This window comes from Ursus maritimus, unplaced genomic scaffold, assembly GCF_017311325.1.
Source record: "Ursus maritimus isolate PB19 unplaced genomic scaffold, ASM1731132v1 scaffold_19, whole genome shotgun sequence".
Lineage (NCBI taxonomy): Eukaryota > Metazoa > Chordata > Mammalia > Carnivora > Ursidae > Ursus > Ursus maritimus.
In genome coordinates, this window is record NW_024424341.1 from 27,100,434 (window position 1) to 27,172,086 (window position 71,653).

General features: G+C 41.5%; 2 protein-coding genes, 1 non-coding gene and 1 pseudogene across 10 annotated transcripts; 2 read left to right on the plus strand and 2 right to left on the minus strand.

Annotated features, from left to right (window-relative positions):
* Positions 1-6,839: 6,839 nt before the first annotated feature.
* LOC121103367 lies at positions 6,840-7,168 on the minus strand (annotated as a pseudogene).
* An 18,682-nt stretch (positions 7,169-25,850) lies between these two features.
* On the plus strand, positions 25,851-57,550 carry ZNF19 (zinc finger protein 19). Of its 8 annotated transcripts, none has more exons than XM_040633551.1 (9): positions 25,851-27,459; positions 27,942-28,055; positions 30,753-30,817; positions 34,451-34,564; positions 45,889-46,443; positions 48,334-48,398; positions 51,680-51,806; positions 52,335-52,448; positions 56,109-57,550. In XM_040633551.1, the coding sequence occupies exons 6-9, from the start codon at positions 48,366-48,368 to the stop codon at positions 57,212-57,214; spliced, it is 1,380 nt and encodes a 459-aa protein (XP_040489485.1). In that variant the 5' UTR covers positions 25,851-27,459; positions 27,942-28,055; positions 30,753-30,817; positions 34,451-34,564; positions 45,889-46,443; positions 48,334-48,365; the 3' UTR covers positions 57,215-57,550. The 8 variants fall into 8 exon arrangements, with proteins under 8 accessions (XP_040489485.1, XP_008700600.1, XP_008700594.2 ...); XM_008702378.2 differs by having other exon boundaries at positions 45,889-46,059; positions 51,579-51,806; XM_008702372.2 differs by having other exon boundaries at positions 45,889-46,059.
* Positions 39,244-40,190, plus strand: LOC121103435 (zinc finger protein 19-like). Its single transcript, XM_040633557.1, has one exon. The coding sequence runs from the start codon at positions 39,466-39,468 to the stop codon at positions 39,778-39,780; it is 315 nt and encodes a 104-aa protein (XP_040489491.1). The 5' UTR covers positions 39,244-39,465; the 3' UTR covers positions 39,781-40,190.
* On the minus strand, positions 40,616-40,687 carry TRNAR-CCU. The gene has a single exon. It is a non-coding gene; the product is annotated as a tRNA-Arg (tRNA).
* Positions 57,551-71,653: the final 14,103 nt, after the last annotated feature.

The following is a 71,653-nucleotide window of genomic DNA, read 5'->3' on the forward strand; positions in this document are numbered from 1 at the left end:
ATACACTTTGAGGAGTAGAGTGTAAGTCAATATGACTCAGTCTACATATCCTTCCTATTATCTTAAGTAGATAATAAATCATTGTAATTACTGACATTTCTTAATAATGTCAAGAAACTGGCACTCCTTTAAAAAGATAATACTATTTGGATTAACATTTAAAAAAAAAAGAGAATTTCAACTAGGGGTCTGCAGAGGAAAATATACCTAGTAGCCTAGTCATGTATGGGGGTGGGAAGGTGAGAATATCATTCTTTTATTTTAATTCTGGTATTGTTAACATACAGTGTTACATCAGTTTCAAATGTGCAATATAGTAATTCAACAATTCTATACATTACTCAGTGCTCATCACGATAAACTCACTCTTAATCCCCTTCACCTATTTCACCCATCCCCCCCCACCTCCCCTCTGGTAACCATCGGTTTGTTCTCTGTAGTTTGTTAATAGCCCATTTTTTGTTTGTTTGTTTCTTTCTTTTTTCTTTGTTCATTTGTTTGTTTCTTAAATTCCACATATGAGTGAAATCATGGTGTTTGTCTTTTTCTGACTTATTTCACTTCACATTATACCCTCTAGATCCAACCCTGTTGTTGCAAGTGGCAAATTTCATTTTTTTTATGGATGAGTAATATTTGTGTGTGTGTGACCTCTTCTTTACCCATTCACCTATCAATGGACACTGGGCTTGCTTCCATAATTTGGCTATTGTAAAAACGCTGCAATAAACAAGTTCGTGTCTTCATGTTCTTTGGATAAATAGGAAGTTTTTGAAATAAAATAAAATAGAATTGAAATTAAAGTTTATTCAGTAGAACTGAAATTTAAAAATTCAGGAGAACTGAAATTTAAAAACAGTAGAATTACTGGGTCATATGGTAGCTCTGTTTTTAATTTTTTGAGGAACCTCCGTACACTTTTGCACAGTGGCCGCGCCAGTTTGAATTTCCACCAACAGTCCTCGAGGGTTCCTTTTCCTCCATATCCTCACCCACACTTGTTTCTTGTATTTTTTATTGTAGCCAAAGAATATCGTTTTTGTGAAAGGTCAGCAATCGCCTGGTATGGCATGTTTTGGGGACTTAGAAAGTAATTTTACCAAAGAAGAAAGATTCTGCAGAGAAATAGTAAACAAGACTGGGAGTAACTAATATAATGTTAGATGTCAATTATGATGTACGTTTTTTATAAAAGGCTGGAAGTGGCAGGACAGAATGGATTCCAATTGTGGAAGTCCTTGAATATAAGGTTAGGAACATTTTAACATTATCCCTTACTCAGGAGAGGATAGTTAAGCAGCTCTTAAGCAAAGGAGCTACATAATGAAGGGTTGGGTCAATCTTAACTGCTAGATCCTAGCAGTATTGTGTGTGATGGTTTTCACAGGAACACATGTAATAGTCATATTAGATTTTTTATGATTTATGCTCGATGGAAATGACCAAGGAATTATTTTGAAATCATAAGATATGCTATTCTCTTCCTGATAGTCATTTAGCCTGTTGTCCGTTAGGACTCCATGAATTACTATTTTGCCCCCTCTGGCTATTGCGCTGTCTCATTTTCCTCTATCCTTCTTTTAATACACTCCCCTGTCTCTGCTTGTCCAGTTCTATAAAAAATTGTTACAGCCAGGGATAAACTTTTCTAAGCGCCTTTTCCAAGGACACATCTCACCTGAGTTTTAGTAGTATTTGCCTTTTGAGTGGGAGGGTGTCATTGTGTTCTTGAAAAATGTTTCCTAACCCACTAATTGTATTTGCTACATGGGTGTCACTATTTCTTTCTTTCTTTTTTTTTTTTTAAAGATTTATTTATTTATTTATTTGACAGAGAGAGAGACAGCCAGCGAGAGAGGGAACACAAGCAGGGGGAGTGGGAGAGGAAGAAGCAGGCTCATAGTGGAGGAGCCTGACGTGGGGCTCGATCCCATAACGCCGGGATCACGCCCTGAGCCGAAGGCAGACGCTTAACCGCTGTGCCACCCAGGCACCCCGACACTATTTCTTTTTATCCAAGTGGAACTTAGGAAGGTAAATATCTTACCCAAAATCTTCTGTCATGTTAGTGATAGAAGCATGTCTTTTCAGACTCCATTCCTTTACACCTGTTTTGTTGGGGTTTTTTTAAGGATGTTCTCCTCTCCACCTTACTCCCAATTTCACCTTACAAACTCCCATTGAGTTTTCTAAACCCTGTTCAGAAATGCCTTATCTGTGCAACCTTTCCTTATCCCCATGCCCAGTTCTGTCTCCTCTCATCCCCCACCTTCCCCGACAGAAATGATCATTCTGTGGGTTGTACGAACGTCTCTCATTATGCATATTCCTTTATGTGTCTCTTCCCTGTTGGACTGTAGGAGCCTTGAGGTTTCTTCCTTTTGTGTCCCCAGCACCAGGCTGGGTACACAGTGGAGTTCCGTTAATGTTGAGAATCCAAAAGGAGAGAATCAAAAAGCAAAAAGGAAAATTCTAATCTCCTAATAATCTAAGCAGAAGATTAAGGGACAACACCAAAAAACATCTCCACTGAGATTCATGTTTTTCTTCTTTAAAATGTTTGGGAATGGAGGTTTCCCAGCCTTCCTATAGCCATCAAGGAAAGGTCAATGCTGCCCCTCGGGTTCCCCCGTGGACTCCTGCACTTGTGTGCTGAGCTCTTTCCATGACACCTTGACCCCTTCCAAGGTCCCCGCCAGGTGTGGTTACTTTTTCTGCCTCGCTGAGTTTTCAGTGTGGATGCTCACTCTGCCCACTTTGTGCTGGTTTTCTCACGTTTTCTCCACCAAGAACTTTGTTTTCTTCCTCTTGAGGAGATCCGTCCCCACCACATCCTCCTCCACCCACTGGAGAGCAGGCAGGAGGAGGCATTGTCTGGGCCCCCTTGTGTGTTTTTTTACTTAATGTACATTCCTTCCAGTTTTAAAAATCTGTAATCAGATAGGCATGAAGTGTAATCAGTAGGCAGCGAGGACTGAATGAACATGAGCACAATTTATTTAGGGGGCAAGAAAGAAGCCTACATGGGCAGACCAGCTCTTCCAGCTTCTTCTAGCTTCCTACAGTTACAGCCACTGGTACCACTGGCTTAGGGTTGAATCTGGCACGTGGGTCTGGGGAAAGCCAAGTCACAAAGCTTCACACACAGCCCTGTTCTCAGGGTGCCAAAAGAACCAGGGAAGGAGCAAGCAAGTTTCAAGGGCAGGGTGGGGGACCAGTTAGGAGAGGTTGAGGGTGGACAGTTGGGACAAAATTGTGCTGTTAACCCCTTTCAATTCCTCAAATGTATAACAAAGAACGGCCCAGGTGACCTCAAAAAAGACCTAGCTTTAGGGTCTTTATCCAAGTATTTTTCCCCAGTGACACTGTCAGGTCATTGCTCAACCATGCGCCCCCCCCCCCACCCCCAACCCCTGCATTTCTTTGAGGGAAAAATTCAGGTTAGAGTCAACCCAGGCTAGAAATTGTTGGAAATAGAGAGTTTGGCCTATGAGAAGAGAATGGAGCAAGGTTGACCAGTCCCTTGTGGAGAGGAAGTAGCAAAGAGATAGGAAGCATGAATGGTGTTTTTTGCTTGTATTTTTCTCTAGCAAATCTCCACAAGTAGGAAATTTTAAGCTAGTATAGTGACAGTTTTCCTAAACACATAATATAATCACATAAAACAATTATAATATCATCTTCATGGTGTCTTGAAATTAACAAACATTTTTTTTAATGCAAATATCTTAGACCTGAAATGTTGACAATGGTTGTAACAGTCAAGGCTGCCATAAGAGGCAGCAGGCAGTTTAGCAGGGAATTTCTTCTAAAGGGTCAACTTGTAGAAGTGTAAGCAGCATTAAGGGAATCAACAAGAAAATGTAAAGTACCCAGAGTCTGGCAAAAGCAGGAAGCCCTTAGTACCTACAGACCTGAAGGAGGAAAGGGAGCTCTGTGAAAGCTGAAGGTGTGGGAGAGGGGCCCCTGGACGGGAGCTGTTTCTGTGGCAGAAGCAGCCACTGCCTGAACTTAGGTGATGAGAAGGGAGGGAGTGGGAAAGAAACACCCATCCTCTGGTTTCCTGCAGGTGCTTCCCATTGGCTGAACCCAGCTGGAAGCCAGAAGGCAAAGAAGACCATTGGTGCCACCCTCAGGGATCAGCCTTCCAGGGCCCAGAGAAAGGCAGAGGAAGGCGGAGAATGGATCTGGGGGAGAGGGGACATGCAGGGAATGACCAAGCCCAGTCAGTGCCAGATGACGGTAAGGAGAGGGAGACTGAGCAAGGCAAGTGCAGGGTGGGATCCTGCCTTTATTAAAATTTAGGTATTGTGTCATTCTGGATTTTTTGCAATAATTCTGTTTTTTAAAAACTATTACATTAAAAATATCATTTATCTTGATTACTGAATTTTTTTAGCATTGCCCGCCCTCCACACTCCCTTAAATTTTGTACCATTGACCTCACTCTAATCCTGGCCCTAAAGGGATTCTCTCTGGATAGGGGAATTGTGGGTAGTTTTTATTTTCTCATTTTTGCTTACCTGTATGTTCTAATTTTTCAAGTGAGTGTGTATTCCTTATATAATAAGAACAAATGCAAAATTTTCTTCTTTGAAAGTAGGGATCCTGGGGCGCCTGGGTAGCTCAGTCGGTTAAGCGGTTAAGCTTCTGCCTTCAACTCAGGTCCTGATCCTGGGAGTCCGCTTGCCCCACTCCTTCTGCCCCTCCCCCCCCCCCAGCTCATGATCTCTCTCTCTCTGAAATAAATAAATAAAATCTTTAAAAAAAAAAACCTTAAAGACAAAAATAGGGACTCTTATTCGTGCAACATGGAGCAGACTCAACAAGAAAATCAAATGTTTGTTGAATGAGTGAATTAAAAAACGTGTGTATCAACTCTATTTCCAAATCCTACCTCTTCTCAGGTTCTAATTCAAATGCCACTTTCTCATGAAACATTTCCTTATATCCCCAATCACATTGGCCTACAAAGGCCTATGCAATGTGTGCACGGGCCACCCCTGTCTCTTTGTGGCCCCCCCTTCCCTCCTGCCAGCTGCCCTCTCCCTCACTTGGTTCCTCTACATCAGCCCCCTCCTGGCTATCGCTCCTGGCACATGGGGAGCAATTGATTAGTATTTGGTAAGTGAATGAACAAATGAATGAATGTAGCCTCTCCCTTTTTTTTGTATCATTCTTGACATAATCTGTTTTGTTCTATATAGGTGTGTATTTATCTTACCTCCACTATTCTTAAGCAACGCAGGCCATCATCCTACTCACTTTGATGTGATCCTTGGTGCCTGGCACATTGCTTGGAACGTAGTTAATGACAACTATTAACAACAATAGTAGGGAGAGTAATTTTTTGAGTGACTACTATGAGCCAAGCCCTGTGTTAAACATTTATAGGTGTCCTTCCCCTCACTTACATATCTAAATGTACTTTACAGCTAAGGAAGGTGAGGCGTAGAGAAGTTGAGTCACATTCCAGAGATCACATTGCTTAATAAGTGGCATGACAGGAAAGTGCAGTCCCAAATTATACCAGATCAGTAGTTCTTAACGTGTAGTCCAGGAAACACTGGGGTTCCCAAGGCCTTTCAATGGGTCCGTATGCTGAAAACCACTCTTATGTGCCTACAGTGATTTTCTCAAGGCTACATACCATGTGCTATCAAACACCTTAAATGCAGAAGTAGGGATAAGAATTCCACTGTCATCTGTTAAGCCAAACACTAAAGAGATTTTCAAAAATGTAAAAGAGTGCCGATTTTTTCACTTCATTTTTTTATGTTTTTTAAAATATGGTTGTTTTTCATAAAACATGTTACTTATGTTAACATGTCATGTGTTTATTATTGTTATTGTAAAATAAATTAACAAATATTTAAAAATTTTATTAGTGCTAATTTCTAATATGGTAAACCTCAATAGATATGGCCCACATTTTTTTTTTTTAAAGATTTTACCTATTCATTTGACAGAGAGAGAGGCAGCCAGTGAGAGAGGGAACACAAGCAGGGGGAGTGGGAGAGGAAGAAGCAGGCTCCCAGCAGAGGAGTCCGATGTGGGGCTCGATCCCAGGACTCTGGGATCACGCCCCGAGCCGAAGGCAGACGTTTAACGACTGAGCCACCCAGGCGCCCCTATATGGCCCACATTTAAACAAAAACTCTTTGGGATCCTCGATGTCTTCAAGAGTATTATGGAGCCCAGGGACCAAATCACTTGAGAATTAGATGTATTAGGTAATATTTAAGTTTCTTCTCAGCTCTAAAATTTTAGGGTTCTCCACTCATGAAGCAGCTTAGGTCAGACATAACTTTTGGAAGACAGGGGCAGGGGCAGGGGCTCCAGGTCATGAGGCAGTCTCCGGGGCAGCTCAGAGAAGAGGGGCCATCTTTGACTGGATTCTGTGTCTAGGTTCCACTTTGTTTCGCTGGTCTTGGGCACCTGGATTTATTCTGCTCTTAACTGCTCTGTGGACTCCTGGAAACTCCTGTTCCCATTTTGGACTCACCCATAACTCCAAGTTCTGATACAGTTTTCCCAGACTTACTATTTTACTCTTTATCCCTCATCTTCTTTTGTGCTTATATGATGTGTGTCAGTGTTTACCTTGACCCTTGACTAGACCCTGCTGCCAACTTTTATTTTATCCTCCAACCAGATTTATTGAACATACCAAAATTCTGTGTACAAAGTGACGTGGACCTGCTGCTTCAAAGCATGATCCTTTCTTACTAATAGTTTGATAAGTCAGTCCATCGAGTGTCCAAAAGGAGCTTACTCTAAAATTAATAGAAAAATGCCCAATGCACACTGAAAAAATGGCCTCACTATTGGAACTTCAATAGTTCTACAAGATCATTGAGCGCCTATGACAGGCTGCTGGAGAACTGATATGAGATGTCAAGAGGTCATTTTGTGCACTGTCCCTGTGATGCCATCATGTTCCTGGATCATGATGTTCCCATTATCTGATTCTAGACACACCACAGGAATATCAGGTCTGAGGTTAGCTTAGCTGCTTGCTGGGCTAGAACAGCTATCACCCCAGCATGCTCATCTGACAGCGTCCCACGGTAGCCCAGATTAAGTCCTTGTGAATCTGTGCCTAGGACTCCAACAATGGCTGGATTCTTCATTGTGTCCTCCAAGTGCCCTCCAAGGTCGTCTCCATCCTGCCTGCTGTCCATCTAGTCCCTGCCCTGCTGCCAACTTTCTATACTTAGTCTTCCATTAACGAAGGTCTTACAATGTCCAAACACTTCCTGGACGATGGATTAGCCCCAAATATCTTATTTCATGTTGCCGGAGGCACGTACAGGGTTACAACAGATTTCATGATTTAAATTCTTTCTCATTGATTACCTCTGGGGAGGTAAAGAGGTGGAAGGGAAATTTACTCTTTAGTAATATAGCCAAAAAATAAACTAAAACTTTGTTTCAAATGAAGCAAAAGAATAATAATCTATCCTGAAATAACTTCCTTGTTTGGCTGACATCATTTTACCCTGGGAAGGATCATTTTGCAGGGTGGTTACGGAAGTCAAAGTGCATCACAGATCACTGGACAGTGAAGAATGAATGTGCATTTTGGAATGGAAACTGCTTTGGGGAGCTTTATGTTTTTGGTTTTTTTTTTTTTTCTTTTCTTCAGTTAACTGAGTCACAGTTTGATGGAGCAGCCTAAGAATATTCATTGGCCTCTGTTACCTTATGAAAATGATATTTTAAAAAAATCCAGATGCACTATAAACTTAGATGTACTATATATTGTATATAGTGTACATTCTGGATATGCTTCATACTTTATGTTAATCTGCTGGTTTTGATGTAAATGGTGATTTTTTTCCTGCTTTGCTGATGTGGGAGAAAGAAGGTGCTCTTCCCAACAAAGCCATTTATTTGCTGTGAGATCTTTGGCCAAGTCTTGCCCTGGATCTCCATGACCCACATCTATCACATAAGGGGAAGACTTGCCTTTGAGGGACAGTTGGGAGGAAAACATAAGATCCAGACAACAAAGTCTTTTGGAAAGTTAAAAGTACTATTAGAAACCAAGTAGTAATAGTAACTATTTCTCATGCTTAATTCTCAGAACACTATGGAAGGAAACCGGAAACTAGACATTGGTTCAACCTGCCAAATTAGAACAAGAAGGCGAAAGAATGTTCCCTGAATTCCAAAGCAAGTCAGTGGTGGAGCCTGCCATATCTGCCTTTTCCCAGCCCAAGGAAATATCCTCAAAGCTGGAGGTCAGTGGTCAGTGGTCTTCAAAGTGTGAATAGCAACATCTATTTCCAGATCCTCAGCTTCGTGTGGAAGCAGGGCTGCTTGCACACTTGGGTTCTCCTTCCCAAAACCGTTTTCCTAATCTGCCCTTCTGCTTTATAAAAAGAATGCATACTCTTAACCTGCCCTGAACTGCCCTAGGGAGTTGAAACTTCTGGGGCACCAAACAAAGAGACACTTTGAAATACAGATTTCTGAAAAGGCTCCTTTAATAATTAATCAAAGGGAAAAAAAACCGCCTAGCTTTTGTCTTCCATTGTCTTGTACATTTTTTTACTGGGGGGGAATTGGCCTGCATTATGACAGTCTGAATTCAGATATTGTGTACTGGCATAGTGGGGTGCAGATGACTTCATCTCCTCCATCTCCAGTTTATTGTTGAAAAAAACTTTGCTCCTAGCAACAACCCCGTGAAATCAAAGCAAACATCAAATCCTCAAAACACCTGCACCCCCCACCCCCCATTTAAGATAAACCGTTCCATTCAGTACATTTCATTCAGTTCTCACCCCAGGACGTCTTTTGTAGAAAGAAAAGGTACCTCTAAAGGGGTACAAGTTAATAATGCTGATTCCTTTCAAGGAAACTTCATTTGGGACTATCAAATTATTCAAGATACACTCGATAAATTTGCCAACAAAAGTTTCATGTGATTTCTTTCAGATTTTCTGTGCATTAATTAATATGGTAGTTAATAAGGTAGTTTTATCAAAACATATCCTGAAATTTTCATTCCAATAGTGGTCAATCCTCATATTATTTTGCTTATAAAATGTTTAATGATGCAAGTGTTGGGCTAATTCTTGCAATATGCCTTTCTCTTTCATTGGAAAGTTCAATCATGATGTCAAGCAAAAGTAGTAAAGTTAATTCTGATTTTTTTTTAAAGATTTTATTTATTTATTTGACAGAGAGAGAGACAGCCAGCGAGAGAGGGAACACAAGCATGGGGAGTGGGAGAGGAAGAAGCAGGCTCCCAGCAGAGGAGCCTGATGTGGGGCTCAATCCCAGAACGCCGGGATCACGCCCTGAGCTGAAGGCAGACGCCCAACGACTGAGCCACCCAGGCGCCCCTAATTCTGATTTTTATACATCATTTTATTTTCAAAAGCTGAACACCTGATATTTATATATACACATGCACACATCAAAGAACTATATCTTCCTCATATTTCTTGCTTTGTAAATAACAATGTTAGTTGAATATTATATTGGAACATTATAATTAAGTGAGGGCAAATAGCATAATTATCTTATTTTTATAAATTATTCTAAATGTGAATAAATTAATTATACAAGAGCTGCATTATTTGAATCTTATCTGCTTTTAGTCATGTGTTTTACAAGATGTGTTCCATAACTTATTCCTCAGTATTTGTTATAATATTCCTCAAAAATGCCTATTAACACATTTACTTGAATTTTAAAAGTCAGGCAGAAATTAACTCTTATTTAGTTTATTGGTTTGAAAATGAGGATCAGAGTTGACAATTCAGTAATATGGTGAATGTTTTTCATAATTGGAATGAGGCATATCTCCAAGACTTTTTTTAAAAAGTGTATTTGAAATGTGGGATGAGGAAATTATTTTTATTGAAAAAATATTGAATTGGCTATGGTGCATTAGAATTAATATTTTGTTTTTTCCAATATTTTCTGAGTATATAGATTAAACAAGGTGTCTCTTACATGAAAGAGTAACAAGCAGGGGCACCTGGGTGGCTTAGTCGGTTGAGCGTCCAACTCTTGGTTTCAGCTCAGGGCCTGATCTTGTGGGTCATGGGGTCGAGCCCACCTCAGGCTCTGCACTCAGTGGGGGAGTCTGTTTGAAGATTATCTCCCTCCACCCATCCCCCAACCCCCACACACACCCTCTCTCTCTCTCTAATAAATAAATCTTGAAAAGAGTAACAGGTAAAACTATAATTATATAATTCTCAATATTAATAATTATGAAATCTGATAATTCTTGAAGTTATTTGAGTATACTACTTTTCAGAAATTAAGAAAGTTAATGACTCTAATTAGAGGACAATTTTTTTTCCGGTTTCCAATTATTTATTTTCATTAAAATTGGAGGAAGAACATGTAAAGAAATGATGGATCTAAGCAGTGATCATTAATGGCTGCTAAACCATCAGATGAAAAACTGTTGGGGACTTTGGAAATGGATGGATACAGCTAATAACACTGAACCTACTGATACAGCCTATCACACACACACACACACACACACACACACAAAGACACCGACTTTAGGTACCTCCAATGAAATAAAAAGTACACACACACCAGCTATGAAGAATTCTTGCCGAAGTATCAAATCTGAATCTAATCAGTTCTCGAGATCTAAATATCAATTTTCAGGAAATACAGAAGCTAAGGAGATGTAATCAGCAAAATCCAGAACATGGAAAACATAGCTACAGGACAAAGGACCCAATTTTTCAACAAATCAATTGCAAGGCGAAAGAAAAACAAGGAGAAAGAATCTATTGATTAAAAAAAAAAAAAAGACTTAAGGGCACCTTGGTGGCTTAGTCAGTTAAGCGTCTGCCTTCAGCTGGCGTCCTGGTCTCCGGGTCCTAGGATGAAGCCCCACGTTGGGCTCCCTGCTTAGTGAAGAGTCTACTTCTCCCTCTCCCTATGCCCCTCCCCCTCACTTGTGCTCTCTATGTCTCTCTCAAATAAATAAATAAAATGTTTTTAAAAATTAGGGGTGCCTGGGTGGCTCAGTCGTTAAGCGGCTGCCTTTGGCTCAGGGCTCAGAGTCCTGGGATCGAGCCCCGCATCGGGCTCCTCCGCTGGGACCCTGCTTCTTCCTTTCCCACTCCCCCTGCTTGTGTTCCCTCTCTCGCTGGCTGTCTCTCCGGGGATGTACTGTATGGTGACTAACATAATATAATAAAAAATCATTAAAAAGAAAAAAAAGAGGGGCGTCTGGGTGGCTCAGTCGGCTAAGCAACCGACTCTTGACTCTTGATCTCAGCTCAGGTCTTGATCTCAGGGTTGTGAGTTCAAGCCCCATGTTGGGCTCCATGCTGGGCGTGGAGCCTACTTAAAAAAAAAAAAAAAGACAAGAGAAATATCAGCCAAATGTAATTTGTGGGCATTGTTAGAATCTTGAGTTGAAAAACCAACACTAAAATCCAAACCAAATCAAAACAAAAGCATGTATGATATAATTCAGGGAAATTTAGACAATGGCTGGATATCGGATGATTTACATTTCTTAGGTGTACTGGTTTGTCTTAAAAGTTTCCTTATTTTTAAGAGATATTTATAGAGGTATTCTCTCTGTTCTCATCCTAAGAATCATCTTCAAAGTGATCCAACAGTAGTGAAGGGGTGGGAGTGGAGGACACACAGTGGGAAAGGATTCAAATGAAAGAAGATTGGCTATGGGTTGGTGAAATTATCAAAGCTGGATGGTGGTCACACGGAGATTCATTTTATTATTTTTCTACATTTGGACAATTTGAACTTTTCAATAATAAACATTAAAAGAGGGGCACCTGGGTGGCTCATTCATTAAGCTTCTGCCTTCGGCTTGGGTCATGATCCTGGGGTCCTGGGATCGAGCCCCCCGTCAAGCTCCTTGTTCAGCAGGAAGCCTGCTTCACCCTCTCCCACTCCCCCTGCTTGTGTTCCGTCTCTCTCTCTGTCACATAAATAAATAAAATCTTTTTTAAAAAAAGAACGATGTAACAGTTTTATTTTGAAATGTTATTTATAATATACTGGGGAGCCGCCCTCTGCACACCCAGCAGTGCATCAATATCATATGATGTACTGGAAATTACATCCTTTGCAATTCTTTATGCTTATGTCCAAAAATGTTAAATATTAACTAAAAATACACAAGGAGACTATTTGTTTTTTTTCTTTTATGGATTTTTTATTGAGTAAAATTCATGTAACATAAAATTAACCATTAACCTTAAAGCATACAATTCCGTAGCATGTGGTATATATAATAACTGCAACCGCCACCTCTATTTCGAGACATTTGCATCATCTCAAAAGGAAACCCTGTACTCATTAAGCAATAACTCCCATCCCTCCCTGCCTGTTTCCTGGCAACCACTAATCTGTTTTCTGTCTCTATGGATTTACCTATTCTGATGTTTTCTATAAATGGAGTCATGCAATATTTGACCTTTTGTGTCTGGTTTCTTTTACTTAGCATAATGTTTTTGAGGTGTATCCAAGTTGTAGCATGTACCAGCACTTCATTCCCTTTTATGGCTGAAAAATATTCCGTTGTCTGTATGTACCCCATTGTGCTTATTTGTTCATCAGCTGATGGACATTTGTCTCATTCCCACCTTTTGGCTAATATGAATTGCGTTGCTACAAACATGAGTGTACAAATATTTGTTTGAATATTTGTTTCCAATTCTTTTGGGTCTCTACCTAGGAGCAAAATTGCTGATAAGTCTGTTTAGCTTTTTGAGGAACTGCCAAACTTCCACAGCCACTGTGCAATGTATTTCCAGCAACCTTGGGTTCCAATTTCTCTGCCTCTCTGATAACTCTTATTATTTTCCATTTATTTATTTATTTATTTGTTTGTTTGTTTATTTATTTATTTATTTATTTATGATTTTATTTATTTGACAGAGCACAAGTAGGCAGAGTGGCAGGCAGAGAGGGAGAGGCAGGCTCCCCGCAGAGCAGGAAGCCCGATGTGGGACTCAATCCCAGGACCCTGGAATCATGACCTGAGCCAAAGGCAGATGCTTAACCGACTGAGCCACCCAGGCAGCCTGTTATTTTCCATTTAAAGAACTGTGACTAACCTAGTAGGTATAGAGTGGTATCTCACTGTGGTTTTGATTTGCATTTCCCTAATGATGTTGAGCATCTATTCATGTTCTTGTTGGCCATTACTACCTAGTTTTTACAAAGTTATTTTAGGGGATGTGCAAACAAAAATGTTACGGTGCACAGCTGTAAACGACGTAAGCCACTGTGTTTCTGAAGATCTTGTCTAGTACCCTTCTGTTCCCCGGCAGCATCATGCTATCGCCTCAAGGCTTTGTGACAGTTTGTTTGAGTGACCCGTCTCCCATCTAGAGGTGCAGAACTAAAAACAAAAAAACAAAAAAACCAATCTTCCTTCTCAGTGGGATGGCTTGAGAGTCTGCAGACTGAAACCACAATTTATAATACCAAATCTTCTTTCTCTGCTACCTGCTAAACAAGCCCTCCTATGTTTTGAAGACATTCAATTTGAATGCCAAAGTTAGCTGGCCCCTTGCACATTGTGAGCTTTTTACATGCTTATTTGTTGGTTTGACATGAAGTCAGAAGGAACCTTTGGTTGTGCAAACTGAGAAGGAGTGCTCTGGGAAGGACATTTCTTTGTCAGGCTGGAGGAGAGTGAGGAAATGAGGGCACATCTGCACAAAGTTGTGCCTGGGTAGGGGGCTATGAAAGTAACAGGAGAGTCTTGGGACCTGCATGGCTGCCCCAGGACAGCAGGGAGTTTTATGACTGGCAGTCTCCTCTGGATACATTGCTAGTTCATTGAGGACAAGAACAGCATCTTATTCCTATATCTGTATATGTTCCTAACCCAGAACCTGGAGTACAGTAGGTACATACAGGATGTTTACTGGGTTGGGTTGTGCACTGGCGATACTCTGTCCCCCGATGACTGTCGAGCCCCCTTGCCTTCCTGATAAGAATTAGGAAGAAGACATCCTGGTTGCTGCTCCTGATTCTCACTCATTCTGGTCCATCTCAGATTGACATTCTCCAACAGCTCCCCATTACCCCCACATCTTAGGATTCCCAGTTTTAACATAAAATATCCCCTATATCCTTGATCATTATTTCTAGAGGATTCCCTCTGCTTCCATTTTATTTCAATTACATTCAAGCTACCCATAGGCATGGCCATGTTTGGGACCTTAGATTCACATCCAATCTTTTAGGGTAACGAAAAATTCAAGGGACTTCCAAATTTTTTGTTGATATACTCTGAGATGTCTGTTGATTGGGATTATTTATTGCTGATTGTCTCTAAAGAATGCTATCCTAGGCTCCAGTGCAAAGTATATAAACCTGGTTGCCAGTGTTTGAGAGCCAGGTGGGAGAATGGGGCAGGGGGCAGTGTTGAGGCATTGTGGTGTTTCTCTGTTGAGTATGCAGACTTTATTCATTTCCTTGTTTTAAATCCACTGCTTTAATCTAACCCTTTGCTTCCCCCCCCCGCCCCAGAGAATAAGCATATTGTTGTAGGGTTTGGGAGGAGTCTCTGGGCTGTGTACATGGAGGCAGAACCTGCAGGTCCAATTTTTCCTTGTACATCTGTCCAGTGGTTCATCTCCATCTTGCAAAGTATCTGACACCTGACACCTGATTCGTGAGCCTTTGCATGGGGGGGAATCAGCTTGCCCCGTGGGATTACCCACGTGTCCTAGCCACCCTCCTCCCCACTCCGTTGCATGCAAGCCTTCCAGTTTTCTCTGGTTACCACTTCTCTCTCCCTTTCCATCTTCCCAGACTGTGTTGGCATCTCTCATCTGTTTTCATCTCCTGTCTCATTCTCGTGTCCTTGTAGATTCCCATCCTTTTTGTACTTTTAGGGTCATGTTATGGGGTTCAGGAAATGCCTGTGTTCAGTCTGCCTGTGTCTATTCTTTATGGTCATCAGTTCCACGCAGTGTAATACTCTGCAGCTCTTAAATGGAATAATGTATCTATACGTCTGGACAGGTGGAATGGACAATATAGAAAGTTAAATGAAAAACAAGTTGCATGTTTGGTCTATATAATATGAAACTTGTTTCATTTAAAACATTTTTGTGTTATATATATACACACCTACAAATATACACATATTCTGTGTATATATGTATGTGTGTATGTATATATGTATATATTATATATGTATATATATAATATAATACAATATATTCTCCTTAGCATTATCTGAGAAAATATAAATATCAGAATAAATACATGGAGCTAGTTGGATATTTTCATTTGACACAAATATTTAAAAGCGTCTGATTTAACGGTCTAGGCAATCTGGTGAGTGTAAAAGTTTCCTTTGGGGACCTTGGAGCCAGGGAGCACCATTCACTCTGTGTTCTATGTGTACAGCGCCTCCTGGAGTTGCACAACCGTGGTGGCACTTCTTGGATGCTCCCCGCAAGAAGCTGCTGTCATCCTCCAGAGAGCAGCAGCTCACAAAGCTTGCAAAGGAGTGACCTCTCCCATGTGTAACTCCTACTGGCCTGTTCCCAGGATGTGATTGTTTGGCCGTAGTTAATGATCCTCCTGAGCTATACCAGAGAGGCCAACTCCCAAGTGAGGTGAATAATAAGCAGCAAAATTTGCAATGTCCATTCCAGCGTGTTGTGGGAAACCTGCAATTCCTCACAAAAGCAACTAACTCTTCCTCCTTCCATCCACCTTCAGCCCCCAACTCACAATCAAATGGGAAGATATGGAAACTTTCCAGTTAATATTCAGTGATAAAGAGTTGAAAGGAATTTAACCACATATTCAAATATTGTCTGGCAACAGGTCTCCAGACTTTTCCCGTCAAACTTTGATGCATATTAGAATCACCTGGGAAGATTTTAAAACTCCCATGCCCAGGCAGAACCTATTACCTAGACAGTTGAATCTTTAACAAGGTTTCTCAGCATTGGCCCTACTGACATTTGGAGCCGGGTAATTTTTTGCTTTGGGAGGCTTTCCTGTGCATTGTGGGATGTTTAGCACCATCCCTGGGCTCTATGCACTAAAAGCCTACGGACCCTCCCCCATTGTAACAACAAAAAGACATTTGCAAATGACCCAGTTGAGAATCACTGCTGTAGGGGGTGGGACCCAAGCATCCTATTTTTTTTTTTAAGATTTTATTTCTTTATTTCAGAGAGAGAGCATGAGTCGGGGGAGAGGTAGAGAGAAGCAGACTTCCCACTGAGCAGGAAGCCCGACATGGGGCTCAATCCCAGGACCCCAGGATCATGACCTGAACCAAGGCAGTTGCCTAACTGACTGTGCCACCTGGTCACCCCCAGCATCCTATTTTTAAAAATCTTCCCAGGTGATTCCAGTGTACAGCCAAGTTTGAGAACCAGTGCTCTGATGGAGTTTCCTTTGGGAAGTGTACTCTGGTGGAAAGTCCTGGGACTTTTGAAATAGGTTTTTATAAACTGTTATTTAATACCGATGAAATAAGAGTGGGTATATTCCAAGCGAGATGAGCAGTTCCACTCCTCCTCTGTAGTAAGCACCTGTTTCTTTCTATCAAGAGAACTTTGGAAAACAAAGAGTCTGTGAACATCTCAAGAGGCTCACAAAGCCAGCTGAACCCGTAACTTACAGAGAATCTCTACAGAGTGCTAATGAAAGGGACCTGACCTAATGAAAGGTCTAAGCAATACTCGAGGACCCACAGCGTGTACCTTCCTGGTGCCAAGATAATATCTACCATTGATTGGAGGTCCCCTATGGGCCATGGTCTTGTGCTAGGGGATCTATTTACATGTCATCAAATAAAAAGACATCTAGGTTACTGTAATAGTACTACTAATAAATAGGGCTGGCTTAAGGAATAGGCATGTCAAATACTTCCAAAACATGTTTTAAACCTGAGTGGTGTACATAATATTTGCACATTGTGAGTGGTGTACATAATATTTGCACATTGTGAATATGCTCCTCAGTCCCATGTGGCAAGAACTGTGGATTGGCTCACACAACATCCTTTCCATCCTCTTTCTACCATGGAAGCCAGAAAGCAAAAAAACTTCTAGATTCTCTGCTGTTTGGAGTAGCTATGTGATATAATTTTGGCCACTAAGAATGTAAGCTCAATGAGAACAGGGATTTTTGTCTATTTTGTTCTCTACTGGTCAAAACTCACCAAATTGTATACTCTAAAAATATCCAAAAAATAAAAAAATAAATATCCAGTTTGGGTGGGGGATTAGGAACATTGTGGGAGTGGGAGGACATGACTTACTAGAACTCAACATAGACCATGGCATGGCCACTGAAATGGGTTATTCATGCATTACATGGCCACCCAACTACCATGAGTCACACTGTGCCGAAATCAAGGACGAATAATGACCAGTCCTGGTGTTTGAAGAGGTCAGACTTCAAAACAAAACAGAACGTCTAAAGAAATTCTTTAAAGAGGATAAGATAAGATGTTGCTCATGGGTACAAACTTGCAACCAGTAGTAAATAAGTCCTAGAGACCTAATGTACAATATAGTGAATAGAAACAACAATATTGTATTATAATCATCAAACTTCCTAAGAGACCAGAACTTCATTATTCTAACCCCTAAAAATAAATTATAATTATGTAACATGATAGAGGTGCTGGTTGTCACTATAATGGCAATCATATTACAATATGTAAATGTATAAAATTAACATGTTGTACACCTTAAATTTACACGATGTTGTATGTTAAATATATTTCAATTTAAAAAACATCCAGGGATGCCTGGGTGGCTCAGTCGGTTAAGCGTCCGACTCTTGATTTCAGCTCAGGTAATGATCTCAGGGCTGTGAAATCAATCCCCATCTCAGTGTGGAGACTACTTAACATTCTCTCTCTCTCTCTGTGCCCCTTCTCTGCTCCCATGCGCTCTCTTTCTCTCTCAAAAAAAAAAAAAGCCATCCAGTTTGTTGTATAATTTTATTTCACTAATGTGAAAAATAAGGGAGATTGTTAAGAAAATTAAAAGGCAAGTTAAAAACTGGGTTAAAAAAAAACAATAACAAATTTCCTGGCCCTTCAGGAATCCTGAGAGAAAGGGAGGAACCAAGAAATCTATTTCTCTAATCTCAAGTAAATTGCAGAGCTAGCCGATATTTATCCAACCAACACTAGATGTCACCATCGTGCTGTGCAGATGTAGCTGGCCCTCAGGAGTGCTATTTAATAGGACAGGGTCAGGCTTTTCAAGTGTTTGAAGGTTGTTCATTTTTTCACCCCCATTTGATGCCAGAATATGATTACTATGGTTTTCCGGAAACTCCCTGAACCTTGATCTTCTCTTGTTTATGACTCATTCTACGTTTCTTGTGCTTGGTACTGCTTGGGGCCACCTTCTAAGGAACACACCAAAGTGGGGGTACCGGCCTCAGTGCTTCCTGGGAAGGACGGCCATGTGCAGGTATCCTGTGTGTCTCTGCCTTGGACCTGTGCTTGCTTCTCCCCAGAGGCCTCACAGGTGCAAACTCCACTACTAGAGCTGGAAAGAGAGTGACCCAGGGATGGGGAGCACGAGGGGAGTGTGTGCAGGTGGCACTGCCCAGGCGTGAGAAAGGGAGAGACAAGGACCCCACCTCCTCAGGGGCTAGACACACATTTAACATGGGGAGACTTCCTGGTCCTGGGAAACTGAACAGCCTCCTGGGTTCTGTCACCAAAGGCTAGAGCTTTAACTAAGGCTGTTGTAGTACCCAGTTGTTTGGGAGCATCCAAAACTACCAGTTTGGTACAAGAAATCATATGTAACACACAGAACTTATTGTCCCCAGTCTTTAATGATTCCTGGACTTTGGCAAGAAAGAGCAANAAAGAGTGTATTGTACATGAACTATAAGAGGGTGATTAGTGAGAAGAGAGCTCACTTACTTAATTTGTTGCATTAGTTGTTAGTAATTTAGGAAATTCTTCATGGGCACATGGGATCTTGTCCTGAGTGAAAAGAGGAAGGGCTCTCCAGATATTAGAAACACAAGGTTTCCCATTTGTGAGGCTATCTAGGTAAAGGCAATCACCCTATTCACAGGCTTATTTACCTTCGTACTTACAGAAAATAACCCAGTCACCTAACCAGAGTATGTCTCATCCATTTGCTGTATTGATGCTTTTAAGAATATTTTAACCTATTTACATTCATTGGGATAAAATTTGGTCTGACGTCTGTCATCTTAAATGCTTTTAATTTTTGATGATTATTTCTGTCCTATTTAGTCCCTTTTGCTATGTGGACTTGCCTTTCTTTGCTCTTTTATCATCCTTTGCTGTTCTGGAAGATATTTCTCCTGTTTTATTCTACTAGTGGTACTGTTGAGATTTTAAAACATTCTTAGAAATATTTTAGGTGTAAAAAAAAAAGAGTATAATAAACTTCTATGTACCTCCCCTTAGCTTTATCATATGTGAACATTTTGTTATGGCTGTTTCGCATGTTTCTAAGAACTAAAGCAGCACAGATGTAGTTGAAGTCCCCTGTATTAAATTGCATTTCCCTCTGTGGCTCCAGAGGCAGTTTACCATCTGAATATGGTGTTAGTTGTGCCCATCGATGCTTTTAAACTTGTTATATAAGGTTATTTCCATAAACAACATAACATTATTTTGCATATTTTGAATCACATAAATGGTATATCTTTCTGCAGCTTACTTTTTATTTTTTTATTTATTTTTTATTTTTAAAGATTTTATTTATTTATTTGACAGAGAGAGACAGCCAGCGAGAGAGGGAACACAAGCAGGGGGAGTGGGAGAGAAAGAAGCAGGCTCCTGGTGGAGAAGCCTGATGTGGGGCTCAATTCCAGAATGCTGGGATCACGTCTGGGATCCTGCCCTGAGCCGAAGGCAGCCGCTTAATGACTGTGCCACCCAGGCGCCCCCTGCAGCTTACTTTTTAAATTCAACATTGTGTGATTGAGATTTTTTTTAAAGATTTTATTTATTTGATATATATATATAGAGAGAGAGAGCATAAGCAGGGGGAGGGGCACGGGGAGAGAGAGAATCTCAAGCAGGTTCTGTGCCCAGTGCAGAGCCTAACAAGGGGCCCGACGCAAGGCTGATCCCACAACCCTGATATCATGACTTGAACCGAAATCAAGAGTCAGACGCTCATGCAACTGAGCCACCCAGGTGCCCCTCAGGAGCAATTCTTTTTTTTTTAATAATATTTTTGTATTATATTATGTTAGTCACCATACATACATCCCTGGTTTTTGATGTAAAGTTCCATGATTCATTAGTTGCGTAAAACACCCAGTGCACTATGCAATACGTGCCCTCCTTACTACCCATCACGAGCCTATCCCATTCCCCCACCCCCCTCCCCTCTGAAGCCCTCAGTTTGTTTCTCAGAGTCCATAGTCTCTCATGCTTCATTCCCCCTTCTGATTACCCCCCCTTTATTTATCCCTTTCTTCTACCGATCTTCCTAGTTCTTATGTTCCATAGATGAGAGAAACCATATGATAATTGTCTTTCTCTGCTTGACTTATTTCACTTAGCATTATCTCCTCCAGTGCCGTCCATGTTGCAGCAAATGTTGAGAACTCATTCTTTCTGATAGCTGAGTAATATTCCATTGTATATATGGACCACATCTTCTTAACCCAGTCATCTGTTGAAGGGCATCTTGGCTCCTTCCACGATTTAGCTATTGTGGACAATGCTGCTATGAACATTGGGGTGCATACGCCCTTCTCTTCACTACATCTGTATCTTTGGGGTATATACCCAGTAGTGCAATTGCTGGATCATAGGGTAGCTCAATTTTTAACATTTTAAGGGACCTCCACACTGTTTTCCAGAGTGGCTGTACCAACTTGCATTCCCACCAACAATGTAGGAGGGATCCCCTTTCTCTGCATCCTCTCCAACAATTGCTGTTTCCTGCCTTGTTAATTTTTGCCATTCTAACTGGCGTAAGGTGGTATCTCAGTGTGGTTTTGATTTGAATTTCCCTGATGGCTAATGATTTTGAACATTTTTTCATGTGTCTGTTAGCCATTTGTATGTCTTCATTGGAAAAGTGTCTATTCATATCTTCTGTCCATTTTATGATTTGTTTGTTTCTTGTGTATTGAGTTTGAGAAGTTCTTTGTAGATCTTGGATACCAGTCTTTTATATGTAGCATCATTTGAAAATATATTCTCCCATTCCGTGGGCTGCCTCTTAGTTTTTTTGACTGTTTCCTTGGCTGTGCAGAAGCTTTTTTATCTTGATGAAGTCCCACAAGTTCGTTTTATCTTTTGTTTCTCTTGCCTTTGCAGATGTGTCATGAAAGGTTGCTTTGGCCGATGTCGTAGAGGTTGCTGCCTATGTTCTCCTCTAGGATTTTGATGGATTCCTGTCTCACATCGAGGTCTTTCATCCATTTGGAGTTTATCTTTGTGTATGGTGTGAGAGAGTGGTCAAGTTTCATTCTTTTGCATGTGGCTGTCCAATTTTCCCAGCACCATTTATTGAAGAGACTGTCTTTTTTCCACCGGATGTTTTTTTCCTGCTTTATCAAAGATTAGTTGCCCAAAGAGCCGAGGGTCCATTTCTGGGTTCTCTATTCTGTTCCATTGGTCTATGTGTCTGTTTTTGTGCCAGTAGCATGCTTTCTTTGTGATCACAGCTTTGTAGTACAGCTTGAAATCCGTCATTGTCATGCCCCCAGCTTTATTTTTCCTTTTCAACAATTCCTTGGCGATTCAGGGCCTTTTCTGGTTCCACACAAATTTAAGGGCTGTTTGTTCCAGTTCTTTGAAAAATGTCATTGGTATTTTGATCAGGATAGCATTGAAAGTGTAGATTGCTCTGGGTAGCATGGACATTTTAACTATGTTAATTCTTCCGATCCATGAGCATGGAATATTTTTCCATCTTTTTGTGTCTTCTTCAACGTCTTTCAAGAGTAATTTGTAGTTTCTAGAATATAGATCCTTTACGTCTCCCCTCAGGAGCAATTCTTAAGTGTAATATTGTTTTTTCATTTCTAAATATAGATGATATAACCAAGACTGCAAATGAATTCATAACAACAAAAGATAGAGCAAAGGAGGAGATTGTGCTCTCTAGTAAACTCCAGAGAAACCTTTTCCAAGGAACTACCTTTCTAGAAGACTATGAACTGAAGAGACAATAGGAAATATCCATGGTGGGGGAAGACGAGGGGAATAGAAGTTTTTTTTCCAGCAGGAGTGGAGAGGATTAGAGTCTCCACTGGAGAGATTATTTTAATCAGTGTACAGACAGTTTATCAGTTTCAAAGCATTCCCAATAGGGAATGTGGAATGTCGGGTATGTGGGAAAGATATCAGCTTTAATTCAAAACTGATCCAGCACTGAAGAATCTACATGGGGATGAGACCCTTCAAATATATAGAATGTAAGAAAACCTTCAGGTGTAACTCTCAACTTAGCATTAGAAAAGTCCACAGAAGAGTTTTCAAACTATCTCAATGTAAGGAATGTGGGAAAACCTTCATTAGGAGTGCAAAACTAACTTGACATTAAGCCACACTGTGGAGAAACCCTTCAAATATATAGAACGTGGAAAAGATTTCAAGTATAGTTGTTACTATAGTAGACATCAAAGAATCGAACTGTAGAGAAGCCTTATGAATGTAATGAATGTGGGGAAAGCTTTCAATGTCAATGCAAATCCAATCAGACATCAAAGAAATCATAATGAGGATAAACCTTATTTGTGTATGCAAGATGGGGATGGTTTCAGCCGCAATTCTATCTTCAACATCAAGAGAATCCACCTTGGGAAGAGACTATGAGTATAATGAGTGTGGGAGAGCCTTCAGATGTAGCTCCTAAAGTAGAAAGCATCAGCTTATTCATACTGGAGAGAAGCTCTTTCAATGTAAAGAGTGTGGAAAAGGCTTCAGCAGAAAACTAATTCAGCATCAAAAAATCCACAGCGGGGAGAAGCCATGGATATATTAGGTGTGAGAAAGCTCTTAAACGCATAACTTCAGACTTTGTTGGCATCAGAAAATCCACACTGGGGAGACACCTTATGAGTGAAGTGATTGCAGGAAAGCCTTCAGGTGTATCTCCCAAGTGAGTTAATATCAGAATACTTACTTTAGAGAAGAGCCCCCACATTGTTAATGCAAAATTAATTGGGCATTCAGGCCTGCCGTGGGAAGAAACTAAACAAATGCATGTTGTGTGAGAAGGGCTTTAACTGTGGTTCTGAAAGTACCTCCCAATTTGATATGCATCAGAGTATCTACACTGGAGAAAAACTCTAGCAGTGTAAGTACTATGGGAAAGTTTTTCATATTGTTAAAGCAAAATTAAGTGGGCATGATGATAGGAAGAAACTTTGTATGTATGAAGTGTGAGAAAGCTTTCAGCTATAGTTCTAATGGTATTATGTATTACAGAGTTGAGAAATCCAGGGACTGTAAAGCAGGAGTTACTCCCAATTTAGACAGCCTAGGGTCTACCCTGTGGAAACAAGTTCTAATAACACATCTGGAAGGCTTCAGTGTTAAAACAGAACTAATATATCACCTGACAGTCCATTCCAGGGTAAAAGTCTAATAATATAATGAATGTGATAAAAGCATAATTTTCTACTTTTAAATCTTTATTTTTAATGTGAAGTAACTGATATAGAAAAGTATAAAAGTAATCAATTCTCATGTACCCCCCATCTAGGTTAAGCAAATACTGGGATTTTGCCAACGTTTCAAAAATATTTCACAGCTAAAGTCCTGCTTCCCCTATCCCTCCTCCTTGTATCTCCTTGCCTTCCTCCTCCTGCCAGTGTAAACACCTATGCTGGGGTTACTGTGTATCATTGAATTATGCATGTTTTTCTTTTTGGGCTTTTACTCTATGTGTAAGTTCTAGAAATTATCCATAAATATTATATATATTTATAATTTACATATATTTTAAATGTAAAAACATTTTGCATTGTGTCCTTTTGTCACAGGCATTTTTTTAAAAAACTCAGCATGATTTTTATGAGATTTACGTGTTGAAGCTTGTAGCTCTAGTTCGTTTTAACTAATAAATAGAATTCTCTACAGCCTATTTATCTACTCTTAATATTTCAAGGAGTGCCATAGTGAATATCCTCGTATGTATTAAAGAAACAAACTCAAAGAGGTCTATAGGGAGAAAGCCAAAGCAAAGGGGTCTTCATGTTTAATAGTTGGTAAGTTCATGCTACTTACATAGTAAGGGTTACAGAGTGAAGGTAATGACTCACAGATATTAAGAAATCAGTAGGGGTAATATGCTCATTACATATTAAGTGAATAAGCTCAATTTCCTACAACAAGCATATACTAAACAGTGTTTTTTTTTTCACCAAGTAGAGCATGCCAAAACAATTTCCCAAAATAAATATGTAAAAAAGTTTGCAGTAATCATAATCTTGCCATTTAGAGTACGTCCCCTAGGAGGCAAATATAAAACTTTTGTAGTCAGTGATAGTGTTTTCTCTTTTTTAATGGATGCATTAGACAGAAACTCAAATTCATTATTATAAGACACATTGTGTATTTGTCAGAGTTTAGTTTAAATAAACCAGATTTTATTACAAGGTTTTAGAAATTTATAAAATCGGGGCACCTGGGTGGCTCAGTTGGTTGAGCCTCTGCTTGCGGCTCAGGTCATGATCTCAGGTCATGATCTCAGATTGACCCCTGAGTTGGGCTCCCTGCTCAGCAGGGAGTCTGCTTCTCCCTACTCCTCTTCCCCTGCCCCTCCCCCCTGCTCAAGCTCACGCTCTGTGTCTCTGTCTCAAATAAATAAATAAATCTTTAATTTATAAAATCAATGGGAAGGTTGAAGATGCAGATTCTGGCTAAATTTCTGGGAATGACTCCCACAGCAACCCTGCAGGCCTGTACGATCAAAGGGATTCTAATTCACGCAATAGATTTGAAACTGCCTTCTAGATTACAGCTGGGGAGCTTCTGAACAATGCTGCCTCTTTGGTGAGCTGTGCCACTTGAATCACATAAGTTAGTCTTGCCATGAATATATCTATCCGTGGAGCCCACTCAGAAGCCCACCCACAGGGAATATGGGACATTTGGTGTTTAGCTTTCCATCTTGCAGTACAGAAAGGCACACCGGAAGAAGGCTGGAAAAGATGTTGAGTGAGCCACTCCACAGTATCTAGTACCTGGAGTATGCATTGATTGGACACAAGACTAGTCTGGTGTCCCATCTGGCTTATGCTCCTCTTTTTAATGACTTTAGGTAACTGGTATGTAATATTTTAAAATACTTCTTTAAAGGTATTGATTTCTTAAAAGCATGTATAAGAATATTCATCCCTTTCAAAAATACCATTGTTACTTGTGACTTATGGTATTAAAAAAGTTTTAGGGCTTATAATTTTTTTTATTTATACAAAATGACTCCCTGTGCATGTATGCAAGAGTTTTTTAGGTTCTAGGAATATAACCTATAGGGTCATAGTGCATATGGTTTTTCAATTTTATATTGCCCAGTTGCGCTCCAAAGCATCTGTATATTCACATTCTCAAGAACAAAATATGAGTACCCATTTCCCTGTATCTTTTTTTTTTTAAGATTTTATTTATTTATGTGACAGAGAGACAGCCAGTGAGAGAGGGAACACAGCAGGGGGAGTGGGAGAGGAAGAAGCAGGCTCATAGCGGAGGAGCCCGATGTGGGACTCGATGTGGGACTCGATGTGGGACTCGATGTGGGACTCGATGTGGGACTCGATCCCGGTACGTCGGGATCACGCTCTGAGCCGAAGGCAGACGCTTTAATGACTGCGCTACCCAGGCGCCCCAACCCATTTCCCTATATCTTTATCACTTGTTCTCATACTTGCTATTCTCTTCCTTTGGATCTTTATTAGCTGTATAATAGATATTCTCATTTTATTCTTCATATTTTTTAACCTCTTTTGTATTTTCCACCTCCATCAAACTGTGCTATAGTGTCTGTATTGTTTCACTAAGTTTCATCAACTCCATCTCCTGAGCCTCTAAGAACATGAGTAGTTATCCCCAAATACTAGAATCCCCAAATACTAGAACATGAGCAGCCGAAGTGCCACAACCCCTGTCCAGCCAGAAGCACCGCCCCCTCCCCTCAAGAAGAGACTGTCTGGTTGTATCAGAACAATAGGCTAGGCAGAAGAATTCTGCCTAGAGTTGAAGTTCCCTTTGTATTATTCCTACCTAGGTGAATTTGAACTGAATTACAGTCCAACCTCATCAGGACCTGCTATTTATCTGTCTATGGAGATGTAGGACTGGAAGTGTTTGCAGATCCCCAAGTGATGATCAGGCCCTCAGTGAGTTGAGGCAATGAGAACAGAGATAAAAGCCAGGGTCATAATGCAAAGATGGCCAAGAAGCCTCCTACATACTGTGAGAGCTCTGATGTTTCATCTTTCTAGGATTCAGTTCCGTCAATGGAATAATAGATCTTGAGGTGAAGAAGGCGCATCTCCAACATTGTGCTGTCAAGCCAAAGGCACTGAAGACAGACTAAACGGTGATTTCGGAGCAGTTTGGATGCTGATTATGTATAATGGGTAAGTAAGAATACTTAAAGATTAATTTCTAGAGAGGTACCATCCGGAAGGCTGAATAAATGTGTACATATAAATATGCTTGTGTGTATCTATAGTTACAGCTGATTCCCGTTATAGAATAGCTTGTGAGAGATGCTAATGGTAAAGAGTTCTAAATAGTACTGCCACCATCCAGCTCTTAATTGTTGTGACGGGGACTTTTAATAGCCTTCTAACTGTTCTCTTGACTTAAATGCATTTTTCACACTGCAGTTACAACTCATAAATCTACAACGAAATCAGTCCAATGAACAGAACCAGCCTGAGTACAGCCACGTAAGACAATCCCCAAATACTAGCGCTCATTCGGGATAGCCTTTGGCTTCCTCTGTCCCTTGCGAAGGTTTAAAGTCTGTGCCACCGCAAGCCCTTCGGAGAGAAGGTCGCCTCCTCCCCGCAGGGGCCGGCCCGCGCGGAGAAGCCCGGAAAAATCCGAGGAAGACCCAGCATCCTAAAGCCGAGGAAGCGCGAGTCTGGGAGACGCGCCGGCGGTAACGCACTTCCGGCGCGCCTCCTGCCGTCCACCCGCAGCCCACCGCCCGCCGCTCACGGCCGGAGGTGAGTGTGGTCTGAGAGGCTTCCGTCAGGGGTCCCAGCCTGGCGGTTCCGTGATTCCCGAGGCCTCTGGGAGGCTGACCCGGCAGGGAGTCGGGCGACGGCTTCGCTACCGAGGAGAGCTTCCCCCGCACTCCTTCACTCGTCGCAGCGGCCGCTTCGGGAAATGGGGGCTGAGGGTGTGGGCTGCCGGTGGAAGATATGACTGACGCGCCGCAGTTCAGTCCGTTACCCTACTGAGCGCATATTAAGTGCAGCGTAGTTCCGGTTCCGGCGATGCACCAATGAGTAAGACAGCCATAGGGAACTTTCAGGCTAACGGAGAAGTGGATATAAATTCTGGTCATACCTCTGCCCCTGGTCATAATAACCCCATTGATTTTAGGCAGAAGAACCTTCTGAATGTTCACGGGCCCCGCTTGGCCTGGTGTCTCTCAGCTTCCTCCTCGTCTTGCAGCACACTCCCGTTGCCCCTGCTACAGGCTTCTTGGCCTTGTTAAAACATGCCCCCTTTGGCCTAGTTAAGTCCACTTCTCAAGTCTTCTAAGAGTAGGACAATACCCCTGCTTTCATTGGCACTGTTGACCTCATCATGGGTTTTCAGACCACCACATACCTAGCACATAACAAAGTTATAACCTCACACTTAAATTTTAGTGCAAGTTACACGAGAACAAGTTGTTGGAATCCCTAGTGCCAACCATATCGCGGTGCACAGAGTATACCTCAATAAATACTGACTAAAAGGGCAGATATATTTGTCGTTGCAGTGTAAGATGCTTGATATAAGAAAAGAATACATGCCCAGCAGATCTGGCTTAGTTTGGATCTTCGAGGATATAACTTTCAAATTGAGGCCTGAAGCTCTGAAAAGAAGTTAACAGGTGAAAAGGGGGGCAAATTGGGAAAGGCTATTAGAGGCCGGGGGAAATAGCAGTTGCTGGGACCGAGTTGGGATCCAGTCAAACATGTAATACTTGAGCTATGACATTTCCTTTAATTCGAAAAGTAGTCTATTTCTAGTAAGAAAATTGGGGAAATAATTGAAATGGCACAAAGAAAAAAAATAAGACTACCATTCAGGGATACTGTTTTAAAATTTATATCCATTGAGTGGTTTTGTAGATATTTGTAAGTACATACGATTTACACCATTGAAGGTTGAAATATGAAAATTTCTCATGGCATTTGAATATTTTCCCATGTTGTGAAATATCCTACAGCATGATGGCTGTAATGGCTACTCTTTTTTTTCTGATTTGTACCAAATTGTTGGATATTTAATTCTGCATATTTTTCATGTTAGAAATAACTGTGATGAATGTTTATGAGCAGACACATCTTTGGACACATCTCAGATAAATTCCTCAAATTGGAATTTTTAAAAATTGGTTTTAAAATTTAACTACCTAAGCAAATTTAAACAGTACTACATGCATGTGGTAAGAAAAAGTATTACTTAAGGTTGTATGGGGAAAAAAGAAATCTCCCTCGCAGGTCCATTTTCCAGAGGTAACCACTACTAACAATTTTCTAAATGTGAGCAAATCACACACAACTGAATTTGACATTTTATACTTAACAGTATAGATAGGAATACTTAACAGTATAGATACTTAACAGTATAGATAGGAATATTCTTAAGTAGGTATTTGTCTTGAGAAAAAGATGTAACAATTTACATTCCTACCAGCAGATACTGGTTTCCTGTATTTTCTCCAGTATAAAGCATTATCTTCTTTTTTTTTTTTTTGAAGTTCCCAATTGGATAGATAGAAAAATTACATTTTATTGTTTTAATTTGCTGTCTTTATACAGTAGAGGGTAAACAGCTTTTTGCCTGTTTACTGGCCACTTATAGGTGAATTGCCTGTTCATGATATTTTCTAGGATGTTTGACTTTTGCTTATTGGTTTTGTAAGAACCTGCAGTATTAATATTTTTTGCATATGTCGTAGAGTTAGTTTCCTAGTTTGCTTTTGAGTTTTCCTTAGTCATTTAGCCAGAAGTTTTAAAGTAGTTTAATTTGTCATTTTAAGAGTTTTCTCTTTGTTTCTTTGTCATTTGGCTCGTGACCCTACCACTGTGCTGGAACTGCTCATGCTAGATATCTCTGCGCCCTGGGATATAGACTTACCTTTATTTTCTTTTACTGTTTCTTTGGTTTTGTTTTTCACACTCAAAATTTTAGTGTGTATGTAATTTAGTTCAGTGTATGGTAAAAGATAATTTAATTACACATTTTTTCTAAAGTAGTTAACCAGTTTTCCCAGTGTTGTTCACTGAATAATCCATCCCTTTTCCCCCACTGATTTGGAATGCCATCTTTCTGATTTACTTTTATGCTTTAGTCTTTCCTGGGTCTTAGATTCCGTCTTACTGTTCCAGCAGTATGTTCTTGTACCAGCCTACCTTACTTGTTACACATTTAGCACCTGGTATTGCACGTTTTTTCTTTCCTATTTTCCCTTTTTATTTAAATTTTAGTGGCTATTTTGACTGTTCTTCTGCATCAACCTTGGAATCACTTTATCAGATTTCTAAATAAATTCTGTTCATAATTTGCTTGAAAGTAATATTGGTTAGCTGCTTACAAGTATGGCTCTTGGAATCTGGCAAACTTGGCATGAAATCCAAGTTTGTCTTAAAATCCAGGTTTGACCATCTGTTCTTTGTGTGAACTTGGTGAAGTCTCTTAATCTCTTAGCTTCTGTTTATTCATCTGTTTGGGAGGGGGAACCCAAAACCTAAATCTTTTTTAAAGGAATGTTGTGAGGAGTAAATGAGAAGATGTGTATAAAGCATTTCAGCATGGTGCTGAGCGTGAACAAGCTCTTCATAAAAGGAAGTTATTACTAAATTTAGAGATTAGTTTGGAGAAAAGTCAGCATTTATAGTAAGTTTAATATTGATTGTTTCAATCCAGGAAAATGTTTGCTTTTTCATTTATGTTTGTCAATAATGTTTTATGTAATTTTCTTTACATAAATTTGTTATGTTTCTTATTAAGCTTATTTCCGGGTTCCTTTTTTTTTTTTTTAGACTTTTAAACAAGCTGTTATATTTAAAAATGTATTAAGGTACATGCTAAAAATTTGAACAGTTCAAAAGGCATGGAGTGAAAAGAAAGTCTGTCTTCTGTCCTGGATTCCAATTTCCCACTCTTCCTGCACCAAAAGCATCTTCTGTTACCGGTTTCTCATATAGGTTCCCTGGGCTCTTTTTTTAATGTTTGGTTTGTTTTGCTTTTGTTTATTTATATTTTTGCCCTGCTGTATTGTTTTTACCTAGGAGAGATAGCACTACCTAGTGGTTATGAATATAGCTCTTGTGGCCTAAAATAATTACTTAAACTTTCTAAATCTCGTTTCCTTGTTTCGGTAAAATGAGGACAATAGTTTTACATATCTGTAAATACATAGTATTATAATGAATGTAGAGTGCTGAGTTCTGTAGCTGGCACATTGCAAGCCTAGAGTGAATGTCAGTTGTTATTAGCAGCTAATACAGGTATGCATGTTTAAGGGTAAGTCACTGACTGGGCCAGGCTCACTCTTGGTTCTCTTTGCTTCTTCCCTCAGCCCCTGCCCTTCACTGAGAGGGAGCCCAGGTGATGGCAGCCATGCCCCTGAACGCCTGGCACCAGGTGAGCTGTGACTCCCTCAGATCCTTCAAGAAATCTTATTTGAAGGAAATGGGAAATAAGAGCAGTGATTCAGGCAAAAGTGTTAGAGCCAAAGCAGCAGGAGGGCCCCACTTCATCCCCACAGTGGGACTGGATGATGGGAGAGAGCCGACGATGACACTGAGCAGCCAGAGACTCCAGGGCCCAGGAAGCAATGGCTGGAGACGGCTGGAGAGAGTGAGGAATCAGATGTATAGCCTCCTGCACCCTGAGGATCTCTGCTGAGCTGGAGAGCTCCCAGGTTCAGTAGGGACCCCCACAGAGGGATCCATGAGATAAGGGACTCATGCTGGTGGTGGAGGTATCCAGTGTTCGGTAGGAGTGTTCCAGATCAACAAGGTGACGAGACTCTTGGGAGGTGGGAACAGAGGGATGGTAGGAGGAAGAAGAGAAAAAGGGGGCCTTTACCATTTGTCCTCCAGAAAGAGCAAAGTTGGGGATTCAGGATCAGTGAGGAAAAAATTGGTTCAGGAATGGTGCATGAATGTCTGTCTTGAGAATCAGTACTTCTGGTTGAGGGAAGCAGCATGCTGCAATATGAAACATAGTAGATGACAGGAAATTTAATTTCACAGGAGATCCCCATCAGCCCTCAGGGGCATTGATGGGGCACCTCTTTGAGCTAGTCACCTAACCTCTTTGTGCTTCAGCTGACCTCATCTGTCAGATGGCAACAATGCTGCTCATTCCAGGTTAGGAGAAAGATTCTGCCAGGTGCCTTTCAGCTCTGCAGTGTGCTAGATTGTTGTGTGCTGCTCGATGGGCTCAGTCTTCTTCAGGCTTCGTTATGTCGCATCTCATCATCCATGATCTTATCCCAAGTACCAGTCCCAGATCTTCCATTGTCTGGGTTCCTTTCCATTAGTATGGCCTTGCCTGGAAGCCTAATCTCGACACATCAGAGACACAGTTCATTGTACCCCTTGCACCTCCCACTCATCTTGCACTTCCTGCTAATTGCTAGTATCTCCATGCCACCATCCCTGGTCACTGTTTTCAGATTTTTAGTCATTATTGACTCTTCACTCTCCTTTGTCACCTTGTTTATTCAATCCAAGTTCTGTTGTTCTTGTCTCAGCAGCCATTTGTCCCTTCTTTATATGGCTTTCCTGGTTTTTTTCCCTAAATTTTATTTATTTATTTGAGCGAGAGAGAGAGAAAGCGTGAGTGGGGGGAGGGGCAGAAAGAGAGAGAGAGAGGAATAAACAGACTACCTGCTGAGTGGGGAGCCCAACGCAGGGGTCTGTCCCAGAACCCTGAGATCATGACCTGAGCTGAAGTCCAATGCTTAACTGATTGAACCACCCAGGATCCCCTAGCTTTCCTGATTTTATCATACCTTTCCTGGATATTGTTAGCAGAACCTCTCAACAATTTCCTTTGTCTCCAGTCTTGGGCCATCCTGTCATCTAACATTTATTGCCTATGGAACTCAGGCCCAGGTTCTTGAATTTGAGTTTGTTTTTGTATGGTGATCCATCTAAGTGCATTAGCTCTCAGAGTTGAGGTCAGATTGGCATTTTATAAGGATCTTTCTATGTGCTGGACAGAGGTGGACTTGGAGGATAAGCCTGAAATTAGGGACCGTTGCCATGGTCCAAAGGACAGTTGCTGAGGACTTGAGTTATATGGTGACTAATGATGTTGCATAAGAGTCAGATCCAAGAAATATTTAGGAGATAGAATTGGCAGGATTTGATTGCTGACTGCTTGCCAGAACTAAGCAGTGACTAGGGGGATAGTTGAGAATGATTCTCAGGTTCCCATCCAAGGAGACCAGGCTGAGAGTGGTGCTACTGGCTGAGACAGGGAATCAAAACAATGACCAGCATCTGATGTGAGCACTTAACCATTTGTTTCTCCTTGTACTGAGCAGGATTAGAAGCATTTAAGGGAGGGTGACGGGTTCAGAATTGGACATGTCAGAAACATAACTGGTGTGTGGGTCACTGGGCATCTGAGCCAGGCATGTGACTGACACCAGGACCACATGAGGCCTTGGAGTGAGGATCATGTCCACACGGGGAAGTCACCAAGAAGACAAGAAGGACCACATCATTATGCTGTCTGGGAAGGAAGAGTTTGGGCAGGCAGGCGGTTTCTTGGCAGAGGACAGCTTATCTGAGAGGTATAAAGAGAGACAGCCAGAGAGCCACATAGCAGCAATTAGAATCAGGAAACACTTTATCCTAGGAAGACTGCCTGGAGTTGGAGTTGAGGCTCTTCCAACACAGAGTGCTTTCTGTTGGAGGGGCTCAAGCAGAGGCAGCATCGCCCCCTTTTGTTGAGGGTGGAGGGGTGGGTGGCACAGCAGGGTTCTGTGAGGGCTTCAGGGAATGGGGCCCGTTTGGACAAACCATGACTGTTCTCAGTAGGTGGCTGTGAGAATTGGGATAGGGCAGGCAGATGTGGACAGAGAACAGGGCTCAGTGTAAGTGCAGGGAACAGGATGGATAGGCTGGACTCTGATCAGTAAAGTGGGGCAGGAGGGACATCCCTGGGATGTCACCTGTGAGATGTACAGTCGGAGGCCAATTGTCAGTTTATACAGTGTCTGAAAGACCAGAAGGGCATGTGTAAAAATGAAGAGGGTTTACTTCAGGGAGGCAGATTTGTGAAGATTTTCTCAGTTCCAGTTTTCTATAATGTGACATTGCCTCTTGTAGTAAGTCTCATGTGCAATTAGAAGCTGCTCTGACGGTAAAGGGAGCCTCAGAGCTGCTGGTTGTAGGTGTGGTCGTTCATTAGCACTCAGGGCCATGTCCTTTTACTCTTCATTTCCCATCCATCATGAGACTGTCCCTCAGAACCTCACACTGTCCCCTGTGTTCCACACTCTGGCTCTGAGCCAGAGGATTGGCTGTGGGGCAGCAGGAACCTCTTGTTTTAGGAGGTGGTGACCTTCGAGGATTTGGCTGTCTACTTCACCTGGACAGAATGGGCTGGCCTTTCTCCTTCACAGAGAGCCCTGTGCAGGGAGGTGATGCTGACAAATTACGGGAACTTGACTTCCCTGGGTAAAGCCACTTTGCCTTTGGGACTCAGATTCATAGGACAAGGGTAGGGTGGATTGTGGTGTGAATCTCATAACCTTTTACGTATTTACAGGGGCAAAAACTCCTAAACCCTCACTCAGCCCCAGAAGACGTCAGGCAGGGATGGAGGGAGAAGTCTGAGGTCAGTTTGGGTCTAATGTGGGTTTGACCATTCTCTGGTGAGAACATTTCCCACCATAGGAGTTCTGTGCAGGGCACTATGGGAAAGAAGTATCTTCTGTTGAAGGTAGTGCCTTCAGCTCTCCCAGTGGTCTAAGGAAGACTTCCTTCAGTGCTTTTCTGTGCTTGCATGTGTCTCACAGGATTTCACTGACAAACTCTAAGTGATTTTTTTACGAAGAGGTCACAGATGCTCAGTTTCCTCTTGATCAAAAATCTCCTTGGTCTTCCCCACTTTCCAGCCCACTTCTGTGGGCCTTATCCTTACTGAGCCGCTTTGGGGTTTCCTCATCTGACTGCAGACACAGGGTAATGTGGTACCTCAAGAACACTAACACGAGAGACTCCCCCGCAGTGCCATTTTCTGCCTCCTTTTCAGGGTACCCAGTTTGCAGACTTGCCCTGATCTCACTTCTGGAAGGAGGGGATTTGCCTTGAGGCCTGGTGCCACAGGCCAATCCACCTGCAGAGAGTACCAGTGATGTTTCTAAAGGTAGGTGAGGCAGGTTTGGAACCATCAACCAGAGTCCTTTGTTAGATGCATGTTTTGCCAGTGTTTGAGCGCTTGCTGTGTGCCAAAATGGCACTTCTTTGAGAAGTTCTGGAGGATACTAATTATGGAGACAGAGAGCTAAAAAAGAGAGAATGTGTTAAGTGCTGTTGGTATATTGTTAGTATATACGCAGCAGCCTGTGGGTCACAGCAGGAGGAATTACAGAAATTCAGGTGACACTCTGTCAGTGGCAGGTCACATGTTCTGCATTCAGCAGGTAAGAACGCATTGCAGATGGGGTTGGTGGGGGAAGATAATCTGGCTGGAGGAAAGGAATAATAAAAGATCTAATATAATTCCTGGCATAATATAATATCTGGAAAAGGACTAGTATCTGGAATATATAAACGACTCTTAAAACTCAGGAACAAAAACAAATAAACAACCCAGTTAGGAAATGTGTGAAAGGTGTGAACAGACATTTCACCAAAGGGAACACACAAATGAAAAAGATGCCTGACATCATTACCCGTTAGGGAAATGCAATTTAAAACCACAATGATATGTTACTATACCTTGATCATGTATGTCACCATATAATTGTGAAGAGCTTCATGGTTTGATGAACAGGAGAATTACCTGGGGAGTGTATTTTAAAATGGACATTTCTGGGGCCCACCTGTGAGCATTCATTGTTCTGTCTTTTTAAGTAAACATTCAGGAACATAGGCTTAGGACTGAAAGCCTAAGCAGGACTTCCTTTTGTCTACTTTTGTGCTGTTAATATGGTGGCCAGTAGCTGTGTGTGCTTATTAAACTCTTGCACTTGAAGGGGGGCTAATTCCTTTTTTTTTTTTTTTAAGATTTTTTATTTATTCATTTGACAGAGAGAGAGACAGCCAGCGAGAGAGGAAACATAAGCAGGGGGAGTGGGAGAGGAAGAAGCAGGCTCCCAGCAGAAGAGCCTGATGTGGGGCTTGATCCCAGAACACTGGGATCACGCCCTGAGCCGAAGGCAGACACTTAACGACTGAGCCACCCAGGCACCCCATGAAGGGGGGCTAATTCAAATTGAAATGTCCTATAAGTATAAAATACCAGATTTTGAAGACTTATTTAAAAAATAGTGTAAATGATCTCATTTGTAATTTTTATGTTGACTTCATGTTGAAATGATAATATTTTAGATTTGCTGGGTTAAATAAAATATAAAAATTAATTTTACCATTTTTCTTTTTATTTTTTTTAATGTGGCTTCCATAAAAAAATTACATATGTAGCTTGTGTTTATGGCGTATATTATATTTTTTTTGAACAGCCCTGCTCTACTACAGAGCATATCCTTAAGCCCTCTTATTTAGCCAACCATGCATAAACATCGTTGGTGTGTATAGAAAACCTAGAACACAGAGATTAAGGCAGACCTGAAGATTTCTGTCCTAGGGAACTTACTGCATGGGAATAGGAAATGAAAAAGCTGGCAAAACAACATGGAGCAGGAGTGGGGACCCCTGCCACAGTGACCTTGCCACTAGTGGCATACAACATAAGCCCATGATTGCCATGTTTTAAAAATATTAACTGGACATCATATGTAATTTGATTGGACTGTGGGGGAAATTAGGGCGTAAAACCTTCCTACATTTTTACTATATTGCAGTCAATAACTTTGGAGGCCTGCACAAGGATAGGGACAAGGTTGTGCAGAGATAGAAAGGATTATAGAAGGGTAGCACTGATAAAGCTTAGCAGTAAATATAATGAGTCATGATATAAAAATAGCTTTTATGGTGACTTATCCCATGAAGTTTGAGTTTCTCTGGAACATACAGCTCCCTGGGTGTAGCAGGCTCTTGAGAATGCAACTCTGTGATGTTGACACAAGGTCAAGGCTGGGATTATACACGGTGTCAAAGTCTGGAAACCTAGGCAGGCATATGTAATGGTGTCAAAGACATCTTCAGTCTATTAAAAAATGTATGTGCTTCCAGACTTTATGATCACCCTCTATATGTGGGAGTCTGGCATGTCAGTGGTTCTCACCAGGGGCCAGCCACTTTTGTTCCCCCAGGGGACATTTGGTAATGTCTGGAGACATTTGTGTTTGTGCAGACTGGGGAAGGGGCTAAACATTCTCCACTGTACAGGACAACCCTGCACAACAGAATTATCTGGCTGCAAATGTCAGTAGTGCTGAGATTGAGACACCTTGCTCTGTATAAAGGACACCATGTAGCTGAAATGTCCCTAAATAAAGAAGGGGGTGGGGAGAATCTTAAAGATTTTTGGGGGTTGAAGAGAGAGGGAGGAGGAAGTAGAGATAAAGACTAGAAGGATCATGAAGAGAGAAGAGTGAAATTGAAGCTAAGGGTGGGAGGATTTCCAAGGAAGCTGGTGGGCAATGGAGTAGAAGCCCATGGAGAGGTAAGTGCCATGTGAACATGTTGAGGAAACACTTACCATCTTTCATGAGGTTTTGGAATGAAAGGAAGACTGTAAATAGTAGCTTTAAGGCAATGTTTTGCATTTTTTTTACTGTGACCTACGGTAAGAAATACAACTTAAGTCACAACCCAGTATATACGCTTCTACAAATAACTGAAGCCAAAGTTTCTGATTCACAGCTTACCTTTCCTGTCTGCTCTGACACCTGGTATTCTCTATTAATTCTCTATTCAAATCTAGTCTGATGTCTTTCACGTCTTAAAAAGTTTCTGCCTGCAATTTGCTACATTTATTTCATGATCTACTAGTGGTTCTCAAACAGTTGGGAAAAAAAAAAAACTAGTCTAGGAAAGATGATTACCCTCAAGTGCACCTGAATAGCTAAAGTCAGAAAAGGTGAAAGGGGAGCAGGGAGAGAATGTATATGATGAGCTTCGTTGAGGAGAGGGGGAGCTCTAAAGGGAAGGTGGGAGATGGGCGCCACCCTGTGGGGGTGGACAGTGAGGGGTTTGAGGAGCACCTTTGAGGCAGTCTTGGTTTTCCCACCGGGAAGAGGTGATACTGACGGGAGAGTTAAGTGAGGGGCCAGTTGGAGGTTTAGGGAAAGTGGTGATTGCTTGGAAGAACCACTGCCACTGTGGGGAAGCTGATCAGTCCAAATGGTAGGGTTCTAAGGTATCAGGGAAGGAGGGGGTTTCTCTGTCATCTGTTATTCTAGTCTGGATTGTGTGACACTTACTTTCTGTCAAACAGCAAGGGAAAAGACATATGAGATTGACTTCCAGGCTCCACATTATTCTGGTCACTGTTTTTCAGATTATTTCCCTGTTTGTTCAGAGTTTCAGCTGTTTCCTTGCTCCTGTTTCCCAGCACGTCCCTTCTGAAGAAGCCCCCTTCTCCAAATTCACATGCACATAGGCATGTGTTGAGAACTGGATAGATAACCCCCACTCCCTACTAAAATAGAACTTATCAGCCATTATGTTACAACATGGATCCAGTTATTTTCAAGCCATAATAATTTTATTATTGTAGTACATAGTTGTATGCCTTTTTTTTTTTTTTGAGAGAGAGAGAATGGGCGAGTGGGGGTGGGAGTGGGGGAGGCACAGAGGGGCAGAGAGAGAGGGAGAGAGAGGATCTTAAGCAGGCTCTACGTCCAGTGTGGAGCCTGACTCAGGGCTCCATCTCACGACCCTGAGTTCATGACCTCAGCAAAAATCAAGAGTGGGATGCTTAACTGACTGAGCCACCCAGGCACCCCTGTTTGCCTATTTATACAGATAACAAATAATTAATCGTTTATTTTATCACATTTATTTAGTATCTACTTTGTGTCAAGAATTGCTCAAGACACCTAGGATACAGCAAGAAAGAAAACAAAGCCCTTGCTTTTGTGGAGCTTATGTTCTAGTGGTTTAAGATCGGGGGCAGCTAATTTGTTTTAAAAAAAAACCCAAAAGATAAACAGACATTCTGCACATAGTTTTATTTTGCAAATGGCATAAAAAATGCTAATATATGCTTTTAGCTACAAATGTTTAACAAGAATACAAATTGATAAAGATCAACACTTGAGTGTGAAATTTAACTCAAAGTTTTAGAAAAAATGGATTGAATTTCAACAAACTTAATGAAAATGTCCTCCGATCTTTGGAAATACAGATGCCACTAGACAGCCTGTTTCTGTTGTCTGTTTCTCACCTGAGGCTTTCCTGTTCCTCAGTATACAAAGGGGGGCACTGTGCAGTCTCCTGGCCTCAAAGCAAAGTATGTTCTCCCCTTTATAAGTAGTTGAGAAGACACGTTTTGAGTCCCAAACAGCACATACTCAGCCATTTCTAACAGTTAGATGGCATACGCTCAACTCTTGTAGCCCACCAGGTGTTGCCTCTTGCTTTTAGATTCTGTCCTTCCTCCTCCATGAGCATTTTCAAGCATTTAAGTACTATGAAGTCACAAGTTATTGGGGACATACAGGTCCGGAGAAGCTTAGGAAGCAGTCTTTTGTGTTAGAAAGTGTAGTGACCTGGGTTCAAAATCTCATTTCCTATTCCACAGCTACTACCTTCTGCCTCTGTCATATTTGGCTCTTCTGGTTTAATAGGTTTATATTTCTGGCAGGCTACATGGAGGTTGGAATAGTAATTTTCACAGGCTCTATAATTTCAGTGCTCTGTTGTTTCCAGTATAATTCTCAGGTGGCATGTGTCTTCCATTTTTCATGTCAGATGCTGAGACCAACATTGACAGTGAGTCCACATCAACTCAGGAAATTTCTGAAGAGATGTGATAATATCACATGGGTTGCCACAGAATGTTTCTTAGGAAAGTGACTTTCCAGAAACATGTGAACTGGAGAACCACCAGGAAATCCCCACAGTGAAAAATACTAAAAGAAAGGATGAGAGAATCCTCTGTGCAAGAAAACCCTTCAGATGTGAGGAGTGTGGGAGATGCTTCAGCTTTTTTCTTACTATGTTAGACACCAGAGAATCCACACTGGGAAGAAACCCTATCAGTGTGAGGAATGTGGGGGAGCCTTTAATAATAGTGCAAATCTGATCAGGCATCAGAGAATCCACGGTGGGGACAGGCCTTATGTCTACAAGGAGTGTGGAAATGGCTTCCCCAGTAGTTCTGAGTTGGTGATACACCAGAGAATCCACACTGGGGAGAAACCTTATGAGTGTAATGAGTGTGGAAAAGCTTTTGCTGTTAAGCCAACATTAAGTCGGCATCAGAGAATCCACAGTGGAGAGAAACTATGAGTGTTTTCAAATGTGGGAAAACCTTTAGGACTTCCTCCCAGCTACATCATCATGCTATGCTCACCCTAGAGAGAGGCCTGTCCTGGACCTTGGTTCCTTTGGCCTCCCAGCATTTTTTACCCCCTTTTCATGGCAATTACTGCCCTGCTTTTTTTGGAAAGCCACTCAGCCCTCAACAGTTGATGTGGTATATAGGTGGGGCTCTCTTCCTCACGGCAAGGGTGGAACTTGGGGTCTAGTCTAGCCCATCTATACTGTTCCTTCCCCCTGCCACAGTGATGGGTTCAGGTGACCAGGTTCATCCAATCAGGTGCAGAACCTACCAGGAAGCAGCATATTATTCTGCTGGGCTCAGATGTTAGCCTTGATCTGTCAGGAAGGGTGAAAAGAGGCCAGCCCTGCAGATAAGAGAGAAATGGAGAGAACCAAATCTACCGCTGAGTTTTTCAGTGACATGAATCAATAAATTTCAGTGTTTGCATAAGTAGTTTTGAGTTGGGTTTTCTTTCCTTGCTGATACTGAGCCATCTCTATGTCTTACATATTTCAGAACCTTCGGAGTTAACATAAACTTGATTTGGCATCCCTGAGTCCATGGTATGAATAAACCTTTCATATGTGTGATATGTTGGAAATGCTATAGGTGTGATTCTGATGGTTTGTGCAGAGGCAAACAAGTAATATGAATGTGGGAAAGCCATTAACCCTCAGTTAAGCCAGGTTAACATTCGGGTATCCCAAAGGGATGGAAGTTGCAGCAATTTAAGCGCTGTAATGAAAATTTCAAGTTACTATAGGTACTTTGCTTTGTTTGCTTTATTTTTAATAGGCTCCGTGCCTAACGTGGGACTCAAACTCACGACCTGAGATCAGGAGTCACATGTTCTACCAACTGAGCCAGCCAGGCGTTCCCTCAAGTTACTATAAAACTAAATCTCTGTCAACGAATATTCTGTAGGGAAGATGCATGTATTAAATGGAAAGCCTTGTTTACTTCCTGCTCAGTTTCTGACAGAAGTGGATGCTGAATTTTTAATCTTCTTTTAAATCTTAAAGGATGTTTCCTTTTGACCTATATATAGTTAATTATACTAATGTTTTCCTAATATTTAGTCATATTCTCATAATCTTAGTTGGATATGGTAGTACACATTTCTTTAGATCTTGGTGGGTAGTATTTGTTAATATATTTAGGATACTGTCATCTATATTCGTATGTGTGTTTGTCCTGTAATTTTTTTCCATCTCTGTCAAGATTTGGGAATTAAGTTATATGAGATTGCTAAAAATATCTAGAAGGCTGTTCCTTTTCTGTACTTCAGAACAATTTCAAAAGCGTAGAAGCTATCTGTTCCTTGGAAATTTGGGGAAAAGTCCACTTATTAAAGCTGGCTGGGCCAGTTGCTTTTGTTGGGGGTAGTGAGGAGGAAAAGAGATCTTTGATTACTTTGTCAGTTCCTTCTATGGCATTGATCGAATTACACTATTTCTTCTTGAACCAATGTTGGTAATTTAAAATTTCTTACTGATATTTACAAATCATTAACCCAGACTATGTATCCTATTTAAAAAAATACTTTCAATATATGTTCCTTGGCATTCCTAAATTTGTTGGTCGACAAAATCTATATGAAGAGTTTCTATTACTCATATATTTGGATGCAAAGGCTTGACATTCATCCTTATAGTGCCTAAAATAGCATGGCTGCCATGACCTTTGATTTGGTTAGGGGACTCTTAATAACCAAGGAAATGGCCTTGGTTATCCATCTAAAGCAGGGTTTCTCAAACTTGACACTGTCCACATTTGGGAACTGATAATTTTTTGTTGGTGCTGTCCTCTGCATTATAGGATGTTTAGCTTACCCACTGACCTCTACCCTCTAGATACTATTTTTAACACTCTGCCTGACTCCAGTCATGAAAATCAAAATTGTCTCCACTGATCTAGAGAGATCCTAAAGGTGTGTTTTTTTAAAAAATAAGGAGCAAATCCTCCTCTTTGCATGCATGTCAGTCTGTGCCTTGTTATGTCCCATGCCTCCTTGTACTGTCATCTACTTCTCTCAATTCCTGTCTGAAATCTTGCCCTGAGAAGACAGCTTTACCATCTCCTTATTGGACAGCAACCTGCCCAGTAGGAAAGACACTGGAAGGTCATCTTTTAGTAATAGACTTAAAATTGTGCGGACATACCAAAGTGATTCAGGCAAAGAAATGATTGAAGTCACTCGAGTCAAGGTTGGTTTGTTTCAGTTGTTGCCTCCCCAACAGAATATTAGCCTTTTATTTGTGATAGCTGTTCTTAACACTAATAACCAGTAATGTTATGTGTGCTTTCCTATGCTAGGTAATCCCCCTTACCTGGATCCTCCCAGCAGCCTCTGAAGTAGATACTTTTATCTTGTTCCAGTTAGGAAATTGAAGAACAGAGAGGTTAAGTAGGTTTCCCAAAGATACAGCTAATAGGTGCAAGAGCAGAGACTCAAACCGCAGGTGGTCTGAGTTCAGAGCCCTTGCGCTAACCATTGCACAGTATTGCCCCCCTGTCTCCAGTGTTGTTGTTTTTTTTAGCTTTATTGTATGATTGACATACGATTGAATCATTTTGTTGACATCTACAAAAGGTCTTGCTGGGATTTTGATTGGATTGCTTTGAATGTATAACTCAGTTGGGGAAAATTGACAACAATATTTCAGTCAATGAACACCATCTCTCTCTGTTTATTAGGTATTCTTTCATTTGTCCTTATTTTGTAGTTTTCAGCATGCATATCTTGGAGGTATTTTGTTAGAGTTATACCTAAATATTTTATAATTTTTTGTGCTATTATTAAATACTATTTTGAAAATTTATTAAAATTGTATTGTATCATAGGAAATTTTATTATCAGAAATTTCAGTTTCCAACAATTGATTTTTTTCTTTTTTGTACCATGACTTTAGTTCCATGACCTTGCTAAACTAACTTGTAGGTTCTAGGAGATTTTGTAGATTCTTTGGGATTTTCTTTTCTTTCTTTTTAAAAAAATTTTATTTATTTATTTGACAAAAAGAGAGAGAGAGAGAGCACAAGCAGGGGGAGCTGCAGGCAGAGGGAGAGGGAGAAGCAGGCTTCCTGCTGAGCAGGGAGCCCCACATGGGGCTCGATCCCAGGATGCTGGGATCATGACCTGAGCCAAAGGCAGACGCTTAACCGACTGAACCAACCAGGCGCCCTGGGATTTTCTATGTAGATAGTTATGTCCTCTTGCAAATAGTAACGGTTTTATTCTTCCTTTCCAATCTGTATGCTCTTTATTTCTTTTTCTGGCCTTCTTGTACTTGTTAGGACTCCCAGTACGGTGTTGAATAGTAGTGTAAGAACAGACATACCTGCCTTGTACCCAATATTGGAAGGAAGGCATTCTTTCTGTCACTATTCAGTATCTTTCCAGCTGCAAGGAAACAATCCACATCAAATCCTATGTCATTGTAGCCACTGCAGCAAAACATTGAGTTTAACTCTACCTTTTTGGGCAGCCAGGTTTTGTGCGTGAAACTCAAGTTCCACTATAACTTCAGTCCATTTGTGGCTAGGCTTTTCAGAGAGCTGGGAGAGAAGTTGATATTTTCCCCCACCACTTTAAAGTCAGGAATAACAGCAAATGGGCCATGATCATATGCTATCTTCTGGGTCCCCCGACTTAAAGTGCTCTTAGTCTAAATTAAAGATAGACAACATAGAAGTTAGAGGGAGAGCCGGGTATTCAGGCCGTGAGGCGACCAGGAGAGAAGGTGGCTCCCAGTGGAATCTGAGGAGTGGCGGAGGTTTTAAGATAATTATGTTTGATGGTAGATACCACAGTAGACCTGGGTATGAGTATACATTTTCTTGTAAGTAATACAATGGAACAGCACCAATTAGCTACTTATTAATCCGGAAGACTCACTGGAATATTGTGTGGACAACTGGGAGTGGAAATTACTCACCATTTAAGCAAAAAGGATTTCAGGATGGCTAGCTTTTCCCCATTCTAAAGGTCCTAAGGACATTGGATTAGAGTCTCGGTCAGGGAAACCCAGATAGCAGAATCCTACTGAATTTCTCTCTAAATATGAAGGGTAGTATGCACTCTGATTCATAAAATGTGACTATGCAGGAAATAAGTAACACTGTTTAACTTCTAATTCTTCCCTATGAGTCAGTTGTAACAGTAATTGTTCACCCACCATTCACCTGTGACAATAATCTTGCTATATTTGCTAAATGATTTGAAGGGAAAAAAAAGACTTTATAAAAATCAATAAAATATCATGGAGAAACAGGGCACCTAAAAGTTCAAGCCTTGGTAGGGAGCACTTGCTAATGCTCATGGCCGGGGTTGAAAGGTGGCACAGTATGTAGTTTGTCTAAAGCATTTCAAAATACAACTCAAATCACACTGCTTCTCTGCTGGGAGTGGTCATTTACCACCGATAGTTGAAACATTTCTCCTCATTGGGGTAGTCTTTATTTTTGTTGAGGGTTTGTGCAGGTTAAAAGTATAGCAACCCCCTTCCCCAAGCAAAAAATCAAGCTCTTCCCAAAGTCTTGGCCACTGAACAAACACATAAGTTTCCATTATTCTAAAGACTAATAAAATTACCAAGAATAAGGACTTTTTGTTTCATGTCCAGATTTAATGGATATTATATGATGTAAATGCCCAGAATAGGCAAGTCTGTACAGTCAGAAAGTAGATCAGTAGTTGTCTGGGAATGAAGGAAAGCTTCACATGGAGGTTGTATTAATTTTCTGTTCCTGCTGTAACAAATTACCACAAACAGTGACCTAACACACATTTATTCTATTTATTTATTATCTTACAGTTCTAGAAGTCAGAAGTCCAGAATGGGTTTCACTGGGCTAAATTCAAAGTGTTGGCTAACGAGAGACTTTATTTTCTTGCCTTTTCCATTTTCTAGAGACCACTTTTCTTGATTCGTGGCTCTTTTCCTTCAGCTTCAAAGCCAGCAATGTTGGGACAAGTTTCGCTCAATCTGTCACCTCTGTGGTTCTCTCTTCCAGTGAACTCTTCCACTTTTAAGGACTCTTATGATTACATTGGTCCCATCTAGATAATCCAGGATAATCTTATTTTCAAATTAGCTGATAAGCAACTTAATTCCAGCTGCAACCTTAATGTTTCTTTGTTATGTAACCTAACATACAAGTTCCAGACATCTTTGAGGGAAACATTATTCTGCCTATCATGGGGAAGATGGAAAGTGAGTGGTAGTGCTGATAGTTAGGGGGTTTCTTCTTAGAAATGATGAAATGTTCTAAAATAGATTGTGGTGATGGTTGTGCAATTGTGTGAATATAGCAAAAACTACTAAGTTATGTACTTTAGATGGATGAATTGTATGGGATGTGAATTACATTTTAATAAAGTGTGTCCGTATTCAGTATTTCTAAAACCAAATTCTGTAATCTTCCTGCCTGAAACCAGCTCCTCTTCCTGAGTTTCTTAATTAACTGAATCTTAGTTAATGACACCTTCATCTATCAGGTCACCCAAACTTTATGGCTAGAATAGATTGCTCCCTCTCCTCATATCTGTTATTAAGTCTTTTAAAAAATCTCCACTGTTTTCACTTCCTACATAGTTCTAAAATAGTATCCCTTCACAATCCTGGTCTTTCTGAATGTGACTGGATCTTTACCCCTAAGGAGGACAGGTTTTTTTTGTTGTTTTTTTTTTTTTTGCCTAACTAGCTTTTTGGCATTGTGATGACATCTGTGGACCACTCTGAAACTGGTTCTATTAGAGTTAAATGGTTTAAAAAATAGATCCGTGATACATTAATATTAGTGTGTCTTTACCACTGTGGTGAAATGAAATGACAAGATCTAACGGTGAGCCCTGATAACGATGATTATTTCAAATTAGGGATGAGAATAGCTTGTATTTTGAGATACCTGCATCAGCTGTGATGTGATATGAAAATGTGTTTTCTATTGGTGACAAAATCACAGGTACTGCTGATAGTACTGTGGCTTGTTGCCAACACATAATTGAAGGAAATGCTAAATTTCAGTTAGAGATCAGCGAAAACAGCAGTCAACTTTTTCTGCCATTCAAGGTCTCCGAGGACCTCAGGTTAAGAAGCCCCGCCCGCCCACCTGGGGCAAGAAGCCAGGGACCACCGAGCTGCGCGCTCTGACGTCCTAGAGAGGAAGCACGTGAGGCTTGGGCGACGCGGCCCGCGCGGTGACGCGCTTCCGGTCCCGCTGCTCATTGCTCCTTTTCTGAGGTGAGTGGTGGGCTTTGTGGCCGGGTTGTCTCCGCTAGAGGTGCACCCTTCGCCTGTGGAGGACGCCGCTCTCTGCGTCCCTGAAGCGGCGGTGGAGGGAGGCGGAGGCTGCCTGCCGGCCAGTCCCGTCCTCCCTCGGGTGCCTTCGCTCGTCCCAGCCCGCGGCGGCCGCTTTGGGGCAAGGAGGCTGTGGACGGAAAGGAGACGCCCTGTGTGCCCGACACAGCTGCAGAGCCCTGCCGGTTGGGCCAGCCACTACTTACGGCCGCTGAACGGCACCTGCTGCTCCAAGTTCCCGGGATGCGGCTGTGAAGGAGCCGAGAGTGGGCCCCGCCCTCAGGGAGCTTTCAGTTTACTGGGAAAGTCTCGTAGTAGTCAAACCTGGTGGGTTCACTCGACCTGTTTGTAACCCAGTAGCTGCGTCCTGTTGCATTGCGGCCGAAGACCGACTCCTTAGCGTGTGCACAGGTCCCTGCATGGCTTCATCTTCTGCAACTTCTGCATCCTAGTTTTGCAGCACACTCTCCTCGGCTCTGCTACAGCCTTCTTGGCTTTTCACCTCCTGAACGTGCGTTTTTAACCTAGTTCCCATCAAGGATGGATTCCTCCGGCACTAATCACAATTGTGATCTTGAAGTTATTTATGAGAATCTTTGATTATGTCTTTCCTTTAGTCTAGACAAAGCTCCATGACAGAAGGTCACACCCGTTTTTCCTCTTTCCACAGTATCTCACACTTGGCCTGGAATGAATGAAGTATATGATAAATGTTTGTTGAGTGAAAATAGCACAAATTAGTGCAAGTGTATAATCTCAAACTGGGAGACGTGGTATAAAGTGAACACAGTATAAGTGGAGTCTTTAACATGGGAAGCTGACCCAGTTTGTAGAGCAGGATCTAAAGGATGATTTAGTATTACTTAGGTGAGGAAGGGTCAGGCTGCTGGAGAGTGTTGTAGGCAGACAGTATCAGTTACAAAGGTCCTAAGGTTGAAGAAGAGTAGTTCATACAGCGGCAACAGCAGGTACAAAGGCCCTGAGGTAGCACAGGAGAGAGAATGGAAGGAAGGCCAGAGTGGCTAAACAAAGGAGGAGGGTGGCACAAGATGAAGCGAGCAGGAAATTACAGCATGCAGTGAGGTTAGGGAAGATGCTGGCTTTTGGGCAGAATATGACTGCTTAGCAATAATACAAAGTGTCTGTAGGGGATGATATAATTAAAGTAATAACCCAGCATTTTGGCATGTTGAGGTGGCCTTTTAGGGTCCTTTCCTAATCAGTTTTGGTCATCACTGGGTGATGAATGGAGTGGTGAACAAAAAGATGCCTACCCCAAGATCTAAGAAAAGGAAGACTTTCTCTGAATTTTCTTGGTGACTGTATCGTATTAACCTCCAAATCACTTTATCAAGTTCTAAAATAGATCCTTTTGGGATTATGACTGGAAGTGATCTAGTGTAGTTAACTGGAAATGTGGCCTTTGGAATCTGGCACTTCTGGTTGGAATCCAAGTTAATCTCCCACCTTGTGACCTTGGTAAAGAAAATTATTCTCATAGCCTTGTTTTCTCATTTAGGAAAAAGAAAATTCGGAGGATTAAAGTGGAGACTGAATGAAGGGATATGTATTTTACATCCAAGAACCTTTTCCTCCTCCTCCTCCTCCTTTTTTTTTTTTTACTTTTTAAGTTTCTCAGTAAACGTTATTAAATTTAATTTAACTTACTTATGTTTTTGACAGAGCGTAAGAGTGCCAGCAGGGGGAGGAGCAGAGGGAGAGGGACAGACACACTCTGCACCGAGAGGGGAACCTAAAGTGGGACTGGATCCCACAACCTGAGCTGAAATCAAGTGCCATACGCTTAACCGATTGAGCCACCCAGGCACCCCAGAGTTTTTTGTTAAAAATAAAGGTCTGGTTTCTTCTTGTTAGGTTTTGCTTTTGTTTTGGTTTGGTTTTTGGTTTTTGCTTGTTTTACTTTGTGTACTCCTATTCCCCCTGTGCTTACGTCTTACCCAGGACAGGCAGCATGGCTTGATGGTGGTACAGGCTCTGGTGCCCAAGGGCAAGTTACTTACCCTTTCAAAATCTGTTTTCTCTGAATTCAAACTTCACTGTGTGGTGTGGGTTGAAAGAAGAAAGATATGCCACTTATCTAAGGGGCATTGGGTAAATGATGGCTGCTATTTTTTTTCTGGTCACAGGTTTGTTGGTTTAAGGAGAGCCTTTGACTGGGCCAAGCTCACTCATGGTTCTCTTTGCTTCTTCCCTCAGCCCCTGCCCTTCACTGAGAGGAAGCCCAGGTGATGGCAACCATGCCCCTGAACGCCTGGCACCAGGTGAGCTGTGACTCCCTCAGGTTAGCCTTCAGAGATATAATTTGAAGGAAATGGAGCATGAGAGGGATAATTCTGTCAAGACTCTTAGAACCAAAGCAGCAGGAAGGCATCTCTTGATTCTCTCCGGTAGGATTGGGTGTTGGGGAAAAAGCTGATGGTGAGCTACTAAGCAGCAGGAAGCCCTGCAAACATTGGCTGGAGAGAATGTCTGGGAACTCAGAAGTACAGTCTCCTGTTCTCCAAGGATCTCTGCTGAGCTAGAGAGCCCCCAGGTTCAGTAGGGACTCCCATGGAGGGATCTCTGAGAGTGAGAGACTCGGGTTGGTGGTAGAAGTATCCGGTGTTCAGTGGGAGTGATCGAGATCAGTGAGGTTGCAAGGTTCTTGGGAGGTGGGGCAGAGGGCCAGTAGGAGAAAGACAAGAAAAGGGGATCTCTAGCCTTTGTCCTCTTAAAAGAGTTTGGGCTTCATAATCAGGGAAAATATATCGTCCTTCAGGTCAGTGCTGCTGGCTAAGACGAGGCACCAACAGACTATACTGGAGAAAATCTGCACTAGGATAGGACACCTGAATTTAGGGATCCCATCAGGCCTCTGTGGTCTTGAGCCAATCACTTGAACTCTGTATTTTAATGGTCTTCATCTGTAAAGTGAACATACAGTACCTTACATTTGTGGGAGTGGGAAATTGAGTTCTTGAGTTGTAGCTCACTTTTTGACTGGGGAGTTGCTAGGTGTTGATTACCATTTCCTCTTCCTGGGACTTATTTACCCAATAACTTAGCATCCATGAACCGTATCCCAAGTCCCTGTCCTGGATTTCTGACATCTGGCAGGTCCTTCTCCCCGACTTTAATTGATGCAGTATCTTCCCTATAGCTTCCACCCTCTTCTGATCTTCTGTAAGTATAGTGAGTCACTGGTACCACCATATCGCAGTTCTGACCACTCAGTTTCCAGATTGCTGAGCAGTTGTTGACTCATTCTCCCTCGACAGCACTTCTAGAGAGGCACCAAGTCCAACTCCCACCTGCTATCTCTTCCATTTGTCCCATATTTGATATTGCCATCATTCAGGGGTTGTCATTCCTTCTCTGGGATTTTGTTGGCAGAGCACTCCAGCTAGTTTCTCCATGTACAGTCTCATGCCTCCCTCTCACTACTTACCACCTGAGGTAGCTCAGTTTCCTGAACTTTGATTTTATCCTCTAGTCCAGGGTTCTCAAACTTTAGTGTGCTCCAGAATCACCTGGAATGCTCATTAAAGCATAAATTGCTGGGGCGCCTGGGTGGCACAGCGGTTAAGCGCCTGCCTTCAGCTCAGGGCATGATCCCGGCGTTATGGGATCAAGCCCCACATCAGGTTCTTCAGCTATGAGCCTGCTTCTTCCTCTCCCGCTCCCCCTGCTTATGTTCCCTCTCTCGCTGGCTGTCTCTATGTCTGTCAAATAAATAAATAAAATCTTAAAAAAAAAAAAAGCATAAATTGCTCTCAGGTGGGGCCTACCAGGTTGCTTTCCAAAAAGTTCTCAGGTGATGTTGCTGCTGCTCCTGCTGCAGCTGCTGCTGCTCCTCCTGCTCCTCCTGCTTGTCCTCCTCTTCCTCTTCTTGCTCCTCTTGCTGCTGCTGCTTCTGCTCTTGGGACCACACTTTAAGAACCACTGTTGTAGTTAATGCTGAGTCATTAAGTCATTGAGTTTACTGGGTCACATTGTCATTTTAAATAGATAATGGTATGTGCTGGCACAGGATGGATTCGGTATAGGACAGCCTGGAATTGGGGCTGTTTAAGTGTCCCCAGCTGTTGAACTTGTATACTGATTGTATGATGGTGAGGAAGAGTCAGATTCCAGAAATACTGAGGCAATGAAACTGGCAGGATCTGATTACCAACTGCACGTGAGAAATGAGCAGTGACTGGAGTTAGTTAGTCGAGGGTGAATTTCAAGTTCTAGTGTAAGAGTCCGGGCTGAAAATGGTACTATTAACTGAGAGGGAAACAAAATTGTCGCTCATTGTGCCAGTTAGTTTATATGAGTTAGAAAAGCCAGTTTTGGTTGGAAGATAAATTTGGTGTAGTTGGTGGGTGAGACATGTTAGGTCACCAGGGAGTCAGAGGCAGTGCTGGAACTAGTGGGAGATGGGATCTGCAGAATCATTTGAAGCATTAGAAGGTGGGAGGATATTCATTGCATGTTCAGGTAACCAGTTTGATACCAAAGTCTGAGGAGTAGATAGAGGGTCTAAACCAGATACTAGCACTTTCTGGGAAGGTAGAACTGGGGCCATTGGAGAAGGGAAAGGAGGGACCGGTGAAAAATCTTGAGACTTGGTTGGTAGAAGCTGTTACAGATTGTCTCGGAGATATAAAGAAAAGCAGCTAAAAGAGCTACCCAGCAGCAATTGATTCCAAAAGCAAATTCTCCCTGGAAGACCCATCAGGAAGTCTGTCAGAATAGACTGCTCCAGGCGGCAATAAGCTCTCTCTGCTAGACGTTTTTAAGTATAGGCAGTATAGCTTTTCAAGCACAGATGGGGTTGGATGAGACAGGCTCATCAGAGCCAACCATGATGCTCTTCTTGTTAAGGTGGGCTTGAGGTTTGGGGCAGAGTGAGCACTTGTGCGGTACAGATGGATTACCTGGGCACTGAGGCAGTGAAGGGGGAACAGGTAGGTCCTGACATGCTGCCTGTGAGTGGGAGTCTAGACCGGTTGAAGCTAATGTCCATTTGTAGGTGTAACAACAAAAGATTAAAAGTATTGACAAAACCAGGGGCGCCTGGGTGGCTCAGTCATTAAGCGTCTGCCTTCGGCTCAGGGCGTGATCCCAGAGTCCTGGGATCGAGCCCCACATCAGGCTTCTCCGCTGGGAGTCTGCTTCTTCCTCTCCCATTCCCCGTGCCTGTGTTCCCTCTCTCGCTGGCTGTCTCTCTCTGTCAAATAAATAAATAAATAAATAAAATCTTTAAAAAAAAAAAAGTATTGACAAAACCAAAGAATTTGCTTTAGGAAGTTTAATTAATGGGAGATTTTCCAAGGTTTTTGAAATGTTACCATGTTTTAGAATAGTACATTTCATGTCCTAATGGAAGCTCTTCTGTTAGAGAAGTTTCAGATTTTTGATTGTAGAAATAGTCATTTAATGGTCTAACATCCAGTTCCTTCACTTTTTCTCATTAGCCATCCGTTAGGTCCCCTCCCTCATACTGTCTCCTGTGCGCTGCATTCTTGGCCCTGAGTCAGTGAATTGGCTCTGGGACAGAAGGAACCTCTTCTTTTAGGATTTGGTGACCTTTAAGGACGTGGCTGTCTACTTCACCCAAACAGAATGGGCTGGTCTTTCTCCTGCACAGAAGGCCCTGTACAGAAGTGTGATGCTGGAGAATTATGGGAACTTGACATCCCTGGGTAAGGCTGCTTTCCTCCTGGGATTCAGATCTGTGCTTTCCACTTCCTTCCTTATTCTCTTCTAATAGGCTGGGTATGCAGTGTGGAGAGGGAGTGATTTTCTCTGGTATCCTCCACTCTGTGGCTCTAGGGCTGAAACCAAATGACCCACTTCAAAGGTCGGTGGGTAGGGAGAGATCTTGGGTCAGTTTGGTTGCAATGTATGGAATTGTGCCCTAGTAAGAGTGCATCCCGTCCTCCAAGGGACTCTGCACAGTAAGGAATACATAGTTTCCACTGCCAGAGCTAAGTTCTTAACTTGCCTATGGAAGGGTGTGACCCCTTCCCTGTGTTTGCATGTGTCTTGGAGGATCTCACTAACTTACATACTCTTAAGTAGGAAGGGATCACAGATGCTCAGTTTCTTTATCATATCTTGGCTTTCCCCAATCCTGAGCCTTCTTCTGTGGATCTTACTCTTACGGAGGCTCTTGGGGTTTTCCTTCTTTTGACACAGCTGAAAGATGCCATTTTTCTCCCCCTTTTCAGGATATCCAGTTCCCAAACCTGCCCTGATCTCACTTCTGGAGGGAGGGAATTTGCCTTGGGGCTTGGAGGCACAGGATAACCCATCTGCAGAGAGGACCAAAGACATCTGTAAAGGTAAGTGAGGAGGGTTTAGAACTGGCAGCTATGAAGCTTTATAGAGCCATGTATTTTAAAATGAACCATGCTGGGAAGGATTTAAATTAAATGGATGATTTCTCCTAGTAAGTAAAATATGAAATCTCTCCCGTTAATTTTAACTCTTACGAGATAACAAGTTCCCCTTAATAAATTTCATGTGGTTTTTTTTTTTTTTTTTTTTTTTTTTTTAAAGATTTTATTTATTTATTTGACAGAGATAGAGACAGCCAGCAAGAGAGGGAATACAAGCAGGGGGAGTGGGAGAGGAAGAAGCAGGCTCCTAGCGGAGGAGCCTGATGTGGGCCTCGATCCCACAACGCCGGGATCACGCCCTGAGCCGAAGGCAGACGCTTAACCGCTGTGCCACCCAGGCGCCCCTCATGTGGTTTTTTAATCCATTACCCCTTTCTGAGTTTTGGCATTTCCTGTCTCAGTGGTCCTCCTTCTTTGGACAGGATGGCTTTGTTCACAGGTGGTTTTCAGTACTTACCACGTGCCAAGCTTTGTTTAAGAAGCTCTGGAGGATACATGCTATGGAGACAAATGTAAAGAGCTTAAAAAAAAAAGTGTGTTAAATGCTGTTGTTGGTATATAGGTAGTGGGCTGTGGGAGCACCCCAGAAGAAGTTGGAGAAATTACCATTTAGAAGCTTAAGTAAGCTGCTTCAGTGGCGGGCTGTATGTTCCAAATTTGACTTATGACAATGGATCCCACGTGAGAAAAGAGAAGGTAGATCATCTGGCTTAAGAAAAGGAGTAGAGGGTCCAATAAATTGTTGGGAAGAATTTTGCAGTTTAATGTTCAGAGACAGTCACCTGGGCAGCATATTTTAAAATAAATGTTTCTGGAGCACCTGTAAGTATTTGTCTTTTCTAGTAAGCAGTGGAAGAGCATGAAGCTTAGGACTCAAAGCCTAAGTAAGACTTTCTAGAATCTGGGGCTGGTAGAGTCTACAGTATACCCTGACCTCCTTTACTCAGCCAGTGGTGTAGATGAATGAGTTGGTGTGTCTTACCCACCCAGCCTTGTATGGAAAACCTAGAATGCAGAGTTTGTGGTGGACATGAGGGCTCTATCCTAACGAACTTAGGGCATGGGAACAGGAAATGACAGAGCGGGTAAAAACAAACAAGGAGCAGGAGCATTGACCCCTGCCACAGTGACCTTGCCTCTAGTGACATAAGCCCATATTTGGTTGTATTTGTGAAATATTAACATAGTATGTGCTTTGGATTGGCCTGAAGGAAATTGAAGGCATAGAATCTTGTTAAACTGTTACTTTATGTCAGGTGTTAACTTTTGAGTGAGTGAATTGGATAGGAGATAGTGGCAGTGCAAACATGGAAGAGGAAAGAGCAGGTGGAGCTAACATTGACCAGATCTTATCAAAACTTGGCCATCAAAGAGTTGAGTCAGGTAACACTGGGAAGTTGTGACATAAAAGAAACTTTTAAATTCATGTGAATTCAGATCTGAGCACAGAGTCTGAGGTTCCTTTAGAATATGTATAAATGGATGGCCAGAGCAGGCCACAGAGAAGGCAGGTATAGAGTCTGAGATAAACACCAGGTCTACAGGAGTAGATGCCAGTGTAGTCTACCAGAGTTTTAATTGAAATGACAGCCAGAGAGCAAAAAGGGCTGAATCTTAAATATTAAGGGATATTTAATTTTATTGAGACAGGGAAGAGAAAGTAGGCAGAGGAGCATCCCCAAGAGGTAACATGGTACTGAAGCCAAGGGTAGGAGTTTCAGGGTAGATACTTTGTAGAGAAGGAGTAATCACATTTTGTATCACCACCCTGTATACTCATTATGTACTTTGAGACTGGAGTATTAAGAGACAAAATTTACCTTGGCATTGCAATATATGTGAATTCTGTTCTAGGTTAGGCTAGTGTATTTCATTTTAAAAAGTGTTTGATAGTTACATACTGTGTCAATTTCACAACTAATGGGTAGGCAGTTTGAAAAACACTACTGTAAGAAAGAGTTGGATGTGAATGGGGTGTTGGTTACGCCCAGGTGGATTTGAGGATCTGCAGAAGGAGGTTGGTGATGAAGAGGAGGGATGATACATCTGGTAGAGCAGTGTAGCAGGGGAAAGGAGGAGATGGCATCAGGGGTGATTGGGAAGCATGAGAATTAAGAGGGCAGTGGATGGCTTGGAATGAGTGGGTTTAGAAATGGAAGGCAAAGATGTTGAGGGCACTGCATCTGGGCAGCTTTGTTCTTTCAGCAATGGCTAGAGACCTAGGAAGGTGGTGGCTTGGAAGAACTGCTGTGGGGATCTAGATGATGGCAGATTATGGGGCAGCAGGAAAATAAAGAGTATTTTGGTCATTGATTTCCCAGTCCTGGTTTTATAACTGAGCACCCAAGTAGCAAGAAGGAGGCAGGGTGTGAGAGCAGACCACCAGGTCTCAGTTGTTGTGATCAATCTCTTCCATACTGCTCCTTAACCTGTTTACTTCACTCTCCAGTGTCTCTTCTCCCGTTGCCTTTCTCCAAGGGCTCTTACTCATTTAACTCGTGCTTGAAGGATGAACTTGATTAATGAGCAGATGAGTCCCAGATAACCTAGATTAACATTAAAACAAAATTAGTCCAACATTTTATATAAAATAGATTGGAGCACCTGGGTGGCTCAGTTAAGCACCTGCCTTTGGCTTGGGTCATGATCCCAGGGTCCTGGGACTGAGCCCAGCATTGGGCTCCTTGCTCAGCAGGGAGCCTGCTTCTCCATCTGTCTGCCGCTCCCCCTGCTTGTGCGCGCACGCTCTCTCTCTCTCTGACACATAAATAAATAAAATCTTTTAAAAAAATAGATTGACTTTAACTGAGGTAAAATGGTATCCAGTCTTGGGGTACAAATGCCATTTTATAGGTGGCTGTTTGTCTTCTTTTTGCTAAAATGAGAAGAACCACTTTGCAGTCTTGGTGTATCTAAGTAAACTGTATTCTTCCCTTTCCAAATAGAGTCTCTGCGTGTTTGAGACTCAGACTTTTGTGAGAGTCTGATAACAAGACAGGAATTGCCAGCAATTTTAGGGAGTTCACTATCCTGTTTGGACTTGCAGTTAACAACCTTTGGGGAATGTCCTGCAGTTAAGAACCTCTGAGTGTGATTTTCTTCTCTCTCTGTCTTGCCACAGCCTAGTGTCTTTAATACTTAGTGTCTCTGGGCTTTGGGGGTATTTACAGGGTATGAATTTTTTAAAAGAAACTTTTTCCTTCATCACCTTCATGTTCTGGCTCTGTTCTGTTGTACTCCCTGAGTCTTGAGTCTTGCTAGCCCTAGTGTCACCACTTGCTCTTAGGGGCTGTGCCTCTGATATTTTGTAGGCCTATGAGTATGATATGGTTAGAAAATACTAGAATGTACCAGAGAGAAGTTATTCAAAAAATAAGAAGTCTGGAAAAGCTTAGTAAGCAGTCTGATGTGTGCTGTGTATACCAGTACCCTGTTTCTCCTCGACTGTTCTCTGTTTGATATTTGGCCCTTTCATTTTAGTAGCCTGGTCTCGCAGTCCAATGTGGAGGTTGTAGTAGTAATCTCTAAAGGCCCTATACTTTTTGATGCTGTTTTGTTTCTAGCATAATTCTCAGGTGGCATTTGTGTTTTCTGTTACATTAGATACTGAGACCAACGTTGGCAGTGAGTCCACATCAGCACAGGGAATTTCTGAAGAAAGAGATGCGATAGTGTCACATTGTTTGCAGAAGAGTGTTGTTCAGGGAGCCAACTTTCTAGAAACCTGTGAACTGGAAAAACACCGGGAAATCCCCACAGTGAAAAGTGTTAAAGGAAAGGTTCCAGGAATCCACTGTGCAAGAAAACCCTTCGGATGTGAGGAGTGTGGGAAATGCTTCACTTATTTTTCTTACTATGTTAGACACCAGAGAATCCACACCGGGGAGAAACCCTTTGAGTGTAATGAGTGTGGAAAAGCCTTTAATGGAAATTCTTCATTAATTCGGCACCAGAGAATCCACACTGGAGAGAAACCCTATCAATGTGAAGAGTGTGGGAGAGCCTTTAATGATAATGCAAATCTGATCAGGCATCAGAGAATCCACAGTGGGGACAGGCCCTATTTCTGTGGAGAGTGTGGAAATAGTTTTACCAGTAGTTCTGAGTTTGTTATACATCAGAGAATCCACACTGGGGAGAAACCTTATGAGTGTAATGAGTGTGGAAAAGCTTTTGTTGGTAATTCACCACTACTTCGACATCAGAAAATCCACACTGGAGAGAAACCCTATGAATGTAATGAGTGTGGCAAAAGCTTTGGAAGGACTTCCCATCTTAGCCAACATCAGCGTATTCACACAGGGGAAAAGCCTTATTCTTGTAAAATATGTGGGCAGGCCTTCAATTTTCATACAAAACTAACTCGGCACCAGAGAGTCCACAGCGAAGAGAAACCCTTTGACTGTGTAGATTGTGGAAAAGCCTTTAGTGCTCAGGAACAATTAAAAAGGCATCTAAGGATCCATATTCAGGAGTCTTCCTATTTATGTGATGCGTGTGGAAAAATCTTCACTAGCAAAAGAACTCTTCTTCAGCATCAAAGAAGCCATACTGCAGAGAAACGCCATGAGTGTGTCAAGTATGAAAAAACCTTTAGGACTTCTTCCAGGCTAGGTCATCATGAGCATATACACCCCGGAGAGAAACCTGTCGTCCTGGACATTTGTCATTTTGGCCTCCCAGATTTTTTCATCCCCTTTTACTGGTAATAGTACACTAAATTTCCCTTTGGATTTCATCTTCCACTCGGGAGCAGGATGTGTGACACAGGCCTGGCTCAGCTGCACATTCCTTCCCCTAAGCCATAGCTGTTGGTTCAGATATCACTAGTTTACCCATCATGGTCCAGTTATAGCCCCGGGACTTGGCAAGAGCTAATAGAAAGAAATACTCTTCTTTTCCCCCTTAGTCTTAAAGCTGAGAGGAACTCTTAGATCCTTGTGGAGGCTGAGGAGAAAGTTAAGACAGCAAAAGAGAAATCAGAATTGAAGAGCAATCACCCTTGAAGCTTCTGTTTGAACAACTACATTAAACCATATCTGAAGCCAGAAATACAGCTGGGTTTTTGAGTTCCAGTAGCCAACACGTTTAACTTTTTTTTGTTTTTTTGTCTTTTTGTTCAACCAAGTTTAGGGTAGGTTTTCTTTCATTGCAAGAGAGCTTTATCACTGTAACAAAAATCTTCAGGGAAAACAAACCTGATGGAGAAATGTTTTTATGTATATGATGTGTGGGAAAGTCTTTAGCTATAGTTCAGCAGGCCCTGTGATTGTAACAAGAATGGAAAACCCATTGTAATGCAGGAGCCTGGGCGACATCAGGGTACCAGTATATAGAAGTTCTAGCTATTTACGCTCTGTGATACGAGTTTCAGTTGTTGCTGCAAAACTGTCTGCATCAAGGAGTCCATTCTCAAGATAAGTCCTAACTATGAAACCAATAGCTTCCGCTCTTTAAGCTTTCATTTTGTTTACTCAGTTTTTACTTGGAATGGATGCTATTCTAGGGATTAAACTGGTAAATGCCAGGTTGTTGTAGCATTTACAGCGTGCCACTTACCAGTTTGTCTAGAATAGCATGCCCACCTTGCCCTTTGATTTGGTCAGTGGGGCAAAGAAATGCTCCGGTTCTAAGAGGGAGTGCTGAGGTGTCTCAGTAGTAAGGCAAAGAGCTGGCCCTTTTCCTTCGATGATGAATGTAGTCTGCACCCTCCTTTTCTACTCTGCCCTTTTGCTGCCAACCATTGTGACAGTCACCCTGCCACATTCCAGATTTCACCTGCTCCCTGAAGTCTGGCACCTGGTGGCTTCACCACCTCTTCTTTATTTGCCAGCAGTTGAATGAGCAGTCGTGTCACATGCTTGGACTGACCAATGAGTGATAGGCTGGGGGAATCACTTAACTTAAAAATTGAAGTATAATACACGAAAATGCACAACCTGAAATATTACCAAGAACATAGACTTATAATCACTGAGATCAGGAAAAAGTACATACCAGTACCCGATGTCTCCTTGTGCCTGGTCCTAGTCATTACTTCTCTCTCACAGTAACCTCTGTTCTGACTTCCACCACACAAATGTTTACCTGAATGGAATCGTCAGTATAGATTCATTCTCATTGCCACATGGTATTCTGTTACATGAATATACCACAGTTATTGCCTGCTGTTGGTAGACATGTAGGTTGCTTCAGGGGGATCATTTATTTTTTTTTAAATCATTTTTTATTTTAATGTTTTTTTATTATGTTAGTCACCATACAGTACATCCCTGGTTTCTGATGTAAAGTTCGACGATTCATTAGTTGCGTATAATACCCAGTGCACCATGCAATACGTGCCCTCCTTACTACCCATCACCAGTTTATCCCATTCCCCCAACCCCCTCCCCTCTGAAGCCCTCAGTTGGTTTCTCAGAGTCCATAGTCTCTCATGCTTCATTCCCCCTTCTAATTACCCCCCTTTCTTTATCCCTTTCTTCCCCTACCGATCTTCCTAGTTCTTATGTTCCATAGATGAGAGAAATCATATGATAATTGTCTTTCTCTGCTTGACTTATTTCACTTAGCATTACCTCCTCCAGTGCCGTCCATGTTGCAGCAAATGTTGAGAACTCATTCTTTCTGATAGCTGAGTAATATTCCATTGTATATATGGACCACAACTTCTTAATCCAGTCATCTGTTGAAGGGCATCTCGGTTCCTTCCATGATTTGGCTATTGTGGACAATGCTGCTATGAACATTGGGGTGCATATGGCCCTTCTCTTCACTACATCTGTATCTTTGGGGTAAATACCCAGTAGTGCAATTGCTGGATCATCGGGTAGCTCAATTTTTAACTTTTTAAGGGACCTCCACTCTGTTTTCCAGAGTGGCTGTACCAACTTGCATTCCCACCAACAATGTAGGAGAGATCCCCTTTCTCTGCATCCTCTCCAACAATTGCTGTTTCCTGCCTTGTTAATTTTTGCCATTCTAACTGGCGTAAGGTGGTATCTCAGTGTGGTTTTTTGATTTGAATTTCCCGATGGCTAATGATTTTGAACATTTTTCATGTAAGCCCTGTTAGTCATTTGTATGTCATCATTGTAAAAGTGTATGTTCATATCTTCTGCCCATTTTATGATTTGTTTATTTGTTTCTCATGTATTGAGTTTGAGAAGTTCTTTGTAGATCTTGGATACCAGCCTTTTATCTGTAGCATCATTTGAAAATATATTCTCCCATTCCGTGGGCTGCCTCTTAGTTTTTTTGACTGTTTCCTTGGTTGTGCGGAAGCTTTTTATCTTGATGAAGTCCCACAAGTTGATAGATTCTTTTGTTTCTCTTGCCTTTGGAGATGTGTCATGAAAGGTTGCTTTGGCCGACAGTCGTAGGAGGTTGCGCCCTGAGTTCTCCCTCTAGATTTTGATGGATTCCCTGTCTCACATCGAGGTCTTTCATCCATTTGGAGTTTATCTTTGTGTATGGTGTGAGAGAGTGGTCAAGTTTCATTCCTTTGCATGTGGCTGTCCAATTTTCCCAGCACCATTTATTGAAGAGACTGTCTGTTTTCCACCAGATGTTTTTTGCTGCTTTATCAAAAATTAATAGTTGCCCAAAGAGCCGAGGATCCATTTCTGGGTTCTCTATTCTGTTCCATTGGTCTATGTGTCTGTTTTTGTGCCAGTAGGCATGTCAGGTTCTTGTGATCACAGCTTTGTAGTACAGTTCGAACCGCATTGTGATGCCCCCAGCTTTGTTTTTCCTTTTCAACAGTTCCCTTGGCGATTCGTAACCTTCTTTTCTGTTTCCATACAAATTTAAGGACTATTTGTTCCAGTTCTTCGAAAATGTCATTGGTATTTTGATCTGGATAGCATTGAAAGTGTAGATTGCTCTGGGTAGCATGGACATTTTAACTATGTTAATTCTTCTGATCCATGAGCATGGAACATTTTTCCATCTTTTGTGTCTTCTCTCTCAATGTCTTTCAAGAGTGATTTATAGTTTCTAGAATATAGGTCCTTTACTTACTCTGGTTAAGTTAATTCCAAGGTAACGTATGGTTTTTGGTGCTATTGTAAATGGGATGGATTCCCTAATTTCTCTTCTTCAGTCTCATTATTCGTGTATAGAAATGCAACTGATTTCGAGCATTGATTTTGTATCCCGCCTCACGTTACTGAATTGCTCTATAATTTCTAATAGTTTGGGGCGTGATTCTTTTGGGTTTTCCATATAGAGTATCATGTCATCTGCAAAGAGAGACATTTTTGACTTCTTTCTTTGCTGATTTGGATACCTTTTTTATCCCTTTGTTGTCCAATTGCTGTTTCCGCTGACTTCCAGTACTATGTTGAATAATAGTGGCGAGAGTGAGCATCCTTGTCGTGAGCCTTGATCTTAAGGGAAAAGGCTTCAGCTTTTTCTCTCCTCCTCATTGAGAATGATATTTGCTGTAGGCTTTTCATAGATGGTTTTATGAGATTGAGGAATGTACCCTCTATCCCTACACTCTGAAGGGTTTTAATCAGGAAAGGATGCTGTATTTTGTCAAATGCTTTTTCTGCATCAACTGAGAGGATCATATGGTTCCTGAGTCTTTTCTTGTTGATACGATGTATCACGCTGATCGATCTGCGAATGTTGAACCACGCTTGCATCCCAGGGATGAATCCCACTGGGTCATGATGGATAATCCTTTTGATGTACTGTTGGATTCTATTAGCCAGGATCTTGTTGAGGATTTTGGCGTCCATATTCATTAGGGAAATTGGTCTGTAATTCTCCTTTTTGATGGGCTCTTTGCCTAGTTTGGGGATTAAGGTAATATTGGCCTCATAGAATGAGTTTGGTAGCTTTCCTTCTGTTTCCATTTTTTGAAATAGCTTTAGGAGAATAGGTATTATTTCTTCTTTGAATGTTTGGTAGAATTCCCCAGAAAAACCATCCGGGCCTGGGTTTTGTTATTTGAAGGTTGTTTATCACTGACTCCAATCTCTTCATAATTAATTGGCCTGTTTAAAAATCAGTTTCTTCCTGCTTCAGTCTTGGTAGTTTATAGGTTTCCAGAAGCCTCCATCTCTTCGGATTGCTAATTTATTGGCATATAGCTGTTGATAAAAGTTTCTAATAATCCTTCCAATTTCATAGGTGTTGGTTGTGACCTCTCCTTTTTCATTCATAATTTTATTAATTTGGGTCCTTTCTCTATTCTTTTGGATAAGTCTTGCCAGCGGTTTGTCAATTTTATTGATTCTCTCAAAGAACCAGCTTCTAGTCCTGTTGATCTGCTCTACTGTACTCCCGGTTTCTAATTCATTGATTTGTGCTCTAATCTCGGTCAACTGCTTCCTCGTGCGTGGATTAGGCCTGTCCCTCGTTGCTGTTCCAGCTTCTTGAGGTGAGAATATAAAAACTGCATTTTAGATTTTTCTATTTTGAGTGAGGCTTGGATGGCTATGTATTTCCCCTTAGGATCCTGCCTTTGCAGTATCCATAGGTTTTGGACCATTGTGTTTTCATTCTCGTTGGTCTCTATAAATTGTTTAAATTGATTTTTGATTTCTGGTTTATCGAGTCATTCCTGAGCAGGATGGTTCTTAGTCTCAAGTGTTTGAGTTTCTTCCAAATTTTTTCCTTGTGGTTGACTTCAATTTCAAGAGCGTTGTGGTTTGAGAATATGCAGGGAATAATTTCAGTCTTTGGTGTTGGTTTGAGACCTGTTTTAGTGACCAGAACATGGTCTATTCTTGAGAATGTTCCATGGGCATTAGAATAGAATGAGTATTCTTTGGTTCTGGGGTGTAGTGTTCTTATATATCTATGAGGTCAACTAGTCGAGTATGGGCCAAAGTTTGTTTCTTTTGCTGATTTCTTGCTTAGATGATGTGTCTATTGCTGGTAGATGAGAGTGTTGAGAGTTACCTTACCATTAGTGTATTTTTATCTATATGTCTCTTTATTTGTGGTTAAGGATTGTTGGCCTTATCTTGTCTGTCCCTGTTGGGAGCCATATATTTATAATTGTCATATCCAATTTGTTGGATACATCCTTTAAGAATAATATAGTGCCCTTCTGTGTCTCTAACTATAGTCTTTAGTTTAAAATGCAATCTGTCTGATATGAGAATTGTCTACCCCAGCTTTCTTTGAGGTCCCATTGGCGTGAAAGATGGTGATTCTCATCCCTTACTTTCAGTCTGACGCTTTAGGTCTCAAATGAGTCTCTTGTAGACAGCAAATGGATGGGTCATGTCTTTTATCCAATCTGCAACCCCTGTGAGTATTTCGTATGGGAGCATTTAGGCCATTTACATTGGAGACTGATTATTGAGAGATATGATTTTAATGATGCCATTTTGCCAGTAAAAGTCTTTGTTTCTATAGATTGTGACTTTCTGTTCTGTGCTATCACTCTGGGGGCGCTTTTAGCTTTTCTAGAACCCCTAATATCTCCTGTAGGGCTGGTTTCTTGTGTTACAAGATTGGTCAGTGACTGGCGATTCTGAAGGCCAACTTGTATTTCTCCATCAATTCTGAATGAACCTTTTGCTGGATAAAGGATCCTTGGCTGCATGTTTTTCCTCTGAAGAGCTTTAAAAATGCCACCAGTACCTTTTACTCCATTCTCATGGATCTGTGTAGACAGGTCACGCATTGATACCTTCGCCTTTGGTATGTAGAAATTTCTTTTTGCCTGGCCGCTCAATATTGTATCCTTGGATCTAATATTTGCGACTGCAAACTATGACGTGATGTGGTGTAGGTTTGTCAGTGGTTGAGCTTGGGAGGGGTCCTCTGCCTCTTGGACACAAATGTTTGTTTCCCATGCTAGATTAGGGAAGTTTTCAGCTATAATTTGTCAAATATCTCTGACCTCTGTTTTTCTCCTCACCCCTCGGGGATGCGTATGATTCTGACATTGAACGTTTCATTGAGACTCACTCTCTGTACCTGGGCATTCCGAGCGTGTATCTTTGGAGTCCAGATTCTATTTTAGCTTTTTCTTCTACTAACCCATCCTCCACACCTGGATACGCTTCTTCTGCTCCTTCACCCCTGGCCGTCAGAGCTCTACTTTGACTGCATTTGGCTCATAGAATTTTTAATTTCTGCCAGATTCGCTCTTATTTCCGCCCTTAGAGATTCTATATTCTCATTAACATTTTCGTTAATACTTTTTCACATCTACACATCATCTTGACCGTTGTTACTCTGAATTCCATTTCTGATAATTTGGTTATATCCATATCCATTAGTTCTGTGGCAGAGGCCACAGACTCATTGTCTTTTCTTTGCTGGGGTGGGGGGATTTCTCCTTCTCCTCATTCTGATGAGGAGAGGTTGCGGGGTTGTCCAGAGCCCAAATTACTGACCGGGACCCAGGCCGTGTGCCCTTGTTTTATAGGGATCTTAGGGATATGGGCTTCTTGATTTTTCAGCCTGCCTTCTGGGGGAGGGGCCTGCCGTGCCGATACTCAGGCAACCCTGTTTGGGTAGAGTCTCCGTGTCCCCTGCAACGGGGGATGGGGATGGGCACACTGTGAGCCGGTATTTCCAGGCTTTTGTTCTCTGGTGGCTTTCCCTGGTGGTTTGCTGTGCCTCTTCCGAGAGTCAGAGCAGCAGTGGCCGAATCTCAGCCTCTGTCTCAGAACAGAGGGATCGCGGACCGTTCTCCACTGATGTTCTGGCCACTTTTTAACTCTGTTACTGTTGGTGCTGCTCAACCCTGCAGCGTCCCGGGATGTGTGCCCCACACCCGGAGTCCCAGCCCTCACTTCCAGGGCCGGCGCGTCTCTGTCCTTTGTGTTTCTAATACCGTCAGCCGCCCCTGCGCACTCCGAAGCTCCGGCCCTCAGTCTGGTCGCGCGCGTTCCCGGCTCACGGTCTCAGTCTGCTCTCTCGCGGGTGCCAGTCCTCGAGTCCGCCCACTCCCTGTGCAGGTGGCTACCGCTTCCTGGCACCTGAACGTGGCAGCTCCCTCCCCCTTCCATTTATCTTCCGATATCTGTGCGAGGTTTCACAGCTCCCCGCTTCCTACCTCAATACTCAACGCTGGAGATGTTCATTTGTAGAGATCCAGATGTATCTTCCTGCGTCTCAGGCTGATTCCGTGGATGTTCAGGCTGGTCTGGTACCTATCCAGCTCGACTCAGGGGACCGGCTGAAAAAGGGGCCCCCTACTCCTCCGCCATCTTAACTCTTTTTTTTCAGATCATTTCTTTTTTAAGATTTTATTTATTTGACACACAGCACAAGCAGGGTAAGCAGCAGGCAGAGGCAGAGAGAAGCAGACTCCCCACTGAGCAGGGAGCCCAACTCAGGGCTCAATCCCAAGACCCTGGGATCATGACCTGAGCTGAAGGCAGATGCTCAACCGACTAAGCCACCCAGGTGCCCCAGGGGGATCATTTTGAGGGCAGATCATCTGAAAGTCACTCAGAATAAAACTGGTGAGAGTAACAGGCTCCGGGACTTAGTTTCACATATTGCCACATCAGCCACAGCTGCCCTTCAATAAATGATGTTACAGCATTAGTATGCTTCTGATGCTCACCCTATGCTAGGCACTTTCCTAATCACTGCACACACTTAAACAATTGTATGAAGTAGTTGTAATTAACTCCATGTTACAGTTGAAGCAAAGATTAATTAGGCCACCCAAGGACACGGAAGTAGCAGAGCAGGGGTTCAAACACAGGCAGCCTGGTGTCAGAACCCACCAGTGTTCTGGCCATCCTAGTATTGCCCTGTTGAGATCAGAGGGGAGGTCAGTAACAGAAGAGAGGTTGTTGGAGGAGACAGTCTCCTTAGAGGTGGAGAATATCAGCAACAAGTCAAAACTGTACCTGACTTCAGATGGAGGTAGGTGAGGGTGTAGGCAACAGTGAGGGATAAGCATAGATTGAGCTAAAACACATGTCTCCTACAGATGGTGTCTTAATTTGGCATACCCATGAGGCAGAGGACTTGGGTCTTAGGTCCCTTCACCCTCAGAAACACCATTTGAAAATGGGTATTTTCTATCGTGTACCTGAACCGGAGAGCTGGCTCCTCCGAGGCATTTCAGCTTTGAGATGTGGTGATAGCCCGAGTGATGTTTAATTTTTTTCATCTTTGTGGACTTCTTCATTGAGTAATTAGCATCCATGGTCCCTGACCCCAGTGCCACTGTCAGGAACCCCTCCAACTGAGTAACCATCTTTGAATTAGTCATGTTTAGTATATTAGTATATTGTGGATCTGTGACAAATTACCACAAATTTAACGGCATAAAACAAAAGACATTTATTCTCTCAGTTCTGAAGGCCAGAAGTCAAATCCGTTTTCTTGGGCTGAAATCATGGTGTTGGGAGGGCTGCACTCCCTGGGGCGGTTCTAAGGTAGAATCTGTGCCTTTTCTCTTCCAACGTTTGGTGGCTGCCAGCATTCTTTATCTTGTAGCCACATCACTCCTCAGCCTCTGCTTTTGTCCACATCACCCCCTCTCTGTGTCTGATCTCCATTTGCTTCTCTCATTACACCAGCAAAAACTGCCATTCAAAGCAACATTTACCAGGTTGCAGAAATCAGGACCTGGTATCTTTGGTTGGGTGTTACTCAGATGCATAAATAACGTGGAAGAGGAATGAAGTTAACATGAATTGAGCAATGCCTGAATCCCAGGCCATACCTTATGCACTTTAAGTGAAACAACATACAGCATTTACAACAACTATGTGCTCTTACCCCATTTTTCAGAAAAATGAATGGAGTTTCAGAAAAATGAAGTGATTGCCCAATGTCTCATAGCTAGTCAGTGAAGGAGCCAGGACTGTTCTGTATGATTCCTACTAGGTCACACTGCCTCGAAAGCCGGCTGCTAAGGTTTTTGCACTTATTGACCTGACAAGTGTTAAGTTAGTGCACTTGATAACACATAACAAACTTACCTGTTCGTTTCTTTTTCATTTCCTGCCCACCATCTGTATTGCATTTTCACATGACCAGAAGATACAAAGAACATTGGGGTGTTAGCAGCTTGCTGTTATCTAATGTGGTTTGTAATAACGTGGTTAACTACCTTCAGGAACCAGAATTACTTGGTTTGGCTGTTGATGTAAGTCTCTGCTTTTTTATCATCATCATCATCATCATCAATGTGATATCTTGTTTTTTAATTGGAATATTTAATCACTTGTATTTGATAAACTTATTAGGTTTAAGTCTGTCAGCTTGCTATTTGTTTTCTGTTTGTCCCATAGTTTTCCCCCATCCCAACCCCATTTCCTCCCCTTTTTTGGATCAATTAAATTTTTGTGATTTCATTTTGTTTCCTTTTCTGGCTATTCAGCTATAACAGTTTTTGTTTTAGGATTTAGACTATATATCTTAAACTTAGCACACTCTACTTTTAAGTAATATTATACCGCTTCATGTAAGGCATAAAAACCTTTTAAGAATGTATTTCCATTTCTCCTCTCCTAACCTTTTAAGGCTGCTTACAGTTGTCCCACAGCTCATAAATGATCTATTCATGTATTATTTAATTAGACTTTTAATTTTGAGATGATTGTAGATTGGCATGCGTTGTAAGAAATAATATGGAGAGTTTCCATGTATCCTTTACGCAGGTCCTCCAAAGGTAACATCTTGCAAAACTAAAGTACAATACAATAATCAAGTCAACATACCACACACTTCCATATTCACAGGGATCCCTCAGGTTGCCCTTCTAGAGCCACAGACAACCCTCTCCTTCACTCCCGGAAGCCACTAACCTGTTCTCTATTTCCTTTTAAAAATCATTTTAAGAATATTATGTAAATAGTACCAGACAGTATATAACATTTTGGGATCGGCCTTTTCACTCAGTGTAATTCTCTGGAGATTGAATGAGATTGTATCAATAATCTGTTCCTTTTGATTTCTGAGTTTATTCCGTAGTATAGATAACCCACAGTTTGTTTAACTGCTTACCTATTGAAGGACATTGGAGTCATTTCTAGTTTTGGGCTGTTATGAATAGAGCTGCTGTAGGCGTTTGTGTACAGGTTTTTGTATGAAAGTTTTTGTTTGTCCTGAGTAAATGCCCAGAAGTGCTGGGTCATGTGATAATTGCATGTTTGGTTTCCTAAGAAACGGACAGACTGTTTTCCGATGTGACCGCACCATTTATTTTACATTTCCACCAGTAACATGTGATCCAGCTGCTGTGCATCCTCGACAGCAGTTGGTGTTGTCACTATTGTTTTGTTCGTCATTCTGATAGATATTTAGGTTAATGGTATTGTGGTTTAATTGCATTTTCCTAATGGCTAATGATGTTGAACATCTTTTGTCATCTATCTTCTTCAGTGAAGTGTTTCTTCATATATTTTACCCATTTTCTAATTGAATGTTTTTTGTTTTTTTTTTTTTTTCTGTTGGGTTTTGAGTGTTCTTTATATATTCCAGAAATACAGCAAGAAGTATGTGCTAGTACTTGTTGGATATGTGGTTGCATGTACTCCTACTCCATAGCTGGTCTTTTCATCCTCTTAACAGGATCTTTTGTAGAGAACATTTTTTTAATTTTGATGAAGTCTAATGTATCCATTTTTCCTCTTATGACTAATGCACTTTGTGTTAGGTCTAAGAACGCTTTGCCTAGCCCTAAGTCCTAAGGATTTTCTCTTTCATTTGTTTCTAAACATTTTACATTTACAGTTTTACATTTTGCATAATTTCATTTTACATTTATGTCTGTAATCAATTTTGGGTTTATAGGTTGTGATACCTAGGTTGAGATTCATTTTTTTCCCTGTGGATGTCCAGTTGCTCCACCACTGTCTTTTGAAAAAGCCATCTTAACTCTGTTGAATTGCTTGTGTACTTTTGTAAAAGAGATAAGTTGAGCATATTTGTATGGGTCTATTTCTGGGTTCTTCATTCTGTTCCATTGATCTGGGTATATTCCTCTGCCAATAATACAGAGTCTTGATTGTTGTAACTACATGAGAAGACTTGAAATTGGGTAGACCTATTCCTTTCATGTTATTCTCCTTTTCCAAGCTGGTTTACTTATTCTAGATCCCTTGCCTTCTCATACAAATTTTAAAATAATCTTGTCTATATCTTCTGCTGCAATTTTAGTATGAATTGCATTAAACCTATATATCAATTTGGGAAGACCTGACATCTTTCTTATGCTGAATCTTCCTTTTTTTTTTTAAGATTTTATTTATTTATTTATCAGAGAGAGGCAGCCAGCGAGAGAGGGAACACAAGCAGGGGGAGTGGGCGAAGAAGAAGCAGGCTCCTAGCGGAGGAGCCTGATGTGGGGCTCGATCCCAGAACGCCGGGATCACGCCCTGAGCCAAAGGCAGACACCCAACGACTGCGCCACCTAGGCGCCCCATTACGCTGAATCTTCCAATCCATGAATCTGGTGTTTATTCCCATTAGTTTAGATCTGATTTGATTTCTTTCATCAGCATTTTTTGGTTTTCGACATGCAAATCCTGTACACGTTTTGTTAGCGTTCATTTATTTTTAATTTTCTTTTCTCTGTGTAGTTTCTTTCTGGATAGTTTTTACTGCTGTGACTTCAAGTTCACTACATTTTTTAAAAAGGTATTTTTTTCAATATCTACTCTTAATTCTGTCCAATGTATTTTTAATTGTACATTACAGTTTTCATCTCTGAAAGTTTGATTTAGGTCATTTCTATATTTTCCATAGTTTTTGAATCCATGGGACGCAGTTATAATAACTTTTAAATGCCGTTGTCTTCAAATTCTGTAGTGACTATTTCATTAATTTGCTAGGATTCGTTTTTAATTTAATTTCTTAGATTATGAGTTACTAGTTCAAGTAGTTAGTATTAATTTTAAACTATGTACTCAGTAATACAGACTGTGATGATAATTTCTTAGGGGATGATTATAATTTCTTAGGGGACATCCCCACTATCACTCCAAAACCTAGGCAAGAACTATAACCTTCTTTGTTATCTCTCTTTGCTAGTGGGAAGATTTTTTTCTAATTTATCCTTTCATAGGTCCCGGCATTTGGTTGGGCGTATGTGTGTGTGAGAAGCCCCCGTTCCTACTTCTTGTTTCACGTGGCCTCCTGAATATTATAATATAGCCTCTGGAGATACAAAGATCTTAAAATCTCCACTATTTCCAGTCGTGTCAGCCAAATCAGTCAGGGCAGCTAACCTATGGTTTAGTTTCTTGTTCAGTTTTGGTACCTGGGTATGTTTTCCTGCGAGCTAAGTATAAAATGATGTTATAAATTATAGCTTATCCTAAATTTCTAGATACTAGTTTATATCATTCACAATATTTCCTTAAATGGAATCCTGCCTAGTGATATTTTTGTCTCAAAGTCATTGCTATATTAACATAGTTAATGCCATTATTCCTTTAGCTTAACACTTGTTTGGTATATCCATTCTTTAACTTTTAATCCTTTCACATTTTTATGTTTTAGTAGTACCTTATAAATATATAACATTGTTTCTCTAGATGAACCTTAGAATCATTTCATAGGTTCCAAAAGAAATCTTGTTGTGGTTTTATTTGGGTAGGGCAGTTCCTCCCATCTTGTTCTTTTTTCCCCAAAAATTATTTGAAATTGGACTTGCAGATTAAATCAAGATGAATGCCCTGTCTTTGAAAAATTACCTGTGCCTTTCCATATACAAGATTTTATTGTTGGTAATGCTGGTAGTGGTATTTACATTTTTCTTCATCTATGTCTTAAATATTTATTGTTAAATTTATTCTTTTTTTTGTTGTTGCTTTGTTGCTTTTGTGAATAAGACCTCTCCCTGCTCTATTTCTCCACATAATAGATTGAGTGATTTGTTAATTTAATTCACAATATCAGTAAGTAATAGAAATTTTTATACTTTTGAAACATTCTTGAATTCTTGGAATGAACCCCAAACAGATTTTTGTTGTTTTCCCATAATTTTCAAGAGGAAAAATAGGCAGAACAACCTTTACCATGTCATCTTAAAACTGGAAACACCAAAACCAGATATTTTAACAGGGGAAAGATCTGTCCGTTTCTGCTGGTGGGCAGGGAGGAGGGGTTTTTGGGAGGCTCTGGGACTGTAGGGACAGAGGGCACTTAGAGCTGAGCAGGAGGATACTGGCTGCAGGCCCAGCATAGAGATGGACCTACTGACCAGTGAAATATGAGAACCAGCCTATATTTTTAAGTATGTTTTTATTTTAAGTATGTGCATATGATTTTTCCATCATTCCTCATTCCTAGAGGTATTCTATAAGGCTATGGTAGTGGGTACTGATTTGAAGAACCCAAATCAGTGCGGTTAAGCATGATGAAAGCTTATTTCTCGCTCATATATCATCTGAAGGAAAGCAGTCCAGGGCTGGTACTCTATGGTATCTCCTAGCATCTCTGTCATCCCCAGGGACCACATCCTCATTCACATGGTTTACCCACTTGTCAGATGCTTACCCCCTGGTCAGCATTCCACCTAACTGATGGGGATATTGGGCCAGGAAGGGCACGTTCCTTTTCTTTAAGGGCATGGCATCACTTTTTCTTACAGCATGTTTGCCAAAAATTAGTCACATAGTCACTTTAAAGAGGGCCAGATGTGTTAGCAGACATGGAAACAAAATTAGGGGCGCCTGCATGGCTCAGTTGGTTAAGTGTCTGCTTTTGGTGCAGGTCATGATCTTAGGGTCCTGGGATGGAGCCCTGAGTCAGGCTTTCTGCTCAGTGGAAGCCTGCTTCTCCCTCTCCTGCTTCTTTCTCTCAAATAAGTAAATAAAATCTTAAAAAGAAAATTTAAAGAGGGCCAGAAAGTGTGTTATTTTTTCTGGATGGTCTTTGGCTTGCTAGAGATTCTGTTAATATATAAGGGAAGAACAGAGATTAACAGACAAGTGGTCTCTCCTTCTGTAGGCCTTTTGTAACTTGGAATGTGCCTGTCCTAGTACTCTCTACTCTCAGGAGTAGGAGCCTCATATATACTTAGGAGGCCTTATTCTCTTATCTGTAAAATTAGTGACTGGTTTATGATCCAACATTTGGACCCAGCATTTCTGTGACACTGTGATCTCCTAATTCCTTCCTCTTTCTTTAGACAAGCCCTTAGTCCTAGCTAAAGTTCTGCTAAAAGAAAGAAAAAAAAAACTTATTGCCAGGAGCTATTA

What these genes read in the sequence shown, in the direction of transcription:
- ZNF19 (XM_040633551.1), top strand. Translation starts at nt 48,366, where the DNA reads ATGGCAACCATGCCCCTGAACGCCTGGCACCAG. An exon ending in TGGGAACTTGACATCCCTGG is followed by an intron (nt 51,807 to 52,334) that starts GTAAGGCTGCTT and finishes CCCCCTTTTCAG; the next exon opens with GATATCCAGTTCCCAAACCT. An exon ending in GACCAAAGACATCTGTAAAG is followed by an intron (nt 52,449 to 56,108) that starts GTAAGTGAGGAG and finishes CTGTTACATTAG; the next exon opens with ATACTGAGACCAACGTTGGC.
- LOC121103435 (XM_040633557.1), top strand. Translation starts at nt 39,466, where the DNA reads ATGCTTCAGCTTTTTTCTTACTATGTTAGACACCAGAGAATCCACACT.